The sequence below is a fragment of the Homo sapiens genome, unplaced genomic scaffold (assembly GCF_000001405.40).
Source record: "Homo sapiens unplaced genomic scaffold, GRCh38.p14 Primary Assembly HSCHRUN_RANDOM_CTG27".
Classification (NCBI taxonomy): Eukaryota; Metazoa; Chordata; class Mammalia; order Primates; family Hominidae; genus Homo; species Homo sapiens.
The window spans coordinates 32,193-104,281 of NT_187505.1; the positions used below are offsets into that span (position 1 = coordinate 32,193).

Below are 72,089 nucleotides of genomic sequence, written 5' to 3' on the forward strand. Positions count from 1 at the left end.
TCCAACCAAAAACTGTTTTCTTCATCGTCTTTCTCCCCGTTCCTCCTTGCCATTCTCTTTCCCTTCTCCATCTACCCAAAAACATTTCCCCCGTCTTTTCACAAAGCCTTCTCCCCACGCCTATTCACCTCTCTCTTTCCCCCTCCATCTACACACCAAAACTTTCCCCACCACCTTTTCAAAGTCTCCCCCCTTTACCACTAGTGCTGTTTTTTCCCCTACCCTGCTTGCCACCCTCTTTTTTCCCCTCCATCTACCCCAAACTATTTTTCTGTTGTTTTCCCAACCGCCATCCCTGCTACCTCTCGCCACCCTCTTTCCTCCCTCCATCTATCGAAACACTTTTCACCCACCGTCTTTTCTTTCTTCACTGTCTTTCTTTTCTGCCACTGTCTTTTCACAAAACCTTGTCTTCCTCCTGCTGGCTACCCTCTTTTTCCTTCTCCCACTTGCTACCCTCTTTTGCTCAACCCAAAAACTTTTCTCCCCCACTGCATTTTCTCCACACTGTCTTTTCACAAAACCTTCTCTCCCTACTGCTCCACCCGTTTTCCCCCATCACCTCCCTCTCTTTCCTCCGCCCACTTGCCACCCTCTTTTCCCCCTCCATGTACCCTTAAACTTTTTACCCACCGTCTTTCTGCAAAACCTTCCTTCCCTCCCACTCCCCACCCTGTTATTACACCTCCATCTACGCAAAAACCATTTCCCCACCATCTTTTCACCACCATCTTTTTTCAATTCCTTCTCTGGCTAAGCTATCCTTTTTTCCCTTTGGCCCTAACTACCCTCTTTGCTCCCCTCTATCTATCCCAAAACTGTTTTCCTTCTCCTACCTCTCCAGCCGCGATGCTATCTCTCCGTCACTGCCAACAACTGCAATGAGGCGAGCCGCGCTCCCGCGGCTCCAGCCTCCAGCATATAGCCACCGAATCCTGATTCCTAGTCCTCTACGTTGGGCAATGAGCAACTCGACATGAAGATACAGGAACCTGAAAAAAAGTGATCGCACTTCAGCATCATTTATGTACTGCGGTAGTGCCCATGGAGGTTCCTGGACTGCATGTCTTGATTGGATGAGAAAAAAACCTCCAGGCTTACTCTGATTGGACTTTATGATCATGTTCTGATTGGATGAGAGCAAGTCTTAACACAACCAATCACAGCATGAAAATAAAGTCCAATCAGAGTAGGCCTAGAGGTTTTTTTCTCATCCAATCAAGACATGCAGTCCAGGAACTGCATTTGCATAACCTCATATATAAAGGATGCTGAGGTGGCGTCAGGTCATTTCAGACTCTTCTGTGTCGAGTGGAGGAGCAACTCTGTGCCCAGCTTAGAGGACTGGAAGAGGCCGCAATCTTCCGCCTGCTGGAGGGTGGAGGATGGATGGAGCCTGGAACCTGGGTCACTACCTCGCTGCAGTTGGTGGTGGCGATAGAGCAGTAGGAGAGCATTCGGCAGCAGGAGCTTCTCCTGCTGGGCTGGAGGACTAGAAGGAAGAGGCACTGCCACATGCTGGAGGCTGGAACCTGTGCCACCATGGCTCGCCTCGCTGTGGTTGGTGGTGACATCGGAGACTGCAGCTCAGCCACAGTGGTAGAAATGTGATGGGGTAGGTGAGTTTTTCCGGGCCTGCCCTGTATGCCTCTGGGGGCAAGGGTTGGGTGTCCTATTGGGGTTCACTGCTAGAGGCTACCATGCCTGTGGCAGTGGTCTGGTTGGGGACACTCTCCGGGGTTGCATTGCTGGTGGTGGGGCAGGTTGCCTGGCTATCTGGGGCTATACTGCCTGTGGTGGCAGGGGTGGTGGGGGGAGGCAGATTGTGTACAATAGCTTGTATTGCTGGTGGCTGGGGAAGGATTAGGGGCGCTATTTTCTGCTGCACTGCCCGCAGCAGGGAGTGGGTTGGGTGGAGTTATCCAGGGCTACAATGCTGGCGGGGGGGTGGTTTAGGGGCGTTGTTGGGTGCTACACTGTGACTGGAGGGGTGCACCATTAGGAGCTGAACTGCCTGTGGCTGGGTCAGATTGTGGGCACTATTGGGTGGTATGCTCCCTGAGGTGTGGGGGGAGTGTTTTTGTCAGGGGGTATTGGGGTTACATTGCCTGAAACTGTAGGGTGTGTTGGATGTGTTATCCAGGAGCTACACTGCTAGTGGCAGGGGGCAGATTAGGGGTGCCATGGGGGCTACACTGCCAGTGGCATTGGCGAGCTGGTGAGGTGGCAGCAGCAGTGACAGCAGTGGCTTCCTTCTTCTCGTAGCTTCCAAGTAAGGTATCGTTTTCTTCTTCTCAGACTCCAGACTCTAGAAGGCGATTTTCTTCTGCTCGAGCTGGATTGCATGGTAGGGCCTCCACACCCACTGTGGTTTCCCAGCCTGCCCTCATGCTTTGTGTTGCGAAGATCACGTGGGACTACCGGGCAGGGAGTAGTAGGCACCATGGGGGAAGTGGGAAACAGGGCACTGTTGGTGGAGGTGTCAGGAATGGGAACCAGCCCTTTGGTGGGGAGGGCTGGCTGGGTCTTAGTTTCTCCTACGCAGGCTCCCGGAGGAGGACAGCCTTGGTGGGCCCAGCAATTCCTGGCCAGGTGTACTTGGCCAAGGGCCTGTTTCAGTGAAGGCACTCACTCCCACCCCAGGCCCCAGTTCCTGGCCAGCTTTTGCCAGAAGGAGAGGTTGGACTTTGGAAGGTGGGTGTGAGTGCCTTCAATGAAACTGATCCCTGACACCCAGTCACCAGCCTAACGAGGTGAGGCTCTAATGGTTCCAATCCCTGAGTCCTGTTTTGGGCTTTTCTGGCTTTGCCTGCCCAGCTGCTCCAAGCCACTCTGAAGAAGGAGAAGGAGGAGTCGCCTGTGGTATGGTTGAGCAGATGCCGTGGCTCTGCAGCTTGCCTCATGCAGTTGGTGGTGGAGATGGAGACCATAGCTAGAATGGAGCGGTAGGAGGGCACCCACGGGGGCTTGGTGGTAGGAGCCTGGTAGAGTGGGCTGGTACATTGAGGGTGACTGGTTGTATTGGCATTGGTGCTAGTGGTGGTAGCAGTAGGAAGTCTGGGGGCCGGGAAGGGGGAGTAGGAGCACTGCAGGGCCCATCCCGTTCTGGGGTGGGGAGGAACCTGTGGGTGCTGTAACGAAGGTCTCGGTGGCAGTGGTGGTGGTACACCTAGGGCAAAGAGGAGTCCTCCCCCTTCTCCTGCAATCTCTGGAGTGTGCCCTCCTCCTGCCGGTGCCTGAGCTAGGCATGAGTGGCAGCATTATCTCATTCTTAACAAAATTTAGTGACTATTTGTGTATCCTTTTGCTTGTTTTTTGTTGTGATACTCTTGGAGTTACTCAAATTTTATGAATCGAGGAGGGGATAAAAAGTATTATATGATAGGCCTTCTAATTCCCACACCTGTTCTTTTTCCTTTCTTCCATTGTGTTTTCTTCTCATTTTCTTGTTCCTCTTCATTTTCTTTTGCTACTGCTTCTATTTCATGTTTGTATTCTTGTTTCTCCTCCTGTTTTTGTATTCTTATGCCAAGCAATGGCCTTAACCACCAAAACTGAGTTAAAAATAAAATACTTGTCACTGTTGTGTTTTTTAAATAACTGATCCCTTACTATGTTTTAGAGATGAGGAAAAAAAATGAGTTGTATAATTAGTTACTTGAATAGTTATGCTTTCATAATTGTGTTAACCCATTTATGCCTAGTGTTCCATGCTAAGCATGTGGAAATTACTTATATCCTACTGTTAAATGTCATCGAAAAGGTCTGATTTTTCACTTATGCAAAAATTCAAAAAATTGCAACCTCTGGCATAAATGGACTAATGTGTTGTGTTATTCAAGGAATCAAAAAATGAAGCATCACATAAAATATTGGTAGCAAACAGCCATTTCATCTCTCTCACACTTTTTTCTGGAGCTATGCAAGAGTCACAGGGGTAATAAGTTCTAATTTATGAGATGATTAAGTGAACCATATTCCCTTAATTTTTTTTCTGCCACCATTTTCAAGAGTATTATCATCTGCATGAACAAAGGGTTCATCAACACATCTTTGCAAGAGGAAAAAGAAGAGGGGAGAATCATGTGTATAATGTTGTAAGGCAAACATTCACAACCAAAAACAAGGTTTTATTAACTTTCACCTTTAAGAACCTGCAGTGTTTAGCCCTCTTTGATTCCTAGTATTATTACCTTTGGTATGAACTCTTTTATTAAACTGATCACTCTAGAAGTTTATGCATTTTTTATCATTTTTCAAGCCAACAGAAATGTGTAATGCCTGTAATTCTGACACTTCAGTTATTTTTAAGGCTATGAGCATGTAAGATACTGTTGGTATATGGAAGAATATGTATAAATACCACTAGGTAGCTTATTTTGAAGAGTTAGTATCTAAGTTTTTGTCCAGAGTAGATTGGTTGCAGTTTCTTAGGTGTGTTTCTTAATATGTTGCCTCAAAGTTTTAAAGCATGTAGAAATTTGAATACAGTTTAACTTCATATAGTCCTTTGTTGATAGATTTAATATTTCTAAAAACTAAAGACATCACAGCTCCCTTTAAGATTCAGTAATATTAATAAAATTTTAGAAATATAGGGTTAGAATCCAACAAATTCAGAGGAAAATTGTTAAATTATATAGCTGTAGAGCAAGAATGAAACCCAGGTTCTAAGCTCTAAGGGGGCCATGAGGTACCGTACAAGTACTTCAGTGACTGGGCATAGATTCAGCAAAATTACAGGATGGTTAAGAGAGTGAGCTGTGGAGCCCAACTCTATGTAACATGAATTTTTAAACTGTATGGTGCCTCAGTTTATCCATCTTTACAGTGGGGACTGCAGTAAGTTTTTCTTTTTCTGCTCAGTTGTCTGTCATGTTGCGACTGTTCCCTAGTCTGTCTTGTTGCCACTCAGTGCCCACATGACAAGACCTAAGGTAATTTCTGACAGCCTGGGACTCCTTAAAGAAAAACAGAAGGTGCTACAAAACCCATTTTAGGAGAAACCTCTGTTGTCCTCATGGAACCCCAAGAACTTCAGGCAGACGGGTCTCTCTCAAAATCTAAAGCTCTCCTCTGTTTTGCTTTGTGTTATCTGACCTTTTAGGTTTGGGTGGGCATCAGAAATCAGTCAGGGAGAGAGATCTAAAGAAAGTTGTGGATATGAAGATGTATTTATGGTAAGAAAAGTTGTGAAGGAAAGAAATGTTATATGAGAGGATCTTGTATGGCAAATTTTTGTCCTAAAGTAGAATGACTAATTATGAAAGAGGGAAGTACAGGAAAAGTCAGAAAGTTCATGTCATAGATAGTCTGTGGAAGTTGTGTTAGGGTTCATAAAATGAGAAAGAAAAACTTAACAACTGCTAGATCTTTTCCTGTCTAGAAGTGTTGTGTATATGATGGATATATAAAGGAGCCCTAACTACTTGGCTTAGAAGAAAAGGAAGTCTCTTAAATATTTTGTCAGAAAAATAGAATCTCTAATGCCTTTTATTTAACATGACTTCAGTGATCTTTGGGAAATAAAGACAGTGTTAAAATCATTTTTTAGTAGAGACAGCGTTTCTCCGTATTGGTCAGGCTAATCTCGAACTCCTGTCCTCAGGTGATCCTCCCGCCTTGGCCTCCCAGAGTGCTGGGATTACAAGCATGAGCCACTGCACCTGGCCTACAAATAGGTTAAATTATTTTATAAATTAGCTGTTGTTTGTTTTGCCTACTTTCAGACTTCTGGATTTTTTTTAAGTATGAAGGATTTCAATTGTTATATTAATATAAATGCTTAGATAAATAGCACAAACATGAATTTTTTTTTGACAGAGTCTCACTCTGTTGCCCAGGCTGGAGTGCAGTGGCAGAATCTCAGCTCACTGCAACCTCCACTTCCCAGGTTCAAGCAATTCTCGTGCTCAGCCTCCCAAGTAGCTGGGATTACAGGCATATGCCACCATGCCTGGATAATTTTTGTATTTTTAGAGACGGAGTTTCGTCATGTTGTCCAGGCTGATCTCGAGCTCCTGGCCTCAAGTGATCTGCCCGCCTTGGTCTCCCAAAGTGTTGGGATTACAGGTGTGAGCCATCACACTTGGCCGACTGTATTCTTTATGATTTTTTTTACATCAAAAAGCTCATTTGTAATATTTTCTGTATGTATACATGCTATAAAATTTATTTTGTTTTATTTTAACTTTTTAAAAATAGAGATGGGGTCTGATTGTTTTGCCCAGCCTGGTCTTGAATTCTGGGCTCAAGTAATCCTCCCACCATGACCTCCCAAAGTGCTGGGATTACAGGCATGAGCCACCATGCCCAGCCTGTAAAATTTATTGTAAAGGAAAAGGCATATTTTCATTAAGCTGATAATCTTTACATAAATACTGAAGCATGGCATATTTCTTTATTCTACTTGGGCTATTTTGTGTTGCATTAAGAAGAATTTTTTATTTGTTCTTTCTTCTTACTATGCTTGTTTCTGGAATACTCCTTTCCTCCCTTATCTTCCAAACTCTACTACATCTAAATTTATCCTATTTTTCAAGGGTTTGATCACATATTACGTCATCCAGGAAGTGTCTCTCCTATTCCCTCTTCTCCAAAATGTATATTTTCTTTTTCTGGAAACTCTTGATCCTTTGCCTCTAGACCATAAGCCCTTTGTAGGCATGTCTGTATCTGAGTTTTTAAATTTTTTTTTCCTCTTTTCTCACTCCCAGAATAACACCCTGTGCCAAGGAGTAGTAGATACTTGTTGAATGCATAAAAGAGCTTAGCAGCTAGAGTTAGTGTGGATGCTGTAGAAGATGTCTGATACACATATGGCAGTTTGATGCTGAATAGTTTTTGGAAATTAAAAAACAGGTAGAAATTTCACCAATGTCAGTGACTAACATAGCTGTAATTAGTAAATTATCAAAATGTTTCTTTTTTTTTCTTTTTTACAGAGAGGGTCTCTCTCTGTTGCCCGGGCTGGAGTGTGGCGGTGTGATCATGGTTCAGTGCAGCCTCCGAGTCCTGGGCTCACACGGTCCTCCTGAGTAGCTGGGACTACAGGTGTGTGCCACCACACCTGGTCAATTTCTTTTATTTTGTAGAAACAGAGTCTCATTATGTTACCCAGGCTGACCTCAGATTGCTGGGCTCAAGAGATCCTCCCACCTTGGCCTCCTGAAGTGCTGGGATTATAGGTGCAGGCCACTGAGCCCAGTTAAAAGCATTTCTTTAAAAAAGAAAAAAAAGTTCTGTTTATTGGGATTTGGGGGAGGAAGAGAAAGTAAATATGGGATTGGTTCATCCTAGACAGCACTCATAGTTCTAGATAATATTAGAAAGCAATAATGTTTTAATTTATATATGCAGGGAATTTCGGAGTAATTTCAATCCTAGGAAAAAACTGGGAGTTAGAAATATGGGACGATTGGCCGGCATGGTGGCTCACGCCTGTAATCCCAGCACTTTGGGAGGCCCAGGCAGGCAGATCATGAGGTCAAGAGATCAAGACCATTCTGGTCAACATGGTGAAACCCCGTCTCTACTAAAAATACAAAAAAAAAAAAAAAAAAAAAAAAAAAACTAGCTGTGCATGGTGGCACGTGCCTGTAGTCCCAGCTACTCAGGAGGCTGAGGCAGGAGAATCGCTTAAATCCGGGAGGCAGAGGTTGCAGTGAACCGAGATTGTGCCACTGCACTCCAACCTGGTGACAGAGCGAGACTCCATCTCAAAAAAAAAAAAGAAATATGGAACAGTTGGTTGATTATAATAGAATTTAGGACTCCCTTTGAAAGAATAATATCAACTAGTTTTATATTAAAAAAATTAAATTCTTAAGTAGATTCGTCAGGAGTAAAGGAAAAGTCAAGATTCCCAACTTATTTGGATTTCTTTCCCCCATTACAGTGTACTCGAGGAACAAAATTTGGGCTGTTTGGCTGTCTTTTTTATTTGTTATACATAAATAAACTGATAATCAAAACCAAATATATTGAGGTTACATTTTTCTTTTCTTTCTTTCTTTTTTTTTTTTTTTTTCCTGAGACGGAGTCTCGCTCTCACCCAGGCTGGAGTGCAGTTACATGGTCTTGACTTACTGCAAGCTCCACCTCCCAGGTTCACGCCATTCTCCTGCCTCAGCCTCCAGAGTAGCTGGGACTACAGGTGCCCACCACCATGCCCGACTAATTTTTTCTATTTTTAGTAGAGACAGGGTTTCACCATGTTAGCCAGGATGATCTCGATCTCCTGACCTCGTGATCTGCCTGCCTCGGCCTGCCAAAGTGCTGGGATTACAGGAGTGAGCCACAGCACCTGGCAAAGGTTACATTTTTCTAGCAAAATTTGATTCAGATTTATGATGAGAGTCACCTTTATGCTTATAGATTGCCCCTTTACCCCATACTTGGTTGAACTGACAGACATTCTTCTTGCCATTATCACTGTCATACACTGTTCACATTCAGAGTAATTTGTTTTAGGCAATTCATTTCCCTTGGCAATAACATGGAGATTAATGTAATTTTGAAAATGTTTAAGTAGTCATCATCAGGACTTTGAGTTTCTGTTCAAAGATGTTTAACTTTGCATTACTTTTAATATTTTTAAATTCATTTTTAACTACAATAACTTTTATGTATTTGGAGGTATTTGGAATGAAATCAAAACGTGCTATCTAGGAGTTATAACCTAAAATATGCAGAACATAAATATACCTGATGTAGGAGTATATACATTCTGTTGAGGGGGGAGAAAGAAGTTACTTTATATTCACACAAAATCATTTTAATGCATGAAGGAGGAGGATATGCTATTTTAAAATTTGATCTTTCACTAATTGTAAGTAATACATTATTTTTTATATATACTGAAATTCCTGGATGTAATCTACTGAGTTTGCTGCATATTCTTCCAGTTTTTTTTTCTGTGTTTGTATAATTTTCTAAATTATGGGATCATAATATACTATTCTTTTATATACTACTGTTGCAAGTTTGTCTATTTATTTCAGAGTTACCTCTATCAATCATTAACAGCAACTTAAATACCCCATTTCTAGTACATGAAAATACCATAATTTGCCAGTCACGATGACTCACACCTGTTGTCCCAGTACTTTGGGAGGCCGAGCTGGCTGGATCACCGGAGGTCAGGAGTTCAAGACCAGCCTGGCCAACATGGTGAAACCCCATCTCTACTAAAAATACAAAAAATAGCCAGGCATGGTGGCATGTGCCTGTAATCCCAGCTACTTGGGAGGCTGAGGCAGGAGAATCACTTGAAACTGGGAGGTGGAGGTTGCAGTGAGCCATGCCACTGGACTCCAGCCTGGGCGACAGAGTGAGACTCTGTTTCAAACAAACAAAAAAAGAAAATACCATAATTTGCTTAATCAACTTATGGTCACTGGATTTTTTTGTTGTTGCCAGAAAAAGAAAGCTGTAAACAATTGTGTGTGTGTATGACTATTTATGCACATGTACATATGTATATGTATTTTGTGTACTTTATACAAACAGCTTTGTAGGATAGATTCCTAGAAGTGGAGTTGCTGAAATCAAAAGATGTGAATAATGTAGATATGGATAGATATTTATACATTTTCCTTCCAAAAGGTTGTTGTACCAATTTGTAAAGCTACCAATAGTATTCACATATGCCCCATACCCTGGCTAATACTAGATATTACAGTTTAAAACATTTTGACAATTTAGGAACTGAAAAAATGTGATGGCCTTTTGTCAATCACTATTGAGGCTGAACATTTTTTAATATGGAGAAAGTTGTATTTCTTTCTTTTTTTTTTTTTTTTTTTTTTTTTTTTTGAGATGGAGTGTTGCTCTTGTTGCCTGGGCTCCCAAAGTGCTGGGATTACAGACCTGAGTCACCGCACCTGGCCTTTTTTTTTTTTTCTTAGACAGAGACTTGCTCTTGTTGCCCAGGCTGGAGTGCAGTGGCACGATCTCGGCTCACTGCAACCTCTGCCTCCCATGTTCAAGCAATTCTCCTGCCTCAGCCTCCCAAGTAGCTGGGATTACAGGCATCTGCCACCACGCCCAGCTAATTTATGTATTTAGTAGAGATGGGATTTCACCATGTTAGTCAGGCTGGTCTTGTACTCCTGACCTCAGGTGATCCACCCACCTCAGCCTCCCGAAGTGCTGGGATTACAGGGTGCGTCACTGCGCCTGGCCATATGTCTTTTATAAATTGCCTACTTTTGTTCTTTGTTTATTTTCTGTTGGGGTTACTGGTTTTTCACAGGTTAAAAGTTCTCTACATATTCACTTTTTTAATTCTTTCTTTTTCTTTTCTTTTTTTTTCTTTCTTTTTTTTTTTTTTTCTGAGACAGAGTTTTGCTCTTGTTGCCCAGGCTGGAGTGCAATGGTGTGATTTCATCTCACCTCAACCTCTGCCTCCTGGGTTCAAGTGATTCTCCTGCCTCAGCCTCCTGAGTAGCTGGGATTACAGGCCTGCGCCACCATGCTCGGCTAATTTTGTATTTTTACTAGACATGGGGTTTCTCCATGTTGGTCAGGCTGGTCTGAAACTCCTGACTTCAGGTGATCCGCCCACCTGGGCCTCCCAAAGTGTTGGGATTACAGGTGTGAGCCAATGCGTCTGGCCTTATTCACTTTTTTCGTACGTGTGCACATATCCCCCTAGCTATTCTTTTGTAATGTTATGCAGTCAGATAAATCCAAACCCAGCACTGTGCTGCTGTGGGACCTTGGGCACATTATTTAACCTCTGTACACCTTAATTTCCTTATTTGTACAATGGAGATAATGTAAATAGCATTAGGCATAATGGCTGGCACAAAGTAAGTAAATAATAAATGTTAGTTGTGACTGTTATTAATTTATTTATGTGACTTTTGTGTTTTGTGCTCTACTTAAGACTTTCCTTGCTCCAAAATGTAAAATATTCACCTAGCTACTAAACTAGAAAAACAAAGTGAGGAACATTATATGCCTCTATGTGTCTTTGCTTTAAAGATGAAAAACAATGTATACATTTTTGCTTGTATATCACAGGATATATGATATTTGGAAACATTGGTTGTCATAGTAGGAAGAATGAGTGAGAGGAAGACTTTTTAACTGCATGTGTTTTTGTATTTTTAAAACAAAGAAGTCCCCAGATTGTATTTAATACTTCAATGGTTTCTTTATTTTCCTTTTCCTTCTCTTTTTAAAACTTCTAATTCTTTGATCCGTCTGGAATTTATTTCTGGTATAAGAAGTGAGACATATTTTGGGGGATAAAATTGTGTGTGAATTCTACCCCATCTAGCTAGTTGTGTCAGCACCATTTAGTGAATAATCTGTTTTTTGCCCCCTATTAGAATTGCAGCTTTTGTCATTTACTAAATGTGTTTGGGACTATTTCTGATTGGTCTTGTTATTTTGGTCTCTTGTGTATTACCATACACTTTAAATTACTATCATTTTATAATTTTAATACAGATGGGGTTAATTACCTGTTCATTTCTCTTTTTTTTTCAGACTTTGACAATTCTGGTCTATGTGTTCTTCTAGATGAACTTTAGAATCATTCTGTGACATTCAAAAAGAAATCATAGAGATTTTTATTGAATACTGAATATTGATTGGGAATACTGAAATTGGAGGTGAAGTTTGGGGAAATTGACATCTTTATGTACTTTCTGTCCTGTGTTCTAACAGATTTTTATGTGTCTCAGTAGATTTTCAAACTTTGCTTCAAATAAGTCCTGTACAAATAAGTCTTGTATATTTCTTGTTTATTTATTTTAAAAAACATCAGACCCATGAATGGGAGTTTGTTTATTTTATCCAACAAATATTATAGAGAATCAAACAGGTAGTTTTTATTCTAGTGAGAGAAGACAGAATATACTCAATAAAATAAAGTACGTAATCCATTTCAAATTATGATAAACCTATAAATGAACCAAAAGGGTGATGCGATTGAGAGTAACTAGTGGGAGCTTACCTTATATGTAGGGTGGTTGGAAAGACTCTTCTGAGATGACATTTGAACTGAGACCTTAAGTTTGAGGAGGAGCTAGCCACCTGAATGAGCCAGGAACAGCGTTCCTGGAAGAGAGTAAAGAAGGACAAAGGCCCAGCTAGGAAGGACCTGGCAGAGAAGGGCTCCTGAAGAAACTGAAAGGAAACTCATGTTGCTGGGGCCTAATGAGCAATCTGGAAAGTAAGCAGGCCAAATCTAGTAGGGCCTTGGGTCATCGTAAGTAGTTTAGATATGCAGTGCGTAGGAAATCCTTGGGGAATCTGAAGCAGAAGAGTGGCGTGTTCTGATTTAAGGTTTAAAAAGAACACTTGGCTTTTTGAGTTGAGAAAGTATTGAAGTGGGAAGCCCAGTTAGGAGTTTTTGCAGCAAGAGGTAAGGATGGTGGTAGTTAGATGGAGAGGCCAGGGAAGCTTCAGAGTCTGTGTGTGTGTGAGTGTGCGTATGTGAGTGCGTGTGTGTAAGGAACAGCTAAACAACTTGCTGTTGGAGTGGGTGCTACTGAGAGCTAAGTACTGCTAGCTGCTGCAGAGGCCGTGTAGAGCAGAACAGAGCTGATCTTTGCCTTCACAGGTGTTTGACAGTTCTGTTCGTTTCTGAGGTGTGTACCAAAATAAAGTAGGCTAAGAGCATTTGACTTTAAGATTTGTGGAGCTCGGGGGTGTTGAGGGGGATGCAGCAAAAAACAGAGTCTGTTAATAACCCTTGTTTTATATTGCTTAATAACCTGTAGTCTCTGTTAGTGGGTCAAAGGAGAGGCAGCAGCAGATGATCTTTAAGGTATCTGTCTTTGAGTTAGAAAAACATAGCTTGAGGAAGTTATGTAGCTTCCCTACAGACTTACAGCTAATAGTAGAACCAGACTTTTAGGTGAGCTCATGCACACATCAAGTCTTAGCACACTGCCTAGTATATGTCTAGAGCTCAATAAATGGTAACTTTTAGTAATACCCACTTAGATATTGTTATATCTATTAATTCAGGCCAAATATCTACATTAAAATTTTTCTTATCTCAATTTCTTTGTTCTTTTGTGTTAATCAGGGAGGGAATTGGCATGTAGTCATCCATTTTGTTTGTGAAATATATTTGTTCTTTTTTTGTTTGTTTATTTTGAGATGAAATCTTGCTCTGTCATCCAGCCTGTAGAGCAGGGGTGTGATTTCGGCTCACTGCAACCTCTGCCTCCCGGGTTCAAGTGATTCTCATGCCTCAGCTTCCTGAGTAGCTGGGATTACAGGTGTGCACCACCACACCAGGCTAATTTTTTGTATTTTTTTTTTTTTGAGATGGAGTCTCACCCTGTCGCCCAGGCTGGAGTGCAGTGGTGCAATCTCTGCTCACTGCAACCTCTGCCTCCTGGGTACAAGCGAATCTCCTGCCCCAGCCTCCCAAGTAGCTGGGATTACAGGTGCACGCCACTACATACACCTGGTTAATTTTCATGTTTTTAGTAGTGATGGGGTTTCACATGTTGGTCAGGCTGGTCTTGAACTCTTGACCTTGTGATCCTCCAGCCTCAGCCTCCCAAAGTGCTGGGATGACAGATGTGAGCCACCATGTCCAGCCATATTTTTGTATTTTTAGTAGAGATTTCTTTCAATATCATACTTTATTAGAGGTAGGATAGGTTAACTAAAAAGCTTTTTCCTTAGCTTCCATTTGTTTCTCTGTCTTTAAGTAAGATGTCATGATGTCAAAAGAGGCTGCAAATAAAATACCTTGTCAGTGGCATTCCCCCAGGTTAGATCTTAACCAAAAGGCTGAGAAGCAGTAGCTTTTTTCCCCCCAAAGGGAAGAATGCTTAGGTTATTTTACAGGAGAAAATCCATTCCAGTATAGCACCACTCTGGTCTTGTACAAATTACATAATTCACTTAGATAATTTCTAGTCTTTCCTCTCCTGGATGGTGGACTCTGTAATAAGTTTAGGAGGTCGGCTTTCTTTAAATTATCCCCAGGTTGGAGGATTTTAGGTGTCGGGATGCCCAGGGTGGTTGTCCTTCTTAGCCTTGTCTTACCTAACATACTTTTAGAATTGGTCTAGAGCTGGACAGCTTTGTGGGAACTGGAGTGACCTAATTTGCTTCAGTTTAATAACTAATATTTTAGCATTTAAGTGTCATAGAGGCATTGCCCTATCCCATACTTTTGTATCAGGAGGTTTCATTATTTTATCAGTTAAAAATTGCATATTTTGTAGGATCCTTTTTCTGCTTTGGTGAAATGTAGGCTTCACCTCTATTGTGATGCTTGGTGGATTCATTCTTGCTCATCTGAAGTGACATCTGCGGTCCTGCCACTGTGAAGTATATTTTTAGCTTTTTTTTTTTTTTTTTTTGAGATGGAGTCTTGCTCTGTTGTCAAGCTGGAGTGCAGTGGCACGGTGCCAGCTCACTACAACCTCCACTTCCCAGATTCAAGTGAGTCCCCTGCCTCAGCCTCCCGAGTATCTGCGACTACAGGTGTGTGCCACCATGTCTGGCTAAATTTTTTTTGTATTTTAGTAGAGATGGAGTTTCACCATGTTGGCCAGGATGGTCTTGATTTCCTGACCTTGTGATCCATCAGCCTTGGCCTCCCAAAGTGCTGGGATAACAGGCATGAGCCACTGTGCCCGGCCATTTTTAGCTTTTTTTCCAATGTAGCTTAGGCCACCTTGAACACCTTTGCATAACACATTTTGGTTATGCAAAGGTTGTGGGCCAAAAGCCAGAAGTTCCTGCTGAGAGGAAAAATTACTTGTTTTTTGGCAGGTTAGTATTTGAAATTTTGTTGCAAGATTTTCCTGTTGAGTAAATATGTGTGTGTTTATTTAATATGAGAAGATTTAAAAAGGAACTTAAATAGATCAATTTCATTTTGCAATATTTTATTACCTGTTTGCAATATGTAAGAGGCTAGTTCTGGGTTTATCTGTATAATTCAGTTAGAAGTGCTATTGTCTTTTATGACAGTGATGTATAATTATTACTATATTATTCTCATCCTAAAACATTATATGTTGATATGTAAGAGATGAGGAAGTTGCTCATAAAATCTTGATCGGATTTCTTAAACTATTCATAGAATTGTTTTAGTTCATGAGTCAACCATGTAACTACCCTGAGTTAATGAGTTTTGGTGCTAAGAACTGAAATTATAATTTGATACTGCCACTTAAGGTGCTCCCTTCCCCTTCAGTCTGAACTTTAGATTCTTTCATTTCAGTGGGTTTCAAATGTAAAGTATTCTGCCGAGGTATCTTAGTGAACCAGGACTGGAGTGAAAGGTGGAGGGAGGGATGGGGAAAGGCAGGGGGAGCCTGAAAAAATGAATCCTAGGTCTCCCATTCTCACTAGATCAGAATGTTTCTCCATTGTACCTTTTGTACATTTAGCTTTCATTTAAGACTTCTGAGGAAAACATTCTGGTTAAAAAACAAGATCTGAGCACTGTTGCTGTGTATCTCGTGGATAAGTTTTGAGGAAGGAGGTTGTGGTGGTCTCCAGGCTGCAGTTCATGTGAGGACAGGAAGGGCTTGCTTTGACCTGTAAATTTGTATGCCGATAGGGGCTAATTTCCTGACTTTGCTAGTTTTTTTTTTTTTTTCCTTCTGTATTGGGCGAATAGTACTTTTAAATAAAACTAATTTTTTTTGTTTTTTTTGAGATAATAAAGTTGAACTTCATTAAAGTCATACCACAAAACTAGGACAACAGGAAGGATTACTGAAATGAGGGAAAAAATGGAGAAGTCACTTAACTTGTGACTTTGAGTGACATTGTTTGTAATTGTTGAACTCAGGACTCACCATAGCTGAAAGTTAAAAAATGTGCATTAAAAAATTGTACCTCATGGGTTTCTAATCATTTAGGCCACTGTTAGAAAAAAATGGGATGACCCTGGGTTAAAATCTTTTTTTTTTTTGCCTCTGCATTCCACTTATAGCTTTATTTATTTGGGATGTCTGAGTTGGGAGGAGAGCACAGAGATAGATCACTTAAAGCATGTTTTAGGGCAGCAGATCAGAATTAGTTGGAAAACTTTTACAAAATGCATGAACGTTCATATAGTGAAATACTCTGTTTTTGGACAGAGTTTCATTCTTGTTGCCCAGGCTGGAGTGCAATGGCACGACCTCAGCTCACCGCAACCTCTGCCCCTGGTTTCAAGCGATTCTCCTTCCTCAGCCTCTCGAGTAGCTGGGATTACAGGCATGTGCCACCATGCCTGGCTAATTTTTGTATTTTCAGTAGAGACGGGGTTTCAGCATGTTGGTGAGGCTGGTCTCGAACTCTTGACCTCAGATGATCCACCCGCCTCAGCCTCCCAAAATGCTGGGATTACAGGCGTGAGCCACCACATCTGGCCCATGTAGTGAAATTCTCTTTAGCAATAGAAAGAACCATAGATGCATGAGAATAATTGCCAAGATGTATTTTTTTTTGGGGGGGGGCGGAGTCTCGCTCTGTCACCCAGGCTGGAGGTTGGTGATGTGATCTTGGCTCACTGAAAGCTCTGCCAGCTGGGTTCATGCCTTTCTCCCCACCTCAGCGTCTTGAGTAGCTGGGACTACAGGCGCCCACCACCATGCCTGGCTAACTTTTTTGTATTTTTAATAGAGACGGTGTTTCACTGTGTTAGCCAGGATGATCTTGATCTCCTGACCTCATGATCCACCCTCCTCAGCCTCCCAAAGTGCTGGGATTACAGGCATGAGCCACTGCACCAGGCCAACCGAGATGTATTAAGTAATAAAAGCAAGATACAGAACAGTGTGTTTCTAGTATGCCACCATTTACATAGGGGAAAAAGTGTGATTGTATGTATGTGTGGGATATTTCTAAAGGACACTCTAGAAACTAGTAACTTTGGTTGCCTTCTGGGAGGGTAACTGGGTAGCAGCTGGAGGAGAAGGGCAAGGAGATTTTTCACTTTGTATTCTGTGGTACTTTTAAAAACTCTTAAGTCCTGCATATAATGTTTATTTCTAAAAAGATCAACCCTCCCCACAGTGCCACATGTTGGCTTTTCCCCTTCCACCTGGAGCAGTTGCAGATGTATAGATGAGGAGAAAGCTCCTCAGGTGGTTTTAATGTGTGGTCTCACGGAACATCTCACCTTCTCCTAGTTCACTACCTGCTGAGAAAGCCGCAAAGCATTGCAGAAAACATTAGTTTTTCCCATTTTGCCACAGACAATTTTGTGATATTGGAGGAATTATTGACTTTCTCTGATCTTCACATTTCTCACCTGTCAAATCAGTGTTAGTTGGGTAATCTCAACCTTCCAATCCTTAAGATTTGCTGACCTCCATGCCTCGGGCCTTGGAAGGGAACAGGGAGAAAACAGACTGAGGGACAGCTGGTCAGTCTTCTGACTCTTCTCCTGGTCAACTTTCACAACAGCAGGAAATGTGACATCAGGAGAAAGGATGATATATTTATTTAAAATATTTATATATTACATGGTACCACATGCAGTTTTTAAAGTTCTTTTTTTTTTTTTTTTTTTTTGAGATGGAGTCTGGGCCCCTCACCCAGGCTGGAGTGCAGTGATGCCATCTCACCTCACTGCAACCTCCGCCTCCCAGCTTCAAGTGATTCTCCTGCCTCAGCCTCCCAAGTAGCTGGGTTTACAGGTGTGTGCCACCATGCCCGGCTAATTTTTTGTATCTTTAGTAGAGACTGGGTTTCACCATGTTGACCAGGCTGGCCTTGAACTCTGACCTCGTGATCTGCCCACGTTGGCCTCCTAAAGTGCGTGAGCCACCACGCCTGGCCTTAAAGTTCTTTCTATACATTTTTTCTTTTATTTTTTGGGTCAGAGTTTCATTGTATCACTCAGGCTGGAGTGCAGTGGCACAATCATGGCTCACTGCAGTCTTGACCTCCTGGGCTCAAGTGATCCTCCTGCCTCAGCCTCCCAGGTAGCTGGGACCATGGGTGTGTACTGTATGCCTGACTAATTATTTTTTCTTTTTCTTTTTTTTTTTTTTTGAGACAGAGTCTCGCTCTGTCACCCAGGCTGGAGTGCAGTGGTCCGATCTCGGCTCACTGCAAGCTCCACCTCCTGGGTTCATGCCATTCTCCTGCCTCAGTCTCCCGAGTAGCTGGGACTACAGGTGCCCACCACCACGCCCGGCTACTTTTTCGTATTTTTAATAGAGACAGGGTTTCACCGTGTTAGCCAGGATGGTCTCGATCTCGTGACCTCACGATCCGCCCGCCTCGGCCTCCAAAAGTGCTGGGATTACAGGTGTGAGCCACCGCACCTGGCCGCCTAACTAATTATTATTATTATTTTAATTTTCTTGTAGAGATAGTTCTGGCTTCATTGCCCATTCTGGTCCTGAATACCTGGCCTTAGGAGATCCTCCTATCTTGACTTCCCAAAATGCTGGGATTACAGGTGTGAGCCACTGTGGCCAGCCTATAAGTTTTGTTTTAAAGTTAGATTGAATGACAATTCCCTAGAAAATTTTATTTTCTAAACCTAACTGGATAAAGAATATATTGATAAAAACTGGGAAATTGATCAATTTGTCATACTGAATTATTTTTTGAATTTGCCCTCTTCCCAAATACCTTGAAATGATGGAAACAAAATTAAAACTTTACTAATAAAGTATTAAATGGGTGAAGATTTTATATATATAAAATTATATCTGTTATATTTTTATGTATGCAATTATATAGTTTTCATCTTATATTTAAATTCTATTTTTTTAAAACCACCCAATTAGGTAATAATAGAACTCCGGTCTTAAAGTAAGAGTGTATGTACACACATGCACATGTGTATATGTGTATATAAAATTTTTGTCTTGGGAGTTTTATATATAATTAAGATAGAAATTATATATTATTGCACACATTTTTACACATATGTAATATTCTCTACCATATGTATGTAAAATACACCCATATGAATTATGTATAACATAAATATTTGTGTTATCCTGAAACATAAACGTAGATAATCATGTTTTAGAATGGGAATACTCAGGAGTATAGGGGTACCTGTTCTCCCATTAGTCAGTCTGTGAATTCAATATTTATGTTTTCTCATCCAGAATTTCTCTGGGACCTGACAAGCTGACTCTCATGCTTGTGTGTAAGAGGAAATGTTCTAGAATAGCTGGGAAGGTGGTGAAAGTAGCAGCAACAACGAAGCACAGTGAGGTGAAACTTGCCCTGCTGGATATGAAACCTCGTAATACTAGAGTAATTTGAAAAGTGTGGCATTGGCACAGGAAAAGACAGACAAATCAAATTAGTCTAGAATTGTGGACAAGTAGGAATAGAGTTTATAATGAGGATGGCTTTCTTTTTCTTTCTTTCTTTTTTTTTTTTTTTTGAGATGAAGTCTCACTCTGTTTCCCCAGCTGGTGTGCAATGGTGTGATCTCGGCTCACTGCAACCTCCGCCTCCCAGGCTCAAGCAATTCTCCTGCCTCAGCCTCCCAAGTAGCTGGGATTACTGGCGCATGTCACCATGCCCCGTTAATTTTTGTATTTTTAGTAGAAAAGAAGTTTCACCATGTTGGCCAGGCTGGCCTCGAACTCCCGACCTCAAGTGATCTTCCCGCCTCAGCATCCCAGAGTGCTGGGATTACAGGAGGAGCCACCGCTCCTGGCCTTTTTTTTCTTTATTTGCTATTTCAGTTCCATAGAAGCAAGCAAAGAGTAAGATAACAAATATCCATCTACCTACCATCTGTGATTACAAAACTTAGTATTTTATCATCCTTGCTTCACAATTATTTAATAAAGACAATACTTCCTCTGCACAAATGCTTACCTTAAAACTACTCTTGAATTCTTTTCACAATTGACTTATCAACTCCCAAATTTAAAACCATGTATTTTTGTCTTTATATGCCTTAGACATTTATAGAAAGGTATTTACTGAGCAGTTACTATGTGCCAGATATTATGCTGTTTTTATATACTGTTTTTACTTTATATAGCTAATTATATTATTTGTCACATATTAACCTATTTTAAATATAAAAAGAAATGATGCATTAATGTTTTCAAACCTTGGTAACTTTTATTAAGTAAATACCTGAGAGGAAGCTTTTCCTGGTAATTGTGGTTTTATTTATGTATCTATAGTTATAATTTATTAGAAGTACACTTGGTGTTTTAGTTCTTATTAATTCTATTTTTTTCCCATCCTGTTTAGATGGTTTCCTAGAAACATGATTGTTTATTGGCGTTGATCTCACAGTCTGGTGAGAACTTCTTTACTGATAATGTCAAGTTCAGTTTATCCTCCCAACCAAGGAGCATTCAGCACAGAACAAAGTCGTTCTCCTCCTCACTCTGTAAAGTATACGTTTCCCAGCACCCACCACCAGCAGGTAAGGAACAAATACTATGCAAATTGCACGTTTTTTTGTTTTTCTTTACTTTTCCTATTTAATACACATGTTGGTAGAAACCACCAAATTTGCCTTTTTTTTTAAGTGGCAAGAGCTATTTACAAAGACAAGGAACCAAAGGTTGGGAATTAATTATTTCTGTCTTCTTACTGTGGCTTTATGCCGATTTCAGGAGTTGAACTTGTCTTTGTTTTGATGACAGGAGTTGATGATAAATAGAAAACTTATCAATTCTCTAGAATTTCTAGGGTAAGACCTATATTTATACTCCCAAGTTGTGGTTGAGTTTTAAGCTGGCTAGATAACTTGGCATGTCTTGAGTGATGGCCAGGATAAAGACCTCTGTCTTCTTGAGAGATTGATGGTAGGAAGATTTGCATAGTAGGTAGGAAGGAAGGAAGGGATGGTAGATAGGAAGGAAGACTTTATTATAGGAAGAGTTTGTAAGAGATTGATTTACCTTGTGAAAAATAAAGTATGAGGTGAAATAATCATCTCAGAGTAGACCAAAGATATGGATGTAAGAGGTTTAAAGAAAAATAGGAAAGGATGGGATAAAACGGTCATCTCAGAGACTAAGAAAGCAGATTTGTCATCAAAATGTACTACGGGGTCCTACTGAGGACTCCTTTGAAGTGTAGTCATGATTACAGAGTTAGAATGGACATTCCTACGATGTTCCTGTGTAGGGAGGCATTTAGTCTTTTACCATTACGTGTAACGTTAGTTGCACATTTTTGTTGATGCCTTTTTTGGTTGAAGAGGTTGCTTTCTGTTCCTAGTTTGAGAATTTCTGTCATGATTGGTGTTGAATTTTGCTTGTGTTGTCCCCCTACCCCAGTGTTATTCATCTGATTACCAATTTTCCGGATTATTGTTGCTGCTGGTTTTTTCATAAAATCAGGCCGGGCGCAGTGGTTCACGCCTGTAATCCCAGCACTTTGGGAGGCTGAGGCAGGTGGATCACTTGAGGTCAGGAGTTTGAGACCAGCCTGGCCAACATTGTGAAACCCCGTCTCTACTAAAAATACGAAAAAATTAGCCAGGCATCGTGGCAGGCACCTGTAATCCCAGCTACTTGGGATGCTGAGGCTGGAGAATCGCTTGAACCCGGGAGGCAGAGGTTGCAGTGAGCCAAAATCGTGCCGGTGCACTCCAGCCTGGGCAACAAGAGTGAAACCCCATCTTAAAAGAAACAAAATTAACTTTGCAGTTTAGTTTATATATATATATACACATATATCTATATTAGAATGCACTCATTATATGTGTACATTGTAACAAATTTTGACAAATTCATAAACTCATAGAACCATCACCAAAATGAAGATGAACAACATTTCTAACACTCCAGCACGTTCCTTGGCACCCCATCCTCCTTGGCACCCACCCGTGTCAGTCCTCCTCCCCCAATTCCTACTAACCTCAGCTCCTAGGAAACCACTGATCTGCTTTCTATCATAAAACATTGTATACATTCTGAGCTTCATGGGAACTCTTTTGTCTATGACCTCTTTTGCTTCCCATAATACTTCTGTGATCTATCCATGTCTGGCATGTCTCAGTTCATTCCTTTTTATTGTTGAGTATGGGTATACCACAATTTGTTTATCCAGTCACCTATTCCAGTTTTTGATTATTATAGATAAAATTACTTAGAAAACATATATCTATATATTGTATCTAGATTATTAAAAGAAGTTTTGCCTCATTTTCTTAACAGTATCCTTTGGAGAGCATACATTTTTTATTTTTATCAAGTCCGATGTAGTTTATTTTTTGAGACAGAGTCTTGCTCTGTCGCCTAGTCTGGAGTGCTATGGTGCCATCTCAGCTCACTGCAACCTCTGCATCCCAGGTTCAAGCAATTCTCCTACCTCAGCCTCCTGAGTAGCTGGAATTACAGGCATGTGCCACCACACCCAGGTAATTTTTGTATTTTTAGTAGAGATGGAGTTTCACCATGTTGGCCAGGCTGGTCTCGAACTCCTGACCTCAGGTGATCCGCTCTCCTCAGCCTTCCAAAGTGCTGGGATTACAGGTGTGAGCCACTACACCCAGCCCCGATGTACTATTTTTATTGTTCATTTTTTGTGCTTTTTGTGTCAAACCTAAGACGTTTTTGCCAAATTCAAGGTCACTAAGATTTTCACTTACGTTTTCTTTTTTTCTATTTTTGTTTTGTTTTGTTTTTGTTTTTGTTTTTGTTTTTTTGAGACAAAATCTTACTCTGTTGCCCAGGCTGGAGTGTAGTGGGGCAATCTCGGCTCACTGCAAGCTCTGCCTCCTGGGTTCACACCATTCTCCTGCCTCAGCCTCCCGAGTAGCTGGGACTACAGGCGCCCACCACCACGCCCAGCTAATTTTTTTTGTATCTTTAGTAGAGATGAGCTTTCACTGTGTTAGCCAGGATGGTCTCAATCTCCTGACCTTGTGATCCACCTGCCTCGGCCTCCCAAAGTGCTGGGATTACAGGTGTGAGCCATCGCGCCCGACCAATTTTCACTTATGTTTTCTTCTCTAAGTTTTATAATTATAGGTGTTTCATTTAGGTAAATTACCTATTTTGAATTAAAATTTTATATGTGGTGTGGTAAGCGTTGAGTTTCAGTCTTTCTGCATTAAGAATGATGTTAGCTTGGAGAGTGCTCTTTACTCCTGTGTTTTCTTTTCTTAAGGGGTTTGTGTAGGATTGGTACTTTTCTTTGAAATGGAGTCTTGCTCTGTCATCCAGGCTGGAGTGCAGTGGTACAATCTCAGCTCACTGCAACCTCCATCTCCCGGGTTCAAGTGATTCTACTGCCTCAGCCTCCTGAGTAGTTGGGATTACAGGTGCGTGCCACCACACCTGGCTAATTTTTGTATTTTCAGTAGAGATGGGGTTTCACCATGTTGGCTAGGCTGGTCTCGAACTTCTGAACTCAAGAGATCTGCCCGACTCAGCCTCCCAAAATATTGGGATTATAAGCATGAGCCACTGCGCCTGGCCTTTTCTCTTTCTTTCTTTCTTTCTTTCTTTCTTTCTTTCTTTCTTTCTTTCTTTATTTCTTTCTCTTTCTTTCTTGGCTTTCTTTCTTTTTTTTCTTTTTCTTTCTTCCTTTCTTTCTCTCTCTCTCCTCTTTCTCCTCTTTCTTTCTTTGAGTCTCACTCTGTCACCCAGGTTAGAGTGGGCAATTGCGTGATCTCGGCTCACTGCAACCTCTTCTTCGTGGTTCAAGCAATTCTCCTGCTTCAACCTCCCAAGTAGCTGAGATTACAAGCGCCCACCACCATGCTTGACAAATTTTTTGTACTTTTAGTACGGTTTTGCCATGTTGGCCAGGCTGGTCTCGAACTCCTGACCTTAGGTGATCTACCCGCCTCAGCCTCCCAAAGTGCTGGGATTTCAGGTGTCAGCCCACCACGTGGTGGTTGGGATTGATACTTTTTCAACCTTAGATATTTGATAGAATTTATCAATGAAACTTGGTCCCAGATTTTTTTTTCTGGGAAGAATTTAAATATGAATTAAATTTCTTTAATAGTTATAATTCAGATAATTTTTTCTTGAGTCAGTTTGGGTATATTTTGTTGTTTAAGGTATCAGATTTATTGACATAATTTGTCTCAATATTTCCTCATCATTTCAGTGCCTTTGAGATATGTTGCTATGTTGTTAATCATGTTGATAATGTTTGTTTTTATTATTTTTTAATCAGTCTGCCTAGAGGTTTATCAGTTTAAAAGATTTTTGAAGAACTAGCTTTGGTTTCAATCATTTTCACTATTTTTCTATTTCACTGATTTCTACTCTTTATTTTTTTTTCCTTCTCTAATTGCCTGTGTATATATCATCACTTCATTCTTTTTGTGTATTCAAGTTTTCTTCTGATATTATTGTGTTTTTGCCTGAAGCACTTCATTTCTCTCAGTTTAGGTCTTTTGGCAATTAATTCTCTCAGCTTTTATTTGCCTGAAAATGTTTTTATTTCTGAAGACTATTTTCACTAGATAGAGAATTCTAAGTTGACAGTTTCAGTATTTTAAGAGATGTCATATCATTGTATTCTGGTTTGTATGGTTTCTGACTAGAAGCCTGAGGTCATTCTTAATTTTTGCTCATTAATATATAAAACACATTTTCCCCCCTGTGGCTACTTGTTTTTTTTTTTTTTTTTTTTTTGAGGCATTCTTGCTCTGTCATTCAGGCTGGAGAGCAGTGGTACGATCTCAGCCCACAGCAACCTCCACCTCCCAGGTTCAAGCAATTCTCATGCCTCAGCCCCCTGAGTAGCTGGGGCTGCAGGCATGCACTACCATGCCCAGCTACTTTTTTTGTTTTTTTGTTTTGAGACAGAGTTTCACTCTTGTTGCCCAGGCTGGAGTGCAATGATGCGATCTTGGCTCACCACAACCTCCGCCTCCTGGGTTCAAGTGATTCTCCTGCCTCAGCCTCCCAAGTAGCTGGGATTACAGGCATGCACCACTATGCCCGGCTAATTTTGTATTTTTAGTAGAGATGGGATTTCACCATGTTGGTCAGGCTGGTCTCGAACTCCTGACCTCAGGTGATCCATCCACCTCAGCTTCCCAAAGTGCTGAGATTACAGGCATGAGCCACTGTGCCCGGCCCCAGCTAATTTTTTGTATTTTTAGTAGGGACAAGTTTCCACTATGTTGGCCAGGCTGGTCTCGAACTCCTGGCCTCAAGTGATCTGCCTGCCTAACATATTCTAATACTTTTCCCAGAGTCTTTTTGTTTCAATTTTTCTTTTTTTTAAGCATACTGAAATTTAAAATGTTTTTACTGCCATCAAATATTTTTTCTATGTTTGTTAACCTTTATGCCTGATTGCCCTTTCTTCCCTGATATCAGATAAATAAGTACCCACACATTTTCTTTGAGTTTTCATGCAATGAAGAGTAATTTAAAAGATAATAAATGTATCTACAATTTATTTTCAAATAGTTCAGCCAAAATGAAGTTTTATAAACATACACAGACACACACAGAAAGTAAATATGTTAAAATGTTAACTACTGGTGAATCTAGATGAAGGATAAATGAGTGTCCATTATACTGTTCCTTCAACTTTTAAGTGAATTTGAAATTTTTCAAAATAGTAAGTTGGATGGGGAAATATTCTTTGCCATAAGCTAGAAATTAGCTAAGCTTCTAGGTGTCTTGTGACCCACCTTATCATTTGAAATATCCTTATCCTACAGTAGTCTGTGGGGTTTATAAGAAGTGTTCTGCTGCATTAAAAAAAAGAAATTTAAAAATATAGTGAATAAAGGTCATCTTCCATGGCTGAATACATTACCAAAAATGTAATTTATAGAATTTCGTTTTTTAGCAGACAAGTGTCTTAAAAACTCATTCATTAAAATGAGATGTGTTGTGTGGTAGTGTGACCCATTTCCATGTTATAGTTGAGAAACTGGGTGTTCAGAAAAATTAAGTGACCTAGGTAGTACCTCCTGAGCTGGAATTAACCCAGGACCCCTGACTCTAGTCCTGCTTTTTTTCCTCTAAAGTGTAAACCATGACTACTACTACTAACTAATACTTCTCTTTCCATCTCCCTCTCCCCATTCTCTCCCAACTGCCCACCTCCAGAAGTAAGTATTTAAAAAGAACTAACATTTGTTAGATTTTTTTTAAATGTTAAGCCTAGGTATATCATTTATAGAAGAATTAAATAAGCTTGAAAGAAAAAATTACCTGCAGTTTTACCAGTTAAAAGTTATTAACATTTTCATGTTGATTCTTCCCTATTTGTGTGTGTATTATTTTAATTTTAGTTTAATTTAATTTTATGGGTTTTTTTTTTGTTTTTTGTTTTTTTTTGCTGCTGCTCCTTGTGTAACAGGGCTAACCCATAGGCAGTGTGTCCAGAGTCGGCCCGTATGAATGTTTTAATGTGCTCACTTTGTACATTCTGTTTAACTTTACTTTTGCTTAAATACGTGCTTAACTTCTTTTTGTGTCAATAAGTTTACAACTGTATTGTTAGTGGCTACTTAGTATTCCACATATGAATAAATAAAGTTATTTATTTAATCAATTTTCATACATTTAGGTTGCCTGTTTGTTCAGAAGTACGGTGTTGTGACATGCATTTTTTTTTTTTTTTTGAGATGGAGTCTCACTTTGTTGCCCAGGCTGGAGTGCAGTGGCATGATCTTGGCTCACTGCAACCTATACCTCCCAGCGATTCTCCTGCCTCAGGCTCCCAAATAGCTGGGACTACAGGTGCATGCCACCAAGTTCAGCTAATTTTTGTATTTTTAGTGGAGACGAGGTTTCACCATGTTAGCCAGGCTGGTCTCGAACTCCTGACCTCAGGTGATCTGCACACCTTGGCCTCCCAAAGTGCTGGGATTACAGGCATGAGCCACTGCAGCTGGCCCGTACATTATTTAGCTTGTTTTTTCTGTATGCATTCTTACTTGTTTCCTTAAGGTAGATTTCTTTTAGTATAATTAATTACAGACCAGGTTGATTTTTAAGGTTCAGTGGGTATTTCCAGATTGTCCTGCAAAAGAGTAGGGCCAGTTCTTAACTCCTGACAACAGTGTATAAAGGTACCCACTTCTTGGCCGGGCATGGTGGCTCACGCCTGTAATCCCAGCACTTTGGGAGGTTGAGGCAGGCAGATCACCAGAGGTCAGGAGTTCGAGACCAGCCTGGCCAACATAGTGAAACCCCGTCTCTACTAAAAATACAAAAATTAGCCAGGTGTGGTGGCCGGTGCCTGTAATCCCAGCTACTCAGGAGGCTGAGGCAAGAGAATCGCTTGAACCTGGGAGGCAGAGGTTGCAGTGAGCTGAGATTGTGCCACTGCACTCCAGCCTGGGGGACAAGAGTGAGATGTCGTCTCAAAAAAATAAAAATAAAAAAAAATAAAGGTACCCACTTCTTCTGTATCCTTGCTGACACCACATGTTTATCGTTTAACAAAAAGATTGTTAATTTGATGAATGATTGTTTTTAAATTAAACGTATTATTTGTTAGTAAAATTTAACATTTTTTTATTTGTTTATTGGTTATTTTTCCTGTTTTGTAAATTGATTTTTCATATATGTTGCCCATTTTTCTGTTGGTTTATTTTATATTGAGTTGTTAGAGTGCATGTTTGGCAAATGGTTTTCCTATTTAATCATTTGCCTTTTTAATTTGTTGTTACTGTTTTGATAAGCAGAAGATTGTGTTTTTGCATGTGTGGTTTTTGTTGTTGTTGTTGTTGTTGTTGTTTTTGAGATGGAGTCTTCCTCTGTCACCCAGGTTGGAGTGCAGTGGTGCCATCTCTGCTCACCACAACCTCCGCTTCCCGGGTTCAAGCCATTCTCCTGCCTCAGCCTCCCAAGTAGCTGGGATTACAGGCTTGCACCAGCACACCTGGCTGATTTTTGTACTTTTAGTAGAGATGGGGTTTTACCATATTGCCCAGGCTGGTCTCGAACTCCTCACCTCAAGTGATCTGCCTGCCTCGGCCTCCCAAACTGCTGGGATTACAGGTGTGAGCCATCATGCCCAGCAGAAGACTGTTTTTTATTTTATCCATCAATTTTTCTTTTTTAAAAACTAATGTATTTTTTATCTTTTGCTTTTGGCTTTCCTGAACCCACGATAATGTGAATCTTTTTTTTTTTTAATTTGAGGCTTTTTGTGATTTGCTAATAAGCCTCTTATAAATGTTTGCTATTACTTGGCTTTTTTAATGTAAGATATGAGGTAAGAATCTAACTCTTTTTTCTTCAGGATTGGTATCTTGCTGTTTCAACCCAAGATTGTAAACTTCATGAAGGGAGATATCTTGTCTGTTTTGATCCACCACCCTATTCCTGTTATATAAGTAGGCACTTGAGGATTTGGTTTCTTATTAAATATTTAATATTTAGAAAGGAAGTCAGTGGAAAATATTCATTTGTAATATTAATTCTTTGCATCAGAATATTAATCTTTGCATCTGATGCATCAGATGCATCAGAATCACCTGAGGAGCACTTTTGAAGTCTGCTGATTCAAAATGTAATCTCTTTTTCTGTTATATATGTTTCTGTAACACAAATTTGCTCATATGCATATAGTGGGAGAATGACATTAATGTATCATGAAAGTCCTGGTAGTTCACCAAAGATCTTTCTTTATGCATTAACATTTCTAAGTTCTCAGGAGTATGCTGTCTCATAATGAAAGAAAAAGGCTTCACAACACATGAAGACTTAAGAATATTTGAACATTCTGCATTTAGTTTTCATTTAGTGCAAATAGTAGCTGGTTTAGTGAATTTAAGAACTGTCGTGCTTTTCACAGTGTTAGTGAAGATTCAAGCATTGAAAAGACAATGTGAAGACAAATTTTCTTGTATTTTTTTTAGCGTTGATAAAGGAGGGAGGGGGAGAAAAAGAGGTTGATAAACATGGTTATATGCCAAATCTGATTTTTTTTCTTTTTTTTGAGATGGAGTCTCCCTCTGTCACCCATGCTGGAGTGCAGTAGTGCAATCTCAGCTCACTGCAACGTTTCCCTCCTGGGTTCAAGCCATTCTCCTGCCTCAGCCTCCCGAGTAGCTGGGACTACAAGTGCCCGCTACCACACCCAGCTAATTTTTGTATTTTTTAGTAGAGACGGGGTTTAACCATGTTGGTGAGGCTGGTCTCGAACTCCTGACCTTGTGATCTACCTGCCTTGGCATCCCAAAGTGCTGGGATTACAAGCATGAGCCACCATGCCCGGCCACTGATATTTTATTTAGATGAAACATACTGGTTTATTTTGGAAGCCAATGACCTCACGGATTTACATCTTAAGAGAGGAATCATAAACTCTAGGGCTTAAAGCTGCCAAAGATTGATTGTATGCCAGATGCAAAGGATACTGGAGCTTTAACTCTATTAAGTCTATTAGAATTGTTATTGCTTTTATTGGTGCTTTCCTTACAGAACTGTACAGGTTTTAGGGTATAGCCATAATCTTATTTTCCCAGAAGGCCTCTCAGATTCAGTGCATACTATTACAGAATATGAGGCTTTTCATCAGTGTATATTAGCTGAAATATCTGTACTACGGTGTTTTGAAGCAACTGTCCAGTTATCTCCTGTAGGCATTCTTGGCTCAGAACTATTGACTTTTCACAGTTCCTTAATCATTATTTAATACATTTTAGGGTTCTGTAATCCTGTGAACTACCCTCATTGTAGGTTTCTGATAGTCTAAGTAAAATTAGTGCTCTAAACTTTATGTTTTATAATATTGCTTATATCTTTACAGCAGACTGGAAATTAATAGGGTGTGTGTGGATGTGTGTTGGAGTGGATTTTGGGTGAAGGGGCTTTCATTCTGCTACAGCTCTGCTGATTTGGAGGTGCAGTGGGATGTTTTTGGCTAAGGAAATGTTACGTATGCTGTAGTGTGGGCTTTATGGAAGTAGGCCCAGAGATAGTAGCAGCTGAAGTTCCTAGGTCACTTCTCTGACTCGTGTACCTCAGTTTTGGTTTGGAAAGCCTGAAAACTTCTGATAGGAACACTTGGCCATGTTATAGTTGTTAAGTTGGGTGGACACACAGGTTTTACCTGGAATAATACTATTTCCCAGCCAGTGGTTCAGACCATTTGAAGAGCCATTGCAAGGAAATGGCTGAGAAGTTGGTATCTTCGTCATGATTGCATTATTTACCTATAAATTCTCTATAATTTCAGTATTGTTACACTAGAGGCTGATCAGCACTAACTCACCTGACTTTGTATAGCTTTTAGGCTCTTCAAAATAGTACATGGTATATCTAAACTATAAAAGTGAGGTGAGAATTTGCATATATGTAAATATGAAAGTTACTGCTAAAGGTTTCATTAGACACATATTACACATGGCTCTGCTGTGGTTTAAAACTGACTGTTTCATTTAAGGCAATCTGGACTCTATTAGTGAGAAATGAATTGTTTTTCTTGGTTTTATTCTCTAAAGGATCCAGCATTCGGAGGCAAACATGAAGCTCCATCCTCTCCAATTTCGGGGCAACCATGTGGAGATGATCAAAATGCTTTACCTTCAAAACTTTCAAACGAAGAGTTAATACAAAGTATGGATCGTGTAGATTGAAAAATTGCAAAAGTAGAACAGCAGATCCTTAAACTGAAAAAGAAACAAGTAAAAGTCTTTGCCTAATATATTCTAAGAATGTATGTTTTTCTCCCTACAGAAGATAATTTTGAGTTTTCCATATTTTGAAACTTTACATAAAAGGAATCATGCCTTACGTATTCTGACTTGCTGTTTTTTGCTACTATTGTGGTTTTCTTACATTCATTCATTTTCCTTGCTGCACTGTCTGATTATATGATTGCAGAGAGTGAAATTTGTTTTTCCATTCTATTTTTGATTTTTTTTTGATAATCCATACAATGGTGCTGGTTTTTGGTTCACATGTAGAGATTTTCCAGGGCATGTGCCCAGGATTGGCAGTGCTTGGCCCAAGATTATGCACAGTGAACTATTTAATAGATGATACCAAATTTGCTAAGAAGTAACACCATTTTATATTCCCACTGGCAGCTTATGTGGGTACTTATTTGTGCACATTCTTGCCTTTACTTGATATCATTTTTTCAGTTGGATATGAAATAGTCTTGTGTGGTTTGGAAGGAGGCTGAGCTTATTTTCATTTGTTTATGAGTTATTTGGGTTCCTTATGTGCATTGTTCAAGTCTTTTGTCTATAGTCTCCTATTTCATCATTGAAACTTTTAGGATTTCCTGAAGTCCCTTGTCAGATATGTGTATAGAAGATTTGCCTAGTTTGAGGCCTGTCACTTCACTTTTAGCCCAGTATCCACTCTAAGTGTACACTAAGTGCCTTTTTTTTTCCAGATTTGGAGTCTCACTCTGTCACCCAGGCTGGAGTGCAGTGGTGTGATGTTGGCTCACTGCAACCTCTGCCTCCCAGGTTCAAGCGATTCTCCTGCAACAGCTTCCCGAGCAGCTGGGACTGTAGGCGCTTTAAGTGCTTTTAATGTATTCATAAAGTTGTACAGCTATCACAACTCTCTAATTCTAGAACATGTTTATCATTTCAAAAAGAAACTCCATACCTACTAGCAGTTACTCCCCATTTCCCCCTTTTCCCAGCCCCTGGCAACCACTAGTCTATTCTCTGTCTCTATGGACTAGCATATGCCAAATACCAGAAAAAACAGAATCATATGTGACCTTTTGTGTTTGGCTTCATTTATTTACCATGTTGTCCTGATTCATCCATGTTGTATCTTGTCTCAGCACTTCATTGCTTTATATGCCTGAATCCCATTGCATGAGTATACTGTTTTGTTTATCCATTTATTAGTTGATGGATATTTGAGTTGTGTTCATTTTTTGACTATCATTAATAATGTACTGTGATGAGATTCATGTACTCGTTTTTGTGTGGACGTATTTTTACAATTTTCTTTATGTATCTAGGAGTGGGCGTATGGTAAATCTATGTTTAAATTTTTGAAAAACTTCAAAACTGTGTTCCAAAGTCTCTGTACCATTTTATATTATTACCAGCAGCGTACGGAGGTTCCATTATTTCCTACCTCCTTGCCAACATCTGTTATTTTCCTTTTTTAAAAAAATATAGCCATACTTGTAGATGTGAAGTGGTATCTAGTTGTAGTTTTCATTTGCATATCCTTAATGACTAATGATGTTGAGCATCTTTTCATGTGCTGATTGGTGATTTGTATATCTTTTTAGAGAAATGTTCATTTAGATTGTTTGCTCATTTAATTGTGTTGTCTTTTTGTTATTCTAAGAATTCTTTATATATTCTGGACATTAGTTCCTCATCAGATGTATGACTTAATAGATATTTTCTCTCATTCTGTGAGTTCTTTTCACTTTCCTGATGGTATCCTTTGATGTACAAAAGTTTTGAATTTTGTTAAAGTCCAGTTTGTTTTTCCTTTTGTCACTCTTGCATTTGGTGTTGTATCTAAGACCCATTGCCTAATTCACGGTCACAGATTTATACCTATGTTTTCTTCTACAAATTTTATAGTTTTACCCCTTATAGTTGGGTCTTTGATCCTGATAGTGTTTTTTTGGTGAACAGAATTTGTTTAGGTTTTACATGAAAACCCACTGGGGCTATTAAGGTAGTTTTACTATATTATCTTTAGAAGTTTTATGATTTTCCTTTTCATCTTATTGCTAATCCACTGGAAACTACATGTTGTATAGTCAGTGTTCATTTATATTTACTCACATATTTGTCTTCTTACGTACTCACTATCTATTCTCGCAACTCAAGTCTTCCATCTAGGGGAACACCCTTCTACTGAAGAACGTCTCTTAGAATTTCCTTTAGTGAAGGTCTCTTAGTTAGCAAATTCAGTATTTGTTTGGTTTTTATGACTTAAATATTGTCTTATATTTGGCCTGTTTATTAAAAGATATACTAATTTCGTATGTGATTATTTTTTCTTAGTACATTGTCTTCCTGCTTCCATTTTTAAGACATTAGCTCTTGGTCTAAATCCATATTCTTTCATGGATAATGTGAATTTTCTCTCGGTTGTTTTCAATATATTCTTTTCTTCAGGGTTCTGTTATTTTTATGATGATATATTTAGGTGTTTTTTTTTTCCTTTTAAATCTGTCCAACTTGAGCTTCATGAATATGAAGGGTGGAGTTTTTCATCATTTTGAGAAAATTCCAAGCCATTATCTTTTTTACAAAACCTTTCTAACAGTTTATTATTTTACTTATGAAATCCTGTTAGTTGTAATATCTTGTCACTCTTGTCTTCCATGTCTCTTGTTTTTTTCTTATTTTTTTACTTCTTTGGGCTTCATTCTGAGCAATTTCTTCAGCCTGTCTTCCAGTTTACATTTTCCTTTTCAATTATATGTAATCTGCTGTCGAATCTGTCTTCAATTTCAACAATTATGTTTTTATTTCTGGAATTTCTATTTGGCTCCTTCTCAAATCTGCCTGGTCATTTTTTAAAATGTTTTTTGCTTTCATTGAGTTGTATTAAATTTTTGTTATATGCCCAACAATTCTAATTAAGTCTTTATTGGTTTGGATTTGCTGAGTCTCTTTTCTTTTTTCTTTTGTCTTTATTTTCTTTACTTGTACAATGGTAATCTAGTAATAACACCAACTAAATCACATGATTGTTTTATGAATTGAGATAATGAATATATTGCATAATATGTGGTACATAGTAAATGTATATGCAATCCATTATAATAATTAGAAATAATGAAATATAATGTATGATTATTATGAAATATACCAGAGCCACAAATTTTATTGAGCGATACAAAGGACAACTAGAGAAAACAAAGAAATATGCCATAGCTGGATGGAAAGAGTAATAATAATGTTGTGTGTTCATCTTGGACTAAATCATGTCTCATATAATTTCAATAAAATTCCAATTAAATTCATTTTTAGAACATGGCAAATATATTGTAAAGTTAATGTAAAAGAACAAACAGGGCCAGGCTCAGTGGCTCAACCTGTAATCCCAGCACTTTAGGAGGCTGAGGCGGGCATATCACGAGTTCAGGAGATCGAGACCATCCTGGCTAACACGGTGAAACCCCATCTCTACTATAATACAAAAAATTAGCCAGGCGTTGTTGCAGGCGCCTGTAGTCCCCGCTACTCAGGAGTCTGAGGCAGGAGAATGGCGTGAACCCAGGAGGAGGAGCTTGTGGTGAGTGGAGATCACGCCACTGCACTCAAGCTTGGGCGACAGGGCGAGATTCCATCTCAAAAATAAAATAAAATAAAAAAAGAAAAAGAATTTGTGTCTTGTTTCCTCATTAATGTTGGTTGAAAGCATGTTGACACTTGTCTTTGACTTGTGTTTTATTAACATCGATTGGTATATTAAAAGTTCCTCTGAGCTTACCTTCTCTAAAAAAATATAAGAAAAAGGGCCTGTGGGAAGGACTATGAGGCAGAGGGGCTGGTGTGAGCACATGCTGGGCAGGAGGAAAGAGGTAATGACCAGGACCAGGGAAAACCCCAAACCCAGCAAGTCAGGGAGCCAAATGAAAGCCTTTCATCCTGTATCGGCCACCTAACCCCATCGACACTCCAAGTGAACATTCTCTTTTAGAGATACTCATTGTCCTGTTTCTTCTGTAATCTTGTAAAGGAATCTGATTTCTCCCATTAGCCTTTCACAGGACTAAAATTTCACATTAGAATGCTATTGTTTAGAAGGCATCTTCTTAGATTAGGCTGCAAGGAGATTGAGGAAGTTACTGTCAGTCACTTATACCCCACAGGGACATTAATTCACCAGAGCTTTGGTGGGGGAGTAGAGGACCTCATTACAAGCAGGTCTGGATGCTGCACAGAGTGTAAAGGGGGCAGAAGGATCCAGGACACCTAGGCCTGGAGATAGCGCCAATGCTGGGAGGTACTGTTATTATCCCCATTTTACATAGGAGGAAACAGACACAGGCAGGTAATGTTATCAAGACCACGCTGCCCCACAGTACAGGAGCCAGGATCTAAGCACAGGCAGCCTGCCTTGCCATCAGAGCTCTCACCCATAACCCTGTGCTGCAGTTAAGCAGCATTGCCCTGTGGCCAGGGGGCACAGCTTCTGGGTTCACGTTCCAGCTTCTCTACCATTTCCAGCTGTGTGATCTTGGGGAAGTTACTTGTCTGTGCTCAGTGTCCTCTGCATAGTGGGTGTAGCAATACGTGCCTCATGGAGTCCCTTAAGTGAGTTAATAGCTGTAACATGCTTAGAATGGTGCCATGCGCATCATCACCATCCACTGTATATGGGCCATCATGCCTGAATTCCAGATGGACACATATCCTTGAAGGGTCTAAAATCTAGGATCCTGAAATGTCTGGCAGTGGGATCCTGAAATCCTCTGGCAGCATTTTAACATATTTTGGCTGCAGAATTGTACCCTGCTTCCTGGGGCTAGAAGGTGTGGGATCAGCTGCTTACTCAGTTCAACCCCAAAGTAGGCAAAGAAGGTTTTGTCACAGGCTTCCCTGGGGCCAGCCCTTGTAACCTCCCCTTGTCCCTCCCTTGCATGCTTCCTCACCCATATTCACACATGAACTCCAGGCCTTCTGGGCCCCAAGGGAAGGAGAGAAGGTGGGGAGTGGGTTCACTGGTCCACCGAAGCATGCTGCCTCCAGCCCTGCTGCACTGGTGGGTCCAGGGAATGGGCCTGGAGCTGAAGGGCTCTTGCCCTCCCTTTAACTTTAAACCTTGATTTGCAGTGATCCAAGAGCTTCATCTCTTCCTGTGAGCCTGTCTGGATGTTTATGCTGGATGGCTTGGGCCCCTTCTTTCAGGGGTGCACAGGCAAGGGCCTGACCGGCAGCCATGGCAGATGAGGAGACTTTGGCAGATGAGAAGACCTTCTACTTCAGCTTCAATGTATGGGTCTTCTCCTGGCTCTCAGTACATTCCTCCTGAGTCATGATGGGCTCCAGTTCAGTGAAACTCTGTGGCAGCATCATGGTGTCCAGGGGTTTAATCTGGGGCATGTGCCAGTGCTACCCCAAGGTATGTGGTTGTGGGTGTGAGTGGAGCCAGAAGGGCTGGATCTTGTTCCTCTCTTCCATGTATCAGCCCCATCCTTCAATCATCTTGTTATTTTCATTTTGACTCCCTGTTTTATTCGGTATTCTCTTCTGAGCACCCGTCCATTCATTTATCCATTCATCCATCTATTCATCCATCCATTCATCCCAGCATCAATCTATCAATCCATGCATCCATCCATTTATTTGTCCAACCACCCATCCATCTATCTGTCCATCATTTAGCATAAGGATTGATCAGAAGCCTCCTGGTTCTGGAGCCATAGACTAGACACCATGGGGAGACATGATGAAAAATAACATATGATTTGTGTGCTTGAAACAAAAGCTAATGAGTGCTTACCACCTGCCTGGCAGTCCTGCATTCAGGGTGCAGTTCTCCCCTCATCCTGAGCTTTTCGGTACCTTCTATAGTTTCACTTTGTAGTAGAGAATGCTGAGCCTCATAAAGTGGGGACACACAGCTGCGTAGAGTTTGGATTGGAGCTCAGATGTGTGTGACTTAGGCATCACCCTCTGCCTTGAGTCCTCCACTCCAGGGTCTCAGAGCTGCTGAGCATTCTGGGGTTGGTCAGCTCTAACCTTGGTGGCATGCATTGAGCAACTCTCCATATTTTGGAGTCTTAATGTATTCCTAGCCTTAGTGATGGCAAGGACTCTGCTTTGGGAGACCTGGGTGCTAGTTCCAGCCCTGTCCCAAACTTTCTGTGTGATCTTTGTCTTTCTGAGTCCAGTATTTTCATCTGCATAATAGGACACAAGCACCAATTTTCACAGCCTCCTAGGGGTATTACAGAGTTCAGACAACAGAAGAGATATATGAATATTTGCAGACCGTAGAGTGTTTTATTTAGATGATGTGCTTTCAGGTCCTGACAACCCTCTGGAATGAACATGTCAGAAGTTGTAAACCTTCAATGCCCAGAGAGGTGGAGTGACTCTTCCAAGGTCACATAGCTAGTCAGAGACAGACCTAGGGGGAAGAAATGAGACAAACATGGATTCTAACTTGGGCTCTGTCTCTAACTGCCTGGGATACTGCTCAAGCCCCTTCCCTCTCTAGGCCTCAGTTTCCTTGTTTTTACAATATGTGACACAGGATGAGGGGATGGATGGGGAGGATATCTGGGGGCCCTGCTAGAACTCACCTCTAGGGCCCAGGCTTGGGAATCCCCAGAACCCCCATATTGTCCTTTACACCTGGGTGGCTGTGCTCAAGGACTCAGGGAGGGGGAACTCCTGCGGCCCTAGTCTTCCTAGCCCTTCCCCTTCTGTGGGCCCACCCTGGGCTGTCAGTGTGTTAGGTGCTGGAATGGTCTCACCTGGTTTGTAGTCATTTCCAAGGCAGTTTATGGTAACCTCACCTCTGTCCGTACCATGTCCTGAGCAGAGGTCCCGGGGAGAAGTCCTGGGGGCCAGAGCCACCCATGTCACCACTAGCCATGGTAGTCCTCTTCTCTGTGAGGAGGCTGCACCCTGGAAGATGGCATCGGGTGGAACGGAGCATCTGTCCTGACCTCTCCGTTAAGCAGAGGTGGCTCTGGGACTGTGGGCAGAGATACTGGAGTGGCAGTGGGAAGCGAAGTGGGGGAGGAAATATTGCTGGGTACTAATGAGTCAGAGTTGATAGACTCATGTCTTCATGTGCTGTGGAGGAGGCAGTCTGGTGGGGTGCAGATGGCATATGTTTTGGTGACCTACAGGCTTACTTTCAAATAGCTGTTACCTCATGTTCCCCGTCTGTGACCTTGGCAAGTAGAGCTCCTCAACCCCGAACCTTGCACTGCTGAGTGGGAGAAACCAGAAGGGTCTTGTGTTGTCAGGGACCTGGTATCATGCCTGGCACAGAGCACTTGCGAAATCTTCATTCTCAAGATTGGCATTTGTGGCTCTGGGGGATACACAGGGAGGTCTGTGCATGTATGGGCAGGTACATGTGGATAGGTGCGGGTCTGTTTGTGTGTGTGGGAGTGCATGTTTCAGGGACACAGGCTATCAAAACCAGCACAAGGTGACTCCAATAAGGGAAGGGAGGAAAGCGCATGGTAAACCACGAAGACACTCTAGACATGAGGCTTCCTGCATCCTACATGGCCTCTTGGTGCCTGTGCCATTGTAGCCTTCAGTGCTCACGCTTGTCCTACCCTCAGGGTCCTGCCCTGGATCTCAGTGCCTGGCTTGTGGAAAGCGTCAGTAAATGGGGAAACATAAACATAAGGGAATATAACTAGCTAATTAGGGTAATTCAGTGAGGAGTAGCCATTTCCAACATGAATTAAACTGTCCCTGATTATTAGGGGCTGGAGGTCTAGTGAGAGAGACAATTTGTGGCATGATGGGGAGGAAGTAGGATTCACAGAGAAGGTGAGCTTGGCTTTGTAGGTTAAGTAGAAATTCACCAGGCAGAGAAGATGTGGGAAGACGCTCCAGGCAGAAGAGCAACAGGATCGAAGCCATGTGGTGAAAGGACAAGGCAAGTCTGTCAGCAATGCTACTAGAGGGGGAGGGGAAAAGTCAGGGTGGAAATGGACGGGCCTCAGCTCCTCAGTGCCTGGGATGTTATGCTAAGGGATTTGGATCTTACCCTTTAGTCAAAGGGACAAGGGAGGGACATGACCAGGTTTGCAGTTTGAGAAAATTATCAGGCTGATATCTGGAAAGAGGATGGTCTGGGGCAGCGAGACCAGTGGGAGGCTTCTCTGCTCAGATGAGAGATGGTGGTCATCTGGATTAGGCAGAATTTGAACCCAAGGCTGTAGGAACTGAGAAGACGGTTCCAGTTTACCATATGAGGAATACCTGCTGTGGCTGGCAGGGCACCAGCACTTCTACCCAGATTATCTCACTAAAATTCTAAAGTAGACCTGGTCAGCTCTGGAAGCCACCTGGGCCTCAGGCATGAGAGAGGAGGAGGAATTGGGGCAAACCTAGTGGGTGGGTGCAGTTGGAGATGCTGAGCCTATTAGCAAAGACGGGACAGGAAAGTGGGGAGCAGGGAAAGGAGTGGCAGGGAGAGTGAGGCCTTTCCCTGCCTGGCTTCAGCCTTTACCCATGAGCCTCCCGTTCCTCATTTCTGCTGGACCCAGGACCAGGACCCTGGCTGGTGTTGAAGGTTCTGTCTCCTCTGTGGGCTTCCCTCCCTCTGCTTCTTCCTTCTGAGGATTGCTCAATGTTCTGCCTAAACACAAATCTGACTGCATACTCTCCTGCTGATAAACCTTCAAGGATGCCTCTGATTCTGGGCAAAGCCTGAGCTTCTTAGTTTTATGTTCTGGGGGTCTCCATTGTTTGATATCCCCTCCCCAGCTTCAACTCTGCCTGTTCTTCCTCATCAAAGTACCTGTATTTTAATATGCTACCTCCTTCCTTTTCCTCCAAGATTTTCATAATTGTGGTTGTGATGATGATGATGATGACGGTGATGGTGAAGGTGGTGATAATGATAGTGATAGTTATGCTGAGGATGATGATGATGATGGTGAGAATGGTGAAGGTGAGCATGGTGATGGTGATGGTAAAGATGGTGGTGATGAGGTGATAATGATGGTGATGGTCAGGATGGTGGTGGTGAAAATGGTGGTGGTGATGATGATGGTGATGGTGAGGATGGTGATAGTGAAGGTGGTGATGATACTGATAGTTATGGTGGGGATGCTGCTGCTGATGCTGGTGAGAATGGTGAGGGTGAGACTGATGATGATAATGAGGATAGTGATGGTGAGTATGGGGATGGTGATGGTACACCCCTTGATCTGGCAATTCGACATCTAAGAATTGTTCATTTCTTCTAGGATTTTTTTTTTTTTGAGTCAAGACTTCCCTATGTTGCCCAGGCTGGCCACGAACTACTGGCCACGAGTGATCCTCCCACTTTGGCCTCCTGAGTAGCTGTGATTACTGGCATGAACCATGGTGCCTGGCTTTACCCTAGGAATTTATACTGAGGAAATAATCAGACAAGTGTGCCAAGTGATACTTAGAGAAGGATATTTATTGTTGCATTGATGATAGTAGGTAAGATGTGGGAAGAATGTAAATGTCCAGCAATAAGAGATTGGCTAAATAATTGTGCTACAGCTAGGCAAGGGGATGGCTTATGGCCATTCAGAACACACTCCCTCCTGATTGAGTCAAATCTCCTGTCCCTGCTCTCACACACCACACACCTCCCACCTTTTCAGCACAAATTACAGTCGTAATTTTCCATTTCTTTGTGAACCTCTTTGATGAGTTTCTGTATCCCTCATTAGATGCTAAGCTCCATGGAGGCAAGGAGTATACTATGTTCATTATTGTGTCCTCCATGACAAGTTAAGTTCCTGGAACACAGTACACTCTCAATAATTTGTTGTTAAATGAATGACTGAATCTATATTTCTCAGTATGGAATCCTGTTTGAAATATGCAATGAAGAGAAAGAGCAGATTATAAAACAGCATGCATACTGTAGTACACACTGCAAATTCCCTCCTTTCTTGATCTTCTTTGGGGGACCACATGTGCACTCTCAGTCAATAAATTATGATTGATCCAAAGTCAATCATGACATTGCTATTCTCTACTGCTAGGGATGGTCATGAGATCAGGTTCTGGCCAATCTAAACACAGATTTCCAGACCTAAAGAGAAATCCTCTGGGGGTCACCTCTGAAGTTCTTGCTTTTCTAATAAGAATACGGAAGTGACTGCTTTTGCTGGCCTTGTAAACTCATGTAGTGGTTGGAGCTGCAGTAACCGTCTTACAGCCATGAGCTAAATTCCAATAGACTCACAAAGATGCTGGGCCTAAAATTGTTGAACCAGTGAACCATAGCCAGGAACCATAGATATTCTAACTACGTAAGAAAAATGAACCTGTCTTTGTTTAAGTGACTGAACTTTCAGATTAATGCACTCTCAACAGATACAGAGCATGATCCCATATATACCTGTATGTGCAAATATGAATAGAAAAATAATTAAAGTGATTATCTCTGTCTGGTAGGATTCTCCTTCATATTTTTTTATTTTATAAAGTTTTCCCAAAGGGCATGTAAATAATAATCAGACAAATATTTCTGTACATTCAGAAAATAAAAAATGGTACTAATTTTATTTTTAAAAAATAAAATATTGGGGCCCCAGAAGGTAGTTCACTACCATATGATAAGTTAATTAGCCACGACCGAGATGAACACTTGTGGGTATCCTGGAGGACAGGTTCGGCAGCAGTGGGAGGTCCCCTCCAGAACAGTATGTGGTTCCAAACTCCTGAGGGAGGCGGGACAGACCCCAAGGAAGTAGATGAGAACCTGAGTGAGGCTCTGTGGGGAGAGAGGATGTTCCTCAGCCCTCATGAGGACATGTCAGTTTTACTTGAGATTAGGCCCTGGCCTTGGCTGGGCAGCCTGCCAGGTAGGTTCTCAGCAGCATGGGGTGATAACAGGAGGAGGGGAAGGCTGGCAAGCTGGGATAGCTCTGGGGTCTTCAGGTGGGGCTGTCTCGGGTAGCAACTGTGTTGGCTGTAAACACAGATTTCCAGGAAGCAGAGCGTTGCAATCTCTTCCACCACAAACCTGGACCATCAGGGATGTTTCCATAGCAGCATCTATGCTGGTGAGGAATCTGGGCATGATCTGTGATCCCCTCTCCCACTTTTTCTTTTCTCTTAGAGTGGGACAGAGCAGCCTGGAGCAGCTAGTGTCCTGTAGTGACTCCAGTTTGCTGCTCTCTTCCTTATCTTCTTCCTCCTGCCTTCTGTCTGCTCTGCATCCTTCACCTTCTACATCAGGAAGCTCAAGTCACCGGGCTGAGCCTGGGCTTCTCATTTAAATCACGGAGTGCCAGTCAATGCCTCCCTTCCTCTTCCCAGGGAGCAACTTCAGTCTTCACTGCCTGCAGTGGGGAGCTAGACCCTGCTCCTTATTCCCTGTGGGACCATCCGCAGCCTGTTTCCTCACCCCTGTAATGGGACAGCAGTCCTCCCTGCCCACCTGGCAGTGCTAATTCCAGGCCGGGGGCCCTCCTGAGAAAATCACTAGTGTGGGTGACACGGTGGGTTTTTGTGTGTGTGGAGGGGTGGGGCTGCCACCTGGCCATTTACAGACCCCATCCTTCCTCTCTCCCTGTGCTTGTCACATGTCAGGAGTCCCTCTCCTTTGCGCCATGGTACATAAGACATTTTCAGATCCATCATCTCATTGAGCCTTGCATCTCCTTGGTGAAATTGGAGTTATTGTCACCATTTTACTGATGAGTAAAATGAGGCTCAGAAAGGGGAACATCGTTGCCAGGGTTCCGCCGTGGACTTATAGCGGAGCTGGGATTATGATGCATGTTCTGGATTCCTGGCGGGGTCCTGGCCCATCTGCAGCTAAGGCCTTTCTTTCTGCTCCCATGAGGTCCGTTTTCCATTCCTTTCCTCCCCATGACAGCCACTCTCACCACCACTCAGGGTCTGTGCTCACTGTCACACCACCCCTCGCTGAGCCCTGCGTCTGGGCTGGAACCCACCATGTCCATCAGACGGATTTTCCTCAATGGTGGTTGGGCTCCAAATCCACTCTCCCCAGACTGACACAAATTGCACTACAGGGGGCTGCAACTGTAGGCGTTTCTGGTCTAGAGAGAGAGAGATAGTCCCATAGAAATGTCAACATCAGTTGGTGAAGAAAAGAATGGAAACACAGGAGAAAGTTCAGGGAGTGATGTCAGGAGGAGGTGGCCCTTGAGTTGGGTCTTGAGGGATGTGTAAGAGTTACCAGGCAAGGAAAACTGGGAAGGGCATTCCAGGAGGAAAGAGCAGCATTCTCCAAGGCTCAGACTGGTCTGGTGGCTACAAGGTAGAGCTGGGTGACCTGGACCCCTTGAAACAGTGCTCCCTTTTCAGGAGGAAATCTGCAGCTCCCATACTTTGGGCTGTCTCAGAGTCCCCCAGAGATCTTGGGAAATTCCTGGGTCCTGTTCCCAGGGATTCTGGTTCAGGCAGAGGAATCTGCGCTTCTCACAGGCAGGGGCTGTGACCTCACCCCACAGTTCTGATGCAGTTGGTCCCTGGATCACTCTTGGAGAAATACAAACAGGACTGAGAGGCTTTGACCCAAGGACTGTGCAGGGGGTGGGATGGGGATAGATGTGGAATGGGCCAGAGGAATAGTGGTTGGAGCTATACCCTCCTGGACCACCTTGTCTAAAATGTGGCTCTCCCATCCCCCTTTCCTACTGATACATTCTATCCTCCACTTTTCCTTTATTTTATTTTATTTTATTTTATTTTTTGTAGATACAGGGTCTCACTATGTTACCCAGACTGGTCTCAAATTCCTGACCTCAACCATCCTCGCATCTCGGCCTCCCAAAGCACTAGGATTACAGGCATGAAGCACCATCCTCTCATCACCAACTCACATGCTGAACATTTGACTAGTTTATTTATTACCTGTTTCACTCTACTGGCATGAGGGCTACATGAGGAAAGGGACTTTGTCTATGTCATTCACTGCTGTAGCCAAGTGTCTACAATGTGTAAGGCCATGGAAGCTGTTTCTGTTTTGGTTTGTAATTTTAATTTTGGGAAGCAGAAGATATCTGAGTGGACTCAGTGGCTGACAGGAAAAGGGAGAACAGTCTTGGTGTGCACAAGAGTGACAGGGAGATCTAGACAGAGAGACGTCAGAGGACAGTTCCTGGAAGGGGCTGATGGAAAGGTGGGGCAACTGGGGAAGGTCTCTCTGGACATCAATTCCTTTGAAGCTGGCAGGGAGGGAGGAAGTGCATGGGTGGAGAGGAATGCTTGAAGAAGACCTCCTTGGCTTCCATATTCTTCATGAAGTGACAGGTGAGGGGCTTCCTGGGAAGAGAGGGCAGGAGGGGAGCAAATGTAGGCTGGTGATGGTGGGCCTGCAGCAGTGCCCCAGGGTGAAGGGGTGAATGTATTACTGAGGCTGGATCCTGGTCATGACCCTTGCCTTGGCTTCAAGACTCATTAAAAACCAGCCTCCTCCAGTGAGCTTAGATCATGACACTGCACTCCAGCCTGGAGACAGAGTGAGACTCCATCTCAAAAACAAAAACAAAAAAACAGCCTCCATTCCCAATGTGCCCAGCTGGACCATGCGCTGCTTCCTGGATGTGCCACCAACACAACTGGAACACAAATCCTGAGTCACTGCCTCTAGAAAGCCTGCCTGGATTCAGTGCCCATCTGACTGGGCTCCTGCAGCACCTGGTCTGCCACTACTATGTGACTTACCTCTGCCTGCCTCTTATCACAGGTGCCTGTGTTTTTACCTGCCTCAGTGAGGGCTGTTGAGGACCTGGCCAGGCTGATCCATCTTAGGGGCTACAGTAGGTGGCAGCAATGGCTGGACTGTGTCAGGGCTGGACAATAAGCAAGCCAGGTTCTCATGCTGGGCACTGGGTGCCCTTTGTGGGCTCAAGTGGGCATCACCACTGCTTCTGAGTGGCCAGAAGATTCCTGGGAGAGGCCTGGTTATCTTGGGCTGACCCTCACTCCCCAGTTCCATCCTCCCTCCCTCCCTTGCTGAAACCCTTTTGCATGTCCTCAACATCCTGCTCCAGCACCAGCAGCCCCCTGGTTTTCAGCAGCCTCAGGGAACTCTTCCTTTTCTTCCTTGCTGTGAGTAACAGGCCCAATCCCCTGAGGACACTGCTGCCTTGCGGTCCTCTGCTGCAGCCCTTCCCTGGACCTGAGCAGGATAGGTCCTCCTTGCTTCTCATTGCCTCCCTCTTTCAGCTCATCATCCTGCTCTCCCATAAAAATACATTCATGTGCCATGAAATGATGTTTCCATCAACCCAGATCGCATGTGCAGTGGTGGATCCATGAAACTATAATGGAGCCGAAAGACACCTACTGCCTAGCCCAGTGACATAACAATTGTAACGTTATGGCACAGTTACTTTAAAAATATATTTATTAAAAAAGATTTATAATTCTATAGAAAAAGAAATATATGTCTTGTAGTGTAGCCTAAGTGTCCAGTGTTTATAAAATCTACAGTAGTGCACAGTCATGCCCTAGGAATTCATCTTCACTCACCACTCACTGACTCACCCAGAGAAGTTTCCAGCCCTGCACATTCCATTCATGGTAAGTGTCCTAGACCAGTGCACCATGTCTAGGTACCATACTACATTTTTATATAGTGCAATACTATGTTTTTACTGTACTTTTCATGATATGTTTAGATGTGCAAGTACTGACCATTGTGCTACAACTGCCAACAATATTCACTGCAGTAACCTGTGCCCAGGTGTGCAGCCTGAGAGCGGTAGGCTGTGCCATAGAGCCTAGGTGTACAGTAGGTACAATATTGAGGTGTGTGTAAGCACACTCTGTGATGTTCACACAAAGAAAAATTACCCAAGGACACAGTGACACACGAAGGGAATCAATATTGAAGCTCTTGCCCTCAGATTGCACCCAGGGCCACATCCCTATGCATTGAAGACTTAGCTCCCAGTTCATGGGCACTTTTTCCTGCTGAGGTGATTCCAACATGCACATAGAGAGTCCTCCTCATGCTCTGGCTCTTGGTCCCTCCACCCCTAGAGACCTTGTCTCCACCCTCCCTGAGTCACCCACTCCTACCTGTATATTCTTGTCCTTGTCACTGCAGAAACTGTAGCTACTCCAGACCCTCAATTTCAAACACGCTTTTTTTGACCACAACTTTCCTTTTTCCAGCTGCCTCCCAACTCCAAGACACTTCAATGACTCCAAATTTTCACTTTTGTGTCTCACTCTGTTTCTTGCAAATTTCCCCTCCTCCCAGCTGAGACTATATGGTCCAGCCTGTCATCCACCCTCTCTAACACTCTCCACTCTCTTGCCCCACAATTAATTGTGCTCCCAGGGCAAAACTGCACTCTGCTGAAAGCCAGCCACCCGCTCCCTCTGCTCCTGCAGTCAGGTGGCTGAGCACAGCCAGAGAGAAACACACGTGCCTTTTGCTCTCACTTAATCACCAAGCCCAAACCTCCAGTGGGCCCTGGATGATGTCCTACAAACTCACTCATTTCCCGAGTCCATAAGTCTGCCAGACTTCTTTATTTGTTATCTTAATAAAAATATATATAATCTAAGTATTTTATGAATACCAACTGATTTAATTATGATAAAACTCTATGAATCTGTTCTATAATAATCACCATTTCACAGCTGAGGAGATGCTGGCACAGGAAGAGATGAAGTGACTTGCCCTGGAGCCCAGGCACCCAGCTCTGGAAGTGCTGCCCTGTCCCCAAGCAACAGTATCGTGCCTTCTCCTTCCTCCTTAAACCTCTAAAACCTTCCCCAGCCTTCCTTACACCTGCTGCCTTGCTTCCTACTTCAATTTGAAAATAGATGCAATAAAGAGAGAACCTTCCCTGGATCCCACCCCCACATCTCCCCAGCTGCTTGCCTCTGTGCTTCCTTCTCCACCTTCGCTTGTTATTGTAGCTAGAGTGTCTGCACTCATGTTAGGGGTGAATTTTCTCCATCATATCCATAGTTCAACCCTCAGGTTCTTTCCTGAGTGTCCACTTTGCACACTGCCCGGTTCCGCAATGCAGCTCTCCCACCCATCTCACACCCTGCATGCTTATTTATTCATCATCTGTTCTGCTCTACTACAGTGAGAGCTACACAGGGGCAGGGATTCTGGGTATCTTATGCACTGCAGATTCCAACATCTAGAGCAGTACCTGGCACCTAGAAGGTGTTGGTATTTAATGAAGTCAGTCATTTTATATGTCAGGCTCTGGCCTGGTGCTGGGGACACTAGGGTGATTCAGACAGGTCCCTGCTTATACCAAGTTTATAGTCCCATAGGGGAGACAAACACATTACCTGACAAATTTGCAGGCAGCCATTTATATTTTGCATCTAACAAAGCAGCCCTTATTGTACTTGAGAGGAAATGCACTCAAGCCGTTAGCTGTAGCCCCACTTCCCCTACTTCTGGACAGAAAGCCCCAGGCTCCAGCCCTTACATTCCTGGGCTTCCAGGGCTCCCTGGACTTTAGGAAACAGCTAGTAAGGGAGTCAAAGTCCACTTTGACTCAGAGCTGTGGGATGTCAACAAGGTGCTTCCCCTCTCTGGTCCTCAATGTCTTTGTCTATTACAAGAGATGATGGTGCCAGCTCAGCAAGCTCCACCGGGCTGGGGCAAATGGGACAGGGAGGGTGACAATGCTTTGTGGACAGAGAGGAGGAATTCTGAGTGGCTACTGGAAAGGCAGCATGTTTATTTGACAATTTCAAACATGACAGAACTGCGGAACACAGACATCAAGACTCCTCTGTAATTCCATTTGGAGTTTAAAGCTCAGATTTTGTTTTGTTTAAGCAGTGGCAAATGTTATGTATAGATATAGATGTGGGATCATAAAATGTGTTTAAAAGTTATTGATGTGGGACAACTTTGCATATCAATATACAAGCATTTATTTTATTTGTTTTAATAGCTGTGAAATATCCCACTGTATGAAGAGACTAAAATCTGTCCTTCTATTGTGGATATTTGGATTGATGAACCATTGGAACAAATCAGAGAGGCCAATCAAAGCATTTGACAGCCTGGCAGATCAAAGTGAGAGGTTTATTACAGAAGACAGTAATGCTAAAAGGGGAGGAGAGCTAAGTGAATCCACCTGCTGCAATCAGAGTCCAGAATCCCACCAACATAAGATGCAGGAGACAACGCGGCCAAAAGGGCAGAGGCCCCCAGGGCTCCCAGCAGAGCCAGATGCAAACTTGTCATCCCACCCTGTGTGTGGGCTTCCTATGCCCTGGACAGTCTTTCCTGAGGCCGAGGCTGTTTTAAGAGCTTAGAGCACCCATTCTACGGCAGAATTTCTTATGAATGAGGTCCCTGTTCTGTGCTCCTCACCTATCCTGGGTCCTTTTCCCAACTTGACTTTGGGTAGTGGGTGGATATAGGCCCCAGGTAAACACCAGGCCCCAGGTGGACATCAGGGCTCAGGTGGACATACAGGCTCCAGGTGTATATCAGGCCCCAGGTATATACCATTTTCCTGGTACGTATTAGTAACCAAGGGGACACTGGACTCCAGGTGTACATCAGGCTCACAGGTGGACACCCAGGCCCCATATGGACACCAGCCTACAGGTGAGCATCAGGCTGCAGGAGGATACCCAGGCCTTAGGTAGATATCAGGCCCTATAAGGACACCAGGTCTCAGGTGGACATCAGGGCCTAGCTGGGGACTCAGGTTCTAGGAAGACACCCAGGCCTCAAGTAGCATCAGGGCCAAGGCGGATACTAGACTCCACGTGGACATCAGGCCCTAGGTGGACACCTGGGACCCTGGTGACCATCAGGCCCCAGATTAACTGCAGGCCTTCGGTGAACATCTGATCCCAGTTGGATATCAGACCCCAGGAGAACATCAGTCCCCAGGTGGATATCAGCTTCCAAGTTGACATCAGGCCACAAGTGGACACTGGACTTGAAGTGTACGTCAGGCCTCATATGGACACCCAGGCCCCAGGTGTACAGCAGGCTGAGGTAGAAATCAAGGCACAGGTAACACCATCTCCTAGGTGGTTACCTAGGCTTCAGGTAGACATCAGACCCCAGGTGGACACCTGGGTCTCAGGTGGTCATCAGGCCATAGGTGGAAACTCAGGTCCCAGGTGCACATCACGTACCAAGTGGACACCCAGGCCCCAGGTGGACACCAGACTTCAAGTGGACATCAGACCACAGGAGGACACCCAGGCCCCAGATAGATATCAGACTCCAGAGGAACACCCATGCCTCAGGCGGACATCAGGTCCCAGGTTAATTCCAGGCCCCAGATGGAACTCAGGCCCCACCTGGACACAAGTCCCTAGGTAGATACACAGGCCCTGTAGGCCCTGGGGAACATCAGGCCTTAGGTGAAGTTCTAGGCTACAGGTGGACATCTTGCTCCAGTTGGACATCTGGTCCCAAGTGAACATCAGTCTCCAGGTGGACACAATGTCCCAAGTTGGACATCAGGCACCAGGAGGACTTTAGTCCTCTGGTGAACACCAGCTCCCAGGTTGACATCAGGCTACGAGTTGACACCCAGGGCCCAGATGGACATGTGGCCCTAGATGAACACTAGTCCCCAGTCAGCTGGGGCCTGGGTCCACCTGGAGCCTGATGCTTAGCTAGAGACTGGATATCCACCTGAGGCCTAGGTATCTACCCAGGGACTGGTGTCAAAGTGGGGCCTGATATCCACCTGGGGACTAGGTATCCACCTGGGGCTTGATATACACCTCGAGCCAGATGACCTTCCGGAGTCTGATGTCCACCACAGGCCTGGGTGTCCATCTGGGGCCTGGTGTTGATTTGGATTCCAGTGTCTACCTGGAACCTGGGACCATGTAGTCCACTTGGAGCCTGGAGTTTTCACCTGGGGCCTGGTAGACATCTGGCCCCAGTAAACATCAGCGTGGGGCCTCGTTGTCCACTTAGAGCCTGGAGTTTTCACCTAGGGCCTGAAGATCACCTGGGACCCAGGTGTACACCTGGGACATCAGGCTCCAGGTGTACACCCAGGCTCCAGGATACAACAGGCCCCAAGAGAACTCCAGACCATATTAAACATCAAGTGTCCGGTGGATGCCCAGGCCCCATGTGTACACCAGGCCCCCGGTAGACAGTGGACGCCAGCTGAACATCAGCCCCAAGGTTGACACCCATACTACAGGTGGATATGAGGCCCCAGGTGAATACCTATGCTTCAGGTGTGCATCAGTCCCCAGGTGAACATAAGGCCACAGATAGACATCAGGCCTCAGGTGCACATCTGGCTCCAGGTAAACATCAGGCCTTAGGTGGATACCCACTCCCCAGGTGGACATCAGAGACCAGGTTGACACAAAAAAATCCCAGTGGGTATCAAGTCCCAGTGGACGTCCAGGCTCCAGGTAAACACCCCAGCCCCACTGTAACTGTAACCACCATAACGAGAAGTGGTAGGTCTAAGTACCATCATGCTCCTTGCTCACAAAAGGATGCTTAGCTATTTTATTCAAAATACAACTCCATTCATCACTCTGAGCAGCGATGTGTAGAAAGGAAGAGAAAAATAAACCAGGCTTCAAGGAATCCATCCAAAATGAGGTAGATATTATAAGGGACAGAAATCCCCAAATGAAATGTTATAGTTGACATAGAATAGTCTTTAAAACCCATTAATTTTCTCACACATTTGATACAAAGCATTATTTCCAGAGACTGAACCTAGAAAGAATTGCTTAAGACTAGGAGTCTTGTTCCAGCCTAGATCCCACACTGTTGAACATCTATACTTAGTACATCACATTATACATAGCACTGATATGATCTGTGTGCATTTAATTTCCTAATACTTGTTCATCTCTGGCATAGTTTATATATATATGTGTGTGTGTGTGTGTGTATATATATATCATATGTAACATACGTGCATACAAGTACACACATACACACAAAAGGTATATAAGGGTAGGATAGTATAATTGTGCAGTAACGTTTCTTGTGAAAGTGGTGGAAAGTGGATTGCGTTGGCGACATGCTGGAATGTGCTTCCATTGGCAGAAGTAAGGCTTTCAAAACTAGTCGTTTTCATTTTTCTCTAGCAACTGGGAATATTAATAATTGAAGATGTGTTGGTATAAAACTAATCATAATCACAATGAAGTGGTTTTAATAATTATAAGATATAATAGACATTACAGATATTATAAGATGTCAAGAAAAAGAAGATGCTATAAAACCTTTGAGATGATTGACACGTTAAATGCGGCCTCCTGTGCCTCCCTGGGGCGCCACTCTCGCTGGGTTCTTGGCGGAGCTCACTGTACTCCACCTGCTCGGCCCAGGCTCCTGCGCCCCCGGAGTCACGCCATGGGAGCGAGGACCTTGCCGCGGCCCTAGACAAGGACAATGAGGAGGGGGTGCACGTGGAATCCCCACGGATAGGCCGGACGCCGGGCAGGAGCCTTTGCAGGGGTGCACAGCCTCCTCTGGAAGCCCTGGTCGCTGCCTGGTGCCTGCTGCGCCCTGCGAGCTCCGCAGCGGTGGAGCCAGGCCTGAACTGCCTGCTCTTGGCCCCGCCTGCGGCCCTCTGCCCTTTGTCTTGCCCGTGGGGCCCGGGGCCTCAAGCTGGCCCGGGGTTCCTGAAGTTAGCTGACGATGGGCTGGCCTCTGGGGCTGGGTCGTGGGCCTTGTGCACTGGCCGCCACGTCACCAGCGCCAGGCCTACCCGCGGTGCTGCTGGAGACGCGGGATGCCCGGGCTCGGGCTCTGCTGGATCCCCTGGCGCTGCGAACCCCGTCACCTTCCATCGCGGCCGGCCACCATGCTGCGCGCTGGTCAGCCGCCTTCCTGGGACCCCTCCGGCCCCAAGGAGGCATCACTCACAGCCGCTTGCGACACCGGGGCCGCCTGAACCTCAGCCAGGGCTGCGCCACGCAAGTGGCTCCAGCCAGCCAGCCCTGGCCCATGAGCAGGACGTTCCGATCCTAGAGATGATCGCCCTCGGCAGTGATACACGGCTATGGAGGAGGCAGCGGATACCTTCTAAAGTTTGTAGACACTCTACTGCCACACCAAAAGTTTCACCATCAGCTGCGATGCCGACTGGGGCTCAGAGACCCCTCTGGGATGTGGACCAGGCAGTGCCTTTGCTGGGCATGGCAGTGCTGACCACCCGAAGTGCGGACCTTCACTTCGTGTTCCTCATACTCCACGTTCCACATCCAAAGTTCTCTACCATTTCTAAGCAGGAGAAATCAAAAGAAACTGAAATCAGAAAGAAAGAGAGAGAGAGAGAGAAAGCCATGAGCAAAAATAAAAAAAAGAGCAAAACCTTCTGGAAAGCATAAAACGCCTCAAAGCCAAAAACTAATTCTTATATCTTTTAAACCTTCTGCACTTCTCCAATGATGAATGATTTATTTTTTTTAACACTGGCAATTCGTAATTATTAACTTCTCTGTCATTAATGACTAGAAATTGAATCACATGTGGGAGTTTAATTTGTATTATATGAAGCTTTTCATATTTTAAAAAATAATCGTTCAGTTTTTCTCCGTGGATTAACAATTAATGGAAAATTTTCAACATTGCTGTGTTAATGTCTCCTGAGATAATTAGATGTGAATAATCTTTTATAAACAGAATTTCCTGGGTGGAATTTCTCATCTTCAGGAGCTCGATAAATAACCATGTCCCAAGAGAACTGTGAATTTGGGAACTGCAAGAACTGAGTCTCAACTTGTCCAGCCTGGAAGCTCTTGGGTGAATCACTCTTGCAGGTGACTTCACTGCCTTCTGTTGAAGGGCCAGTGAGAGCCTGGGGGTTTCAACATGCAAGAGCCTTACCATTTTAGGGTTAACATTCACAATGAGGAAAAGACATACTTTTTTGATATTCTCCGTATGTAATAAAATAGTTACCAAAACAAAGCAAAGTGTGAGTGGTGACTATTGAGAGGACCCTTTTTATCTTTGCTGGATTCCCAGAGATTTCTGGGTTTCTTTTGGAGTCAATAGTATTTCCATGTTAATTCTGAGCTCTTAAATCCCACAATATGAGTTGCAGCCAGTGACTAGAGTTGCAGCCAGTGACTAGAGTTGCAGCCAGTGACTAGTGTTGCAGCTTGTTAAACTGATCACTAGCGGTAGAGCCTTTTCATTCTGTTCACTTCTTAAAAGGTCAGCTTGGTCAGATATCAGTGCTACCCTGCCAGAAATAAGCGGTTAGGAATCAAGTAAAGGAGTCAGCTAAAAGTGTAATTACTAAGTAGTGAGGTCACAGCTCGATGGTAGTTGATCTCATTTTCTCTCTGCTGCTGATTTCAAGGCTTTATACCGTGTTTTGATATAACAGAATGTATACTATGAAGGACAAATAGTCTGTTAGCTTCTTGGAGCTATACTCCATTACTGGAGCAGGGGACAACAATTTGAAGGACATTACTACTTAGACAGTTTAATCTGCCTTTGGCTAGAATAAACTTCAAGTTCCAAGGGCTGGGTTCAGTTGTTATGCAAATTTAGATTGTTGTGGTAAAATTTCCAAAACAAAAAGGATAGGACTCTTTAGATGAAATAAGAATTTAACTGTATTTGAACCCTGTTGAAGGCCAGACAAGTTTAGGCAAAATCCCATGACTGAATACTCTTTGATGAGTCCCTTTAAATTCCAACATATAATCTATGTTGGTAAATATGATACGTGCACTGGAAAAGGATGTGTATTCAGTAGTTGTTGAGTGTCGCGTTCTGTATATGTCAGTTTATGTCAAGTTCGTTCATTGTGTTCATCAAATCTCCCTTTCTCTTATGGATTTTTTCTGTTGGTTCCATCGGTAACTGAAAGGTATGTTAAAATCTATATTGTAATTAGTCCATTTTTCTTTTAGTTATATCAGTTTCTGTAGTAAATAATTTGAAGGGATATTTTATATTTATACATATTTAACATTGGCATACTTTTCTAGTGACTCACATTGTAAAATCTCTTTTATCTTAGCAATATTTCTTGGCTTAAGACTAAACTGTCAATAATAACATAGCAACACGAGCTTTGTGCTGATTAGTGTTTTCAGACATGTTTTCCACTGTTTTACTTCCAAATGTCTAGATTCTTGTATTCAGATAAATTAATTAAAACATAAAAAATAAATATAATATAAAACATTAAAAAGTAAATATTCTAAAAATCCAGCCAGAGATGTTTCACTTTTAATTGAAGTGTTTAGGACCACTACTCTCACACTGTGTGCTAAGGTGCCCTGAGATGCTGTGTTTAACTGACGGGCACCAGTGGATAGTGTGTGAGTATGTGTATGTGTGCGTTTGTATCTGAGATGGGGGTCTCACTCTGTCCCCCAGGCTGAAGTGGAGTGTGAGGTCTAGGCTCACTGCAGCCTCTGCCTCCCTGAGTAGCTGGGACAACAGGCGTGCACCACCATTCCTGGCTAAGTTTTGTAATTTTAGTAGAGATGGGGTTTTGCCATGTTGCCCAGGCTGTATATTTTTGAGGGAAACAAAGCAACATTTGCTGGAGACCTTAAGAACTACTAGCCTGAGGCAGTTCATAGTTTCAAAAGTACTTAGTTAGAAGTGCATTTCTTTACCTTTAGGGTGGGTGTTGTTAATTACCACGAAGAAAGCAAGTATTGTACTAAAGTCAGTGTGGAATAAGAATAAGGTCCAGTGGTTGAGATCCAGTCCGATTTTAAGATTTGAAAAGTTGTGCTGTGTGCCCAACAGGCACACACATCCCAATAGTAAGTAAATTGTGCTTTTTTAAGAAAGGAACAAAAATACTGTTTCTACTTCCATTGCGTGTTATTTTGTATATGTACTTGCAAATACATCACCAAAATAAAAATAAAGAACATATCCAGCACTCAAAAAAGTTTCCCCTTGCCCTTTTATAATCCCAAACTTTCTGTATCTTCCTACCTTACCACACTCCCTGGCAATCACCAATCTGTCACTATAAAATAGTTTGCCTTGTGTAGACATTTATATAAATGAAGTGTAATATGCACCCTTTTTTGGAGGGGTCTGGCATTTTTCACACAGCATAATTATTTTGAGATTCAGCTATATTGCAGTCATCAATAGGTCATTAATTTTATGACTGAGTAGTATTCTATTGTGCAGATCGGTCACAACTTATATATCCATTTGCCTGTTGATGGGTTTTTGCATTGCTTCCGGTTTTGGACTTATACAAATACATTTGCAATGAACATTCATGTACATAAGTTCCTATAACTTTGAGTAAATATTAGGAGTGTAATAGTTAACAGGTTTAGGTTTAGTTTTAAGAGACTGTCAAAATGTTTGCCAAAATGGTTGTACCATTTTATATTTTTATCAGCAGTATATAAGAATTCCACACTCTTGCCAACATTTTGTATGGGCCTTCTTTTAAAATTTTAGGCATTTTCATGTGTGTACAATAGTATTTTATTGTGGTTCCATAATGCCTAATAATATCTAGTATCTATGTACTTACATGCCATCTGTATATATTTGGTAAAGTGTATGTTCACATTTTTTTGCTTCTCCCTTTTTTGTTTTATTCTTTGCTTATTTTCTCATTATTAAATTTTAACAGTTTCTTTATATACTTTAGATTCAAATCCCTTATTAGATATGAGACTTGCCAGTATTTTCCCCTTGAGTTTTCTTTGTGTTCTCATAACACTATCTTTCAGTTAGCAGATGCTCTCAATTTTGATGGGGTCAAATTTATTAATTGTTGTTTTGCATTTGGTTTTTGGGGCTTCATCTAAGATGTTTTTGATTAATTGAATATTACAAATTTTCTTTATTTTCATCTCAAAGTTCATAGCTTTTAATACTTTATTTTATATTTAAGTCAATGGTCCCATAAGTGACAGAGCTTTAACCCAAGTCACTGTCATGCATAGCTGGACCCAGGGGCTTATATAAAATCATCAAGAAATGTTTTCCTTCTTTCTCTTGACACTTTTCCTTTTGTTTTAGCCTCATTTTTTCCTTCTGAAGATGACTCTCTTCTCTCTTTGTAGCAAGAGATAGTACTAGAAATAACCCACTTTACTTTGTCCTCACATACCACAGTGGTAGAAAAAGCAAGAGTCCTTCCTGATGATTCCAAAAAAATAGTACTGAAACAGTTGCTATGATCCAAGGGTAGAGTCTTTTGCCAGAACTTGGCATCATGATCACCTCTAGGGCTGGGGCTTTTAGGTTGGGTCAGGCCTAGTTGGTGCTCATTGAAATGGTCCCCAAAGAAAAGGGGGGCTCTCAAGAGGAGAGTTGCTGAACACCCCACCAAAAAATAGCCACTGTGTACATACCTACAATTCCTTGCCAGTTTATAAGCAACTGGTTGGGTGGAAAATGACTAGAAATTCAGTTGTCATTAACTTTCCTTTATAATGTCAGTAGAATGAGCCATACATTTCACATGTTGTGGGTTACGTCCATGATAGTCATTTCTGTATATTAGGTATCAATTTGGAGTATCATCTGAAGAAATATATTATTTTGTGATGTTATCCTTAAATTAATATTTTTAGGATAAAGATTTATAGGATGAAAGAAAAGTCTAGGATAGAAATAAAAGAATAGAGAAAATGGGAGCATGGATATACTGCAGAAAATGGCCAAACAGGAAAAGTACTTGTGAGAAGTATTGAAGTACATAATTGATGTCACATAGACCTCCAGGAAATTACAACTACTGGCATAAGAACAAACTATCTGAATAGTCTTTGCTAATACTGAGTCTTTTCTGCTTGCAAAAGTAGTAAGAATGGTAAGGAATTGGGACATTGTTCAGATAGGCCTCAGTGCATTTGTTCATTTACCTGTTGATGGGGTTTGGGGGTATTAATGAAGGATGTTAATAAATAATAATGGGCATGTTAGGTAATCATAATTGATTTGTCCATTTGGTCTGAAGAAAATGTTGCCTACCTTCTTTTTTGTCGAGGGATTCATTTTTAATGTCATGTTGGATTATATGACTTACTAAATGTGTAATTGCCTATTTATGGATTCTGAAGAATTTTATAAAATGTATTTGCCAAACATTTTGAAAGCTTAGAACTTCTCCAAGGAAGAAGTTTTTTAGTGCTTTAGTGCTGCCCTGATAAATATGGTAGCCACAGCCATGTGAATATTGAGCATTTGAAATGTGGCTAGGCTGGAGTGAGATGTGCTGTCAGGGTAAAACACACACCAGATTTTGAAGACTTAGTAGGAAATAAAATTAAACATATCTAATTAATAACTTTTATATTGGTTAGACATTGAAATAATATTTTGTATGTATTTTACATATAAATATACATTCATGTGTATGTGTAATTAATATCTTCATATGAAATACTTCTCAATTACAATTGGAAGAATGATGACTTTGTGGTGGAGAAATCTGGCACAAACTTGATCATGTGCCTCCTGCTGTGATGTCCTAGGAAGACCACAGCATTATTTCTGTGGTTTTCTTGTGAAAGATACATGACCTAAGTCTGGATGTGGAAACACATCAGATGGAAAAAGGTAAACACATCCTTCATAAGTGTGTATGCTCTTTAAAACTCTTAAGTTTATGAAAAATAGGGCAAAACAGAGGAACTGTTTGAAGTTGAAGGAACTTAATAGTCATGACAATTAATGCAATGGGAACTCCTGGATTGGATCCTGGATTACAAAGTTCAAAAAAATGTATTTAGGGCACAGCTGAGAAAATTTGGATCTGTTGATTGGACAGTAGTGTTGGGTGAATGCTGATATCCTGATGTGGATGATTATATTCTGGTTATGAGAACTTTTCCCAGATTCCTCATCGTTTGCCCAGTGGGTTCATGGACAATGTGGCGATGGTAGCAGGAGAAGATGCTACATGTTTCCAATAACATGAATTTCCCTGCAGCAGTGCTGCCTACTGCCCAGATGAGTGCCCTGACTGCCGACAATGAGCAATGCTGAGACCCTGGAAAGAGGAACTACCTTGCCTAGACCAGACAGATTTCTGGTAATGTTGTAATAATATTTTTTCCCTTCCTTCATGGAAGTGGTAAAGAATTGCCCTCACTGGAATAGATGCATTTCCGAATACGGACTCCACTTCATATGCTTCTCATAGCATCAAATTATTTACATTTGCTGAGTTCTTATTCTCTGCTATCATACAATTACTACTGAAGATGGAGCTTATTTTACAAAAAAAGAAGTGATGCGATGGGCTTCAACCCATATTTATTGGTCTTGTGACATCCCACATCACCCAGAGGAATATGACCTCACAAGAATCAGTTATTTCACCAACTGTGAGACCCTGAGGGGCTGGGTTTCTATCCTACAAGATGTGTTAGATGCCCTGACCAAAGATCCCTCCTACCCAGAATGCATGGTTCCATGTAGCAAGGATCATTTTGATGGTGGTGATGATGATGGTGAGGATGGTGATGGTGAAGGTGGAGGTGGTGATAACGATAGTGATAGTTATGGTGAAGATGCTGGTGTTGATGATGGTGAGAATGGCAAGGGTAAGAATGGTGATGGCCATGATGATAGTGTTGGTGATTGTAAGGATGGTGATGGCAATCATGGTGATGATGATAATGGTGCTGACTGGGCTATGAGGTAATGGAGGCAGAAAAGTGGCTGTTTCTAGGAAGTATAGAGCCAGCTGGGAACTGCAAGGCAACCTTAGTGGGGGTGGAAGATGTCGGGCCCCTGCGTCATTTCTAGACATCTGGGGAAATCTCACCCCTCACAGTAGTTCCAGGAAGCCCTCCATCCAGCATTTCCTTCTTGCAATCAGCATGGAGCTTTTGGGGTGCAGAGAAGTGTCTTCTATTCACTGCACTCTGTGGGAAGGGAAAAGGGGGAGTGCTATTTATGAACCCATTATAATACAGTAGGGTCTCATCTAATATATTTTGGGAGAATTTTCAACTGAAAAGAGCAAGCTTCAGAGAAGTCAGGTAACTTTATCTTCAATAGCATCCAGTTGTGATTTATTGAGCAATTACTATGTGCCAGGCAACATGCTGGGTGGTTCCTTATATGTTATCTCATGAAATCCTACAGCAACACAAGGAGACAGGCATAACTACCCCATTATAAAAATTGTGGCAAAATGAACTAAAATTTACTGTCTAACTATGTTTAAATTTACATTTCAGTGGCATTAAATACATTCGCAATGTTGTGCAACCAATTTCCAGAGTGCTTTTCATCTTGTAAAACTACAGTTCTGTAACCCATTTAAAAACAACTCCCCAATCCCCACCCTCCCCAGGACCTGGTAGCCACCATTCTCCTGTCTGTCTCTATGGATTTGACTACTCTAGGTGTCTTGGAAAAGTGGGATAATACAGCATTTGTCTTTTTGGTCTGGCTTATTTTGTTCAGCCTAATGTCCTCGGGTTCATTCTTGACGCAGCACGTGTCGGACTCTCCTTCCTTTTCAAGGCTGAACACTATTCCACTGTATGCATAGACAGCATTTTGTTGATCCGTCCATCCATCCATTGACACTTGGGTTGCTTCCACCTTTTGGTTATTGTGGATGATGCTGCTCTGAACATGGTTTTGCATGTATCTCTTCCAGGTTAGCCCCATTATACAGAAGAGCATAGAGAGATTCTGGGAGGAGGGATGAATGCCTGGGGCCTTTGGTGAGGTCCTGGTGGAGGATCTCCCAGACCTCAAAGGCAGAGCTCCTCTCCTCACCCCACTGCCTTTCTTAGGACCTGCCTCCTGCTCCACCACACAGTGCCCACTCCCTGGTACTAGACTTGCTAAGGCCTCTTGATCCCTGAAAGTTCAGGGACAGGAACTAGCAGGCACAACTACAGTCACTCACTTCTCTGTCCCCTACTGCAGATTCGGTTGCAAACAATATATGACAATGACCTGCTTTCCACTCTTTCACCAGATGTGGATGAGGCACCTACTGCATGCCAGGCATGTGTGGGCACTGGATGGAGACCCCTGGGAAATGAGAAGATGTGAGCTCCTCAAGGCCAGGGGCATCCCTTTCACTTGCTGCTACCCTGTGAGGGATGGAGGGGAACCCTGAAGCATTGGAGAAGTGCATGAGTGACCTAGCTCAGATGATGATATCATAGTAACCCTGTTTATTATCACCTACCATGTGCCAGGCATTGTGCGAAGTACTTTGCACACATTACCGGCTGTAAAGCTCAGAGACAACTGTAGGAGTGAATCTTTTATACCTCCCACTTTACAGTGGAGGAAACTGACGCTCAGAGAGGTAAACCAGTCTTCCCCAGGCCTTGCAGCTAGTATCTGGGATGTGGATCCAGGCGGTCTGACTCAGAGATCCCCTCATCCTTTTAGTTTTTGCCCCTGCAGCCCTCTGGCCTGTCCCCAGGGCCCTGTACCGTTGGCCACCCCCAAGATGACCTGGACATGGGCTTCAGCAAAGGCAGCAACCCCAGCATATCTCCATTTGATAGGGAGGAACCTCAGGCCCACCACAGGAGCCCTGGGTGGGCTGCAGGTGGTGTAGGTGCTGGCTGAACCACAATGCACCCATGTTGGAGGATGCACCCTAGGATTGGCAGCAGCAGGAGGTCTCCCGGCCCAACAACTGGTAGTGGTACCTGAGAACAAAGGAGGAGAAGGATGCTTCGGATACAGGTGTGGAGAAGCCCAAGGAGGAAAAAGAAGATTTGGACTATGGGCTGCTGGATGGCCTCAAGGACCCCCTCCCAGAAAAGGAACTTTGAGACTTATACCAAGGGCTGAGATGAAAGTGCTCCCTCTTTTCTATCCTGGAACTGCTGCAAACTTCAGTGTGACATCACAGCGCCTTGTTTCCCTATTTGTAAAATGGGATTTTATGGGGGTTCCAATGAGACACTGGACCGAGAGCATTTTGAGAATTGTAAAAAATGTACAGTGAGTGAGGGAATAATTATTATCAATGGACCATTGCTCTTCCAATAGTTAGTATTCTTTAGCAAATATTTAAAGGTAAAATATGATTTGTTGAGGAGGTTTGCAGCAGCTGAGGCCCTCAAGAGTCTTTTCTGTCTCCGTTGAAAGCTGGCCTCTGACAGGGACCTTCTTGGTGCTACCCCTGGGCCCCTCATCCTTTGTGCAGGCTTCTCAGGGTTCTTATTTATATTGCATCTTGTGGTTCCCTAGTGGATGGCATGCTGCATCTTCACTCAGAGCTAACTGCATCTCCTCCAGGCCCATGTCCCTTGTGCAGCACCCACTGGTCCCTCACCAGGATTCAAAACCTTCTGTGACTGACCTCTGCTGACCTCCCAACTTTATCCCCCCTCATTCTTTCTGCTCCTCCAGTTCCATGCCTGTGCCCCTCAATCCTGTGGCTCACACTCTCACCCAAGCTGTTCTCCATCAGGATTTCCTTGGCTCCCTTTTCTGGTAGGCAAATTTATTTTCATCCTTCCAAGCCCTGCACAGATGTCCTCTGTGCAGAAAGCTCTCCCTGAGGTCACACAGTCCAGGAACAAGGTAGTTCTTGCTCCTGTGCTCTCTCTGGGTTTTGTGCCTTTATCACTTTGGTGTAACTGCCTGCCTCCTGCTGAAGGGAGGCATTTTGGCTTTACTCACCTCAGTATCTCCTGGGTCCAGCTGGGTGTCTGGCCTGGCCCAGAATTGGCGCTCATCAAGGGTGTATAGAACTCACAAGGACCCAGGAATGTTTTGCAAATAATACCACCCTCCCACACTTCTCCAATGTTTACTTTCTAAGATCCTTTACTCTTTGACATTCAAATTTCTAAATGGCCTGTATGTGTTTACAAAGCCTGGGAAAATGCCTTCAGAGGACAAACAAACCCCACCAGCAGAATGTATTTGCATTGACTAGGATTATGGATGAAATTCAGCTTTCCGGCAAATGAATCATTTGGCATTGGCTAAGTATCTGCTCTGTGCCAGATACTCAGCTGTGATCTCTAGAAAGAGACATGAACTACTGACACAGTACTTGACCCCGAAGAGCTCAGAATCCAGTGAGCTTGATTTCTTGTAAGTTAGAGACAGAGTTCAGAGCAGAAGCTCAGGCAGGAGAAGAGAAGTAAAATGGACACACCAGAGGCAGTGACAGCCACACAGCTGTCTGGGGACACTGAGTGCAGCAACAAATAGCTTAGGCTGCCTTGGCAGCCCACGAAGGTATCACGGTTTCCTATTGCAGCATCTCAGTGATGCTTTTGTTATGCTGATCTCTGCAAAGCCCTCTGTGCCCCAGCCCAGGATGGTGACAGCCATGCTGTGGAGAAAAGGGCAGTGACTAGGACCACAGGCTCAGAGCTTGTACCCTGGACCACCTGGGAATGGGAGCCCTTCACATGTTCTCTGCCTCTGTGTTCAGGTTGGGGGTCCTGGCCAAGGAAAGGAGATGACCCCCATGCTGGGTCAAAAGAACACACTCCCGGGAACAGACTCTCTTTTCTTTCTGGGTAATTTCTGCCTCTGCAGTGAATGGTGTAACCAGACACATCCTCTCTATTGGTATGACACAAAGACAGGCGTTCCTGCTCATGGGCTGAATCCTCAGGTGAGGGGAGGTGTAGTACATTCCTGTGCTCTGCTGACTAAGGCAGGGACACATGTCACCCCATCAGAATGAGTGCCAGACAAATGGCTACAATAAAATCATTTCCAATAATCAAAGGAGTCACCTTCATTCATCTACAAATACTTTTCCTTTTCTTTTTCTTTTTTTTTTTTTTTTTTGAGATGGAGTCTTGCTCTGTCACCTAGGCTGGAGTGCAGTGGCATGATCTTGGCTCACCACAACCTCCGCCTCCTGGGTTCAAGCGATTCTCCTACCTCAGCCTCCTGAGTAGCTGAGACTACAGGCGCCCACCACCACATCTGGCTAATTTTTGTATTTTTCATAGACACAAGGTTTCACTATATTAGCCAGGCTGGTCTTGAGTTCCTGACCTTGTGATCCACCCGACTTGGCCTCCTAAAGTGCTGGGATTACAGGTGTGAGCCACCACACCTGGCCCAAGTTTTTTTCTGTAAAACCACCTATTGCACTCAGGGTAGGGTAAATGATGCATCATGCCTGCTGGCAACTTGGGCCCTATCTGGAAAGTGAGTGCCCACCACCATGGCACAGTGCTGTGCAGTGCCTGTGTGGTGCTGAATCTCAGGAGCAGCCCCTATCCTGTGAACCACAACTACAGGGAACTTAGACGTAAGCAAAGACCTCTGGTGGCCAAGCCTGCCAGAAAGCAGATGCTAACCCTGTCCTGGGGATCTGCAGGGAGGTCGGGCCAGTGGAGAGGTGGCGAGACCAATGTGTGGTCTCCCCAACTCCCGCCCATGCTATGCAATGGGGGCGACCACACACCCGATCTGCCTGGGAGGGTCCTGGTGTGCCCACTGCCTCGCTGAGTTATGAGGGGTGCTGCCTCTCACATCTCACCGGTATCGCATTTGAAGGACAAATTATGTCTTCCCTTCCCCACCCTGTGGACCTCCGTTTCCTCATGTGCAAGTGGGGGATGATATGTTTACATGGTTATGCAGTGGTGGTATCGATGGGATCCATCTGTCAATACCCTGCATCCAGCGACCACCTGGAGCACACCTGCAGTTCGCAAGCTGGGCTTCCTGCTGCAGTGAGGGGAGCAAGCACTGCCTGGAGCCAGGGAGCCTCTCTGAAGGAGGTGTTGGAAAGGACTTGTTCCTGAATTTGGGCTTGTATTGGGAGCTTGGGGGAGGGTTGAAAGAAGCCTTTGCTCTAGATTGCTTGCTGACTGTATCATGGTGTGGCTTCATTTCTCAGAGAAGAGCCGTGAAAATATACAAGCATCTTCTCTGGCGTGGATCCACTGCTCTCCTGTGGGACAAAGAGTTCCTCTGGGGCTCTTGTCCTCAGCTGCAGTGTGTTCATCTTGATCCTAGAAAAGAGGCCGCTCAGGATGGGGATGAGATTTCAGTTGCTCCAGGAGCAACGCATCTCCTCACGTGGGCCAGGCTTTCACACACCCAAAGCGGATCTGCCGCGGCGAAAACGATTGACAGCCGGCCTCATGACCCAGGCAGAGATGGAGAAAGAGGCTCACCAAAGACAGGCCGCCATGCGACAAACCGCTTTGTGGCGCACAGGGCACATTTGGCCAAAGACACACACGCACACGGGCATACACACACAAACCCACAGAGAGAGGGAAAGAAACACACAGAGACTGAGAGACAGAGAGAGGAGAGAATGGGAGAGACACACACACACACACACACTCACACAGAGACACACACACAGAGTCATACAGCAGAGGCATTGAAACACACACCACCGGCAACCCCTGAGGCTGCGGGGTTCTGCTCACGACGAGAACGACCCTCAGGTGAGAGAGCAGCCCAGGGGCACGCAGGCCAACCTGTCCTCGAGATCACGGATGGCGGCACGACTTTTGGGGAGACTCACCCCAACCAACACCATCCGGGCAGGCCTGAGGCTGGGATCCCGTGCTGCTTCCCCCGTCCCCGCCTGGGGTTTCCTCATGGTGGTCGGCCCTTTGCGACTCCTGGCATCTGGAGAAGTTCCCGTCGCCCCCGTGGAGAGGTCAGGCCGGAGCCTCAGAGCCCCAACACACAAGCACTGCCACGGAGGGCTTCTGCTTTGCCAAGCCTCGGGGACTGGTTTCTAAGACAACCGTGGGAACCACTGTGATGGGGGAAGCCGCTCACGCCTCACGCATGCGCATTGGCTGGGCCGACTCGCGCTCCGCTCCTGGCAGTCGGGCTGCATCCCCTTTATTTTTTTTTTTATTTTTTATTTTTTTTTTCATCTTTGCCCTACTGTTTTTATTTTATAAAGTTCTCAAATCAAAATACAAAATGAAACCAGAAAACCCTACAAAGTAAAAATGACAAAATGTGAACATCTGTTTATTCTGGTTGATGGGTTATTACATTATTCTGCTTTTCTATATTTTCTAGACTTTTTATTTTACTTTTTTTTTTTATTGATCATTCTTGGGTGTTTCTCGCAGAGGGGGATTTGGCAGGGTCATAGGACAATAGTGGAGGGAAGGTCAGCAGATAAACAAGTGAACAAAGGTCTCTGGTTTTCCTAGGCAGAGGACCCTGCGGCCTTCCGCAGTGTTTGTGTCCTTGGGTACTTGAGATTAGAGAGTGTGGTGATGACTCTTAACGAGCATGTTGCCTTCAAGCATCTGTTTAACAAAGCACATCTTGCACCACCCTTGACCCATTTAACCCTGAGTGGACACAGCACATGTTTCAGAGAGCACAGGGTTGGGGGTAAGGTCATAGATCAACAGGATCCCAAGGCAGAAGAATTTTTCTTAGTACAGAACAAAATGAAAAGTCTCCCATGTCTACTTCTTTCTACACAGACACAGCAGCCATCCGATTTCTCAATCTTTTCCCCACCTTTCCCCCTTTTCTATTCCACAAAACCGCGATTGTCATCATGGCCCGTTCTCAATGAGCTGTTGGGTAACCTCCCAGACGGGGTTGTGGCCGGACAGAGGGGCTCCTCACTTCCCAGTAGGGGCGGCTGGGCAGAGTCGCCCCTCACCTCCCGGATGGGGTGGCTGGCCGGGCAGGGGCTGACCCCTCACCTCCCTCCCGGACGGGGCAGCTGGCCGGGCGGGTCTGACCCCCCACCTCCCTCCCGGACGGGGTGGCTGCCGGGCGGAGAAGCTCCTCACTTCCCAGACAGGGTGGCTGCCGGGCAGAGGTGCTCCTCACATCCCAGACGGGGCGGTGGAGCAGAGGCACTCCCCACATCTCAGATGATGGGCGGCCGGGCAGAGACACTCCTCACTTCCTAGATGGGATGGCGGCCGGGAAGAGGCGCTCCTCACTTCCTAGACGGGATGGCGCCGGGCAGAGACGCTCCTCACTTTCCAGACTGGGCAGCCAGGCAGAGGGGCTCCTCACATCCCAGATGATGGGCAGCCAGGCAGAGACACTCCTCACTTCCCAGACGGGGTGGCGGCCGGGCAGAGGCTGCAATCTCGGCACTTTGGGAGGCCAAGGCAGGCGGCTGGGAGGTGGTTGTAGCGAGCCGAGATCACGCCACTGCACTCCAGCCTGGGCACCATTGAGCACTGAGTGAACGAGACTCCGTCTGCAATCCTGGCACCTCGGGAGGCCGAGGCTGGCGGATCACTCGTGGCTAGGAGCTGGAGACCAGCCCGGCCAACACAGCGAAACCCCGTCTCCAGCAAAAAAATATGAAAACCAGTCAGGCGTGGCAGCGCGCGCCTGCAATCGCAGGCACTTGGCAGGCTGAGGCAGGAGAATCAGGCAGGGAGGTTGCAGTGAGCCGAGATGGCAGCAGTACAGTCCAGCTTCGGCTCAGCATCAGAGGGAGACCGTGGAAAGAGAGGGAGAGGGAGACCGTGGGGAAAGAGGGAGAGGGAGAGGGAGAGGGAGAGGGAGAGGGCAGGTGTTTTTCATTCATTCCTCTGAAGCACATGGTGTTTTCATTTCTAATTTGTGGAAGAATTTAGTGCAAAACTTGGAGCACAATTATTAGGGCCAATGACAACCCACATATGTGGAATTTTGAGGACTTTTGCAGATTTTATGGATTTGGTGCAGTTCCACAGCAAACTATAAAATTATTATTGCAGACTAAAAGATTGTAAAAGTTAAAACACAAACTATCTGAATTACAGCGCCCAGCAAAACGTGCAAGAAACAGTTAAGTCATCACGCACATCCCTATCATTTGGTATTCTAATGCTTCATTTAGCTAAATATTTTTTATCAGCTTTTTGTCTTAATAATTTCTGGAAATAGGATGATAATTTTGTTTTCACAGTTGGTGATTGTATATGGACAGAAGGTATGAAAGAGGATGAGATTTCTAACTTTCAGATAAAAAGTTTGGCATATTCTATTAGTTCCACCTCATTAATTTTATTACTTATTTTTTTCAGTTCTTATTTTGTTTCATTTTTGAATATGGTATCTGCTGTATGTTGATAATGGTGAGTTAAAAATTTATCAGCTGCAGCCATACATCTGTCTGTTTTTTGTTTTATATATATACACTTTGGGGCTTTTTTATTTGGTATATTAAAGTTTATTCATGTCATATCTTTATTATTAGCTTACCAATTTAACATAATACAATGCTCTTTTAACTCAATAAGAGACTTGAAATACTACATAGCCTGCAATTATATTACCAAATCTGCTTTTCTTTTGTATATATTTAATTAGTTACAATGTACCCAATCCTTAATTTATGCCCCTCTAATCCAGCTTTCAGTTGTTTCTAGGCAGCAACATCTTGTAACATTGTGTTGTTGGATTTTGTTTTAATTCAACTTAAGACACGGTAAACATAGATAGTGGAATTTAAGCCCTTAACACCCAATACCAATTTATTTTGAACTGTTTAAACTCACGATCCTCTACTTCTTTTCCTTGCTTATGGCTTTGTAGAGGCCGGCGTGCAGCACTAAGAGGGTAAGGAACGCAGTGGGAAATCTCTGAGCCCCATTTAGGGTTGTCGCAAATAGAAAGAGGCCAGGTCCTCTTGCTTACTTTGTTGGTGGGGTTCCCTCGCACACTCATGCCTTCTTGAATGCTCATATTCATGCACTTTCACACTCACTTCCTCACGTTCACGCCTCACACAGTAGTGTATATAACATTTTCTGGTTTTACAGTGTTTAAAACTTAGCCTTTAGGGGTGACTGATGCTTTTCTGGGTAAAATGCTGAGCACTGTGAAGGGACTGCATGAGATCAAAAGATCCCCCATCCTGGGAGAAGTTCTGGCTGATTTGGGAGCTGATCCCTGGAGAAGTTCTGGTTGATTTGGGAGCTGATCCTTGGAGAAGTTCTGGTTGATTTGGGAGCTGATCCTGGGAGAAGTTCTGGCTGATTTGGGGGCTGATCCTTGGAGAAGTTCTGGTTGATTTGGGGGCTGAACCTTGGAGAAGTTCTGGTAGATTTGGGAGCTGAACCTTGGAGAAGTTCTGGTTGATTTGGGAGCTGAACCTTGGAGAAGTTTTGGTTGATTTGGGAGCTGATCCTTGGAGAAGTTTTGGTTGATTTGGGGGCTGATCCTTGGAGAAGTTCTGGTTGATTTGGGAGCTGATCCTTGGAGAAGTTCTGGTTGATTTGGGAGCTGATCCTTGGAGAAGTTCTGGTTGACTTGGGGGCTGAACCTTTGAGAAGTTCTGGTTGATTTGGGAGCTGATCCTTGGAGAAGTTCTGGTTGACTTGGGGGCTGAACCTTTGAGAAGTTCTGGTTGATTTGGGAGCTGATCCTTGGAGAAGTTTTGGTTGATTTGGGAGCTGATCCTTGGAGAAGTTCCGGCTGATTTGGGAGCTGATCCTTGGAGAAGTTCTGGCTGATTTGGGAGCTGAACCTTGGAGAAGTTCTGACTGATCCTTCGTGAGCATCATGCACTCCTGGGTTTTATCCTCTGCGCATTAGAGAGGTCAGGCCATGAATGGTCCTAGATCAAGATGAGCACTGAACTTGGTTATTTTCTTCCTGACTTTCATAACCAACAATCAGTGCATTATCATTATCTTCTACTCCATGGATTTAAACATCTTGTTTCTGTATAACAAACCAAACTGTGTACTTTTCACACTACATGTGATTTAAAAATAATGTTCCTAAGTTTTCAGGGGGTGTCTGTTCATCCTCCTGCTGTTCGTAATTATGCCAACAGTAGTAGCTACCACTGATTGCATTTCTTTACTGTTCTGACCCTCACTATGTACCCACAGCACCTTACCCCAGCCCCTGCTTAAGGCACGGGTGTTATTTCTAGTTGATAGATGCGGAACCCGAGGCTCCTGTAGCGAATGAGCATCAGAGCACATATTTAACCCAGCTTTTGGCTCTAGAAGTCCTCGTTCTTTGTTGTTCAAGGAAGGTGCCATCTGGGACACTGTCTTTCATGCACCAGGTTGGAGAATGGCATGAGTTAGGGAATCAGCCTTTTTGGGAAGGCAGAAGCTTGCAGAACCCAGGAGGAGAAAAGCCCAGTGTCCCTCATCCTCTCATCTTTGCCATAGAGAAAACATGAGGACCAAGATGTTTTTCTGACCAGTAGCATGGACTTGCATTCCACTGGGGCCACTCTGACTTTTACAAAGGGCAAGCCTGAAAGCAAACTTGTCGATGTTGAATGAGATTTCCTCAGTACCAAACAGTCTGCATGTGGTGTAGCTGTTTATGAATTGCCTGGGAACAGGAACTGCCCAGAACCTGGGTATCCTGGGACTTGTGGGGAAAAGGGGCTATGAGGATATCAGTGCTACAGGTCGCTTAGTGTCACATGGTCCCTATTTCCAGGGACCCAGTGTTGAGGATTCTCAGTGAGCATGTGTTTCAGGCAAGTCAGAGCGAGCGTCTGGAGCCACTTTGCGACAATCCACTTATTGCTCCTTCTACAATCCAGCACTGTTCTCATGTTGTTTGGTAAATTTTGTTTTTTAATATCTCAGCTGGAGAATGTGTGTTTTGTGGAAGAAATGACCAACTAGTAGAATGCCTTCCATTTGTAATAAAATCCTTGCTGGGTTTGAGTTAATAGGCCTCCAAGGAAGAGCAAGTTAAAATAGAACTGGACAGAGTGCTAAATAAAATACTGTCCAGCATAATCTACTGCCCTCAAGGGAGAGAGCCAAATGACTCAATACGGGTTTTCCATCTTCAATTTCAATAGCCCAATGTCAGGATCAAGCAGCAGAACATGCTGACTACCTCAGTATGCTCCCTGCATTCAAAGTTTCTTTTCCCATGGCCTCTTCTGCTCCTGTGATGCCATCCCCAAGATGCTTAAAGTGCACAGACATGAAAGTCCTTTTACTAGCATTGCAGATCGAGGGGTAGGTAGTGACGTTCTAAAGGAACGAAACAGAATGTGGACCACAGAGAGATCGGCAATTAACACTGCCACCTGTTTTAGTCATTTGTTTGTTTTAATTGGGAGGTTTATATATGGTTATAATCTGTCATTTGTATTAATGTAGCTATCTGTGGGGATGGGGAAAAGAAAGAATAGAATTAGTTATTCATTCATTTATTTATTTATGTATTTATTTTTTAATGATTTTGAGACAGGCCTGGCTCTGTTGCCCAGGCTGGAGTGCAGTGGTGCGATCTCGGCTCACTGCAACCTCCACCTCCTAGGCTCAAGCCATCTTCCCACCTCAGCTTCTTGTGCAGCTGGGACTACAGGTGCATGCCACAACACCAAGCTAATTTTTGTATCTTTTATAGAGATGGGATCTCACTGTGTTGCATAGGCTGATCTCGAACTCCTGAGCTTAAGGGATCCACCCGCATTGGCCGAGTACTAGGATTACAGGCATGAGCCACCGTGCCCAGCCTTGAAGTTTTTTAGTTCAATGATCTTGGCATTTTCAAGATTTGCTATGTAATGACTGCTCCATACCCCTTTCCTATCCATGGGAGTTCAGTTTCAAATGCACTGAGCATTCAAAGTAAGTCATCCTGGAAACAGCATGTCTGGTGATTTCCTAGTTGGGAAAATCTTCTGTTTAGCTGAGAGGGAAATTGCTATGGTTTGAGAAGAGACATTCTATGGTGAAATTTAGGGGAGAAATATATTATCTTTACAGGCGTCCTGGATACAAAACCAAACTGCGCTGCGCTCTACATGAAGAACTAATTTTATTGTGGGGTTTTTTTTTGTTTTTTTTTATTTTCAGAAAGTCTGAGGCTGATATGAATGGAGTAGAGAAAGAGGGAAGGATGGTAGGAAAACACACCTCATTTTCCAGCCAGTGGCCATAGCCAGCCTCATCCCCAAGAAGCCTAAACATTTTATACTTGTGTGAGTCTTCATATGAGCACATTCACTTCACTAGGGCTGCAGCGTCCTGGAGAGATGAATGGTTTCCATTCACAGATGACAACCCTGATGGCCCATACTCAGTGACAGGGATGGTCCACAGCTGACAAACCTGGTGGCCCATACTTGGTGACAGGGATGGTCCACAGCTGACAACACTAGTGGCCTATACTCAGTGATGAGGATGGTCCACAACTGACAACCCTGGTGGTCCATACTCAGTGACAGGGATGGAAGTCCTTCTCCATTTGCCCTTTATTAGAGAGATATATCAGGCTCATTGTGTGGAAGGAAACATTTTCCAATGTACTCCACATGCACTCTGTGATGCTCATTGTCCTCTGACATGTAATTAAACACTGACACTTTTCTCCTAGCTTTCCTAAATGGCTAATGACAGAGGGGTGGTACCAGCTGCCCCAGGGTAAACTACTGAGCAAATCTAAAGGTGTGTCTTCTAGTTCCATCTTCTGTTAGAAAAACCAAATGCTCACAAAATGCAATAACAGTTTAAACCACAACTGCTCTCTCACAATGTTTTTCATCAATCATTATAATTGTTTTTAAAATAAACTTTGTTTTAGGAGATTTGCATATCTACAGAAACATTGTGAACTTAGAGTAGACAGAGTTCACATCCACCCCCGGCTGTGTTTATCATTAACGTCTTACAATATTATATATATTATATTAGTGCATTTATTATTATTCATGTACCAATATTGATATATTTTTATTACTTAAAGCCTATATTTTACTTATATTTATGTGGTTTACACTGAGTGTCCTTTTCTGTTCTGGGATCTCATTCAGGATCCCAAGAAACATTTAGCTGTCAAGTCTCCTGAGGCTCCTCTGGCTGAGGCAGTTCCTGGGACATTTTCTGCTTTGTATGACCTTGCAGGTTTGGAAGAGCACCAATCAGGGGTACAATAGGATGCCCCATACTGAAATCTTTATGTTGTTATTCTCATGATTAGACTGGGGTCATGGCTTTTAGGGAGGAGAACCACAGAGGTAAGGTGCCATCGTCATCACATCATCTGAAGGGTACATACTGTCAACATGACTAATCACTATTTATGGTGACCTTGTTCACCTTGCCAAGGTGGTGTTTGTTAGGTTTTCTCTTTCCATAGTGCACTCTTTAGAAGGAGGCTACTTTGTGCAGCCCACACTTAATGAGTGAGAAGTTTTGCTCCACCTCCTGAGGGTGGAGTATCCAGACAAATTATTTAGAATTCTTATGCATAATTTGTCTCATATCTCCCATTTAAATATTTACTCAATTATCTATTAGTACCAGTATGGACTCATGGATATTTATTTGATACTTTGAGTTAAAATTATATATTATTCTATTTATTTTATTGCTCAAATTTTTCCAGTTCAAAAATTACCCACTACAATATTTATGTAGTGGTACTTTGTTGTCATTTTAAGTTGCAATTCTCTGTTGACAAACAATATTGAGCATTTTTTCATATCCTTATTTGGCATCTGTTTACCTTCTTTGGTGAGGGGTCTGTTCAGGTTTTTTTACATTATTTAACTGGGTTGCTTGTTTTCTTATTGTTGAATTTTAAGAGTTCTTTGTACATTTTAGATACACATTTTTTATCAGATATGCATTTTGAAAATATTTTCTACAAGTCTGTGGCTTGTCTATGATACTTTTAAAAATCTATTTTCACACTCTAATGAGACATATGAAGAGGAAAGAAGTTAGTTAATTATAGGAGACCAATCATGTCTCTACATGGGGGTGTGTGAAGCCTCCTCCCTGGAGGAATCTACTTTTCCTTGGT

At 43.2% G+C, this 72,089-nt stretch overlaps 1 long non-coding RNA gene and 1 pseudogene across 1 annotated transcript; one reads left to right on the forward strand and one right to left on the reverse strand.

Annotated features, from left to right (window-relative positions):
• Nucleotides 1-1,284: 1,284 nt before the first annotated feature.
• Nucleotides 1,285-30,617, forward strand: LOC105379562 (uncharacterized). The gene is made up of 3 exons (XR_951439.3): nt 1,285-1,619; nt 20,176-20,353; nt 30,326-30,617. It is a non-coding gene; the product is annotated as an uncharacterized LOC105379562 (long non-coding RNA).
• A 19,286-nt stretch (nt 30,618-49,903) lies between these two features.
• On the reverse strand, nt 49,904-63,083 carry LOC102723776 (protein FAM182A-like; annotated as a pseudogene).
• Between the last annotated feature and the right edge of the window lie 9,006 nt (nt 63,084-72,089).